General features: G+C 32.7%; 6 protein-coding genes across 6 annotated transcripts; 3 read left to right on the top strand and 3 right to left on the bottom strand.

The window, feature by feature from the left end:
* Positions 1 to 4,969: 4,969 nt before the first annotated feature.
* LOTGIDRAFT_118724 (hypothetical protein) lies at positions 4,970 to 8,214 on the bottom strand (the record flags this gene model as incomplete). Its single annotated transcript, XM_009056849.1, has 7 exons — positions 4,970 to 5,025; positions 5,225 to 5,306; positions 5,648 to 5,695; positions 5,744 to 5,836; positions 6,017 to 6,270; positions 6,644 to 6,879; positions 8,165 to 8,214. 7 exons carry the CDS (start codon positions 8,212 to 8,214, stop codon positions 4,970 to 4,972), a joined length of 819 nt encoding a protein of 272 aa, XP_009055097.1.
* A 1,207-nt stretch (positions 8,215 to 9,421) lies between these two features.
* LOTGIDRAFT_215742 (hypothetical protein) lies at positions 9,422 to 16,837 on the top strand (the record flags this gene model as incomplete). Its single annotated transcript, XM_009056848.1, has 15 exons — positions 9,422 to 9,563; positions 10,411 to 10,538; positions 10,850 to 10,989; positions 11,332 to 11,448; positions 11,891 to 12,016; positions 12,251 to 12,396; positions 12,824 to 12,945; positions 13,098 to 13,189; positions 13,442 to 13,528; positions 14,117 to 14,235; positions 14,419 to 14,621; positions 14,845 to 14,881; positions 15,313 to 15,406; positions 15,843 to 15,919; positions 16,323 to 16,837. The coding sequence occupies 15 exons, from the start codon at positions 9,422 to 9,424 to the stop codon at positions 16,517 to 16,519; spliced, it is 1,827 nt and encodes a 608-aa protein (XP_009055096.1). The 3' UTR covers positions 16,520 to 16,837.
* Positions 16,838 to 28,252: 11,415 nt separating this feature from the next.
* LOTGIDRAFT_232492 (hypothetical protein) lies at positions 28,253 to 49,489 on the top strand (the record flags this gene model as incomplete). The annotated part of the gene is made up of 28 exons (XM_009056847.1): positions 28,253 to 28,302; positions 33,056 to 33,138; positions 34,322 to 34,418; positions 38,413 to 38,490; positions 38,916 to 39,024; positions 39,277 to 39,351; positions 39,997 to 40,083; positions 40,395 to 40,498; positions 40,817 to 41,003; positions 41,263 to 41,427; positions 41,570 to 41,770; positions 42,255 to 42,311; positions 42,765 to 42,982; positions 43,442 to 43,591; positions 43,919 to 44,112; positions 44,402 to 44,539; positions 44,773 to 44,926; positions 45,125 to 45,230; positions 45,553 to 45,725; positions 46,062 to 46,133; positions 46,481 to 46,615; positions 46,871 to 46,982; positions 47,252 to 47,356; positions 47,551 to 47,634; positions 47,812 to 47,973; positions 48,304 to 48,454; positions 48,713 to 48,797; positions 49,234 to 49,489. The coding sequence occupies 28 exons, from the start codon at positions 28,253 to 28,255 to the stop codon at positions 49,487 to 49,489; spliced, it is 3,588 nt and encodes a 1,195-aa protein (XP_009055095.1).
* A 2,687-nt stretch (positions 49,490 to 52,176) lies between these two features.
* Positions 52,177 to 54,213, bottom strand: LOTGIDRAFT_232491 (hypothetical protein; the record flags this gene model as incomplete). The annotated part of the gene is made up of 2 exons (XM_009056846.1): positions 52,177 to 54,061; positions 54,198 to 54,213. 2 exons carry the CDS (start codon positions 54,211 to 54,213, stop codon positions 52,671 to 52,673), a joined length of 1,407 nt encoding a protein of 468 aa, XP_009055094.1. The 3' UTR covers positions 52,177 to 52,670.
* Positions 54,214 to 57,350: 3,137 nt separating this feature from the next.
* Positions 57,351 to 58,658, top strand: LOTGIDRAFT_161461 (hypothetical protein; the record flags this gene model as incomplete). Its single annotated transcript, XM_009056845.1, has 4 exons — positions 57,351 to 57,477; positions 57,796 to 57,927; positions 58,109 to 58,213; positions 58,426 to 58,658. 4 exons carry the CDS (start codon positions 57,351 to 57,353, stop codon positions 58,656 to 58,658), a joined length of 597 nt encoding a protein of 198 aa, XP_009055093.1.
* A 6,333-nt stretch (positions 58,659 to 64,991) lies between these two features.
* On the bottom strand, positions 64,992 to 71,277 carry LOTGIDRAFT_118899 (hypothetical protein; the record flags this gene model as incomplete). The annotated part of the gene is made up of 6 exons (XM_009056844.1): positions 64,992 to 65,112; positions 65,418 to 65,484; positions 65,803 to 65,905; positions 66,190 to 66,293; positions 70,775 to 70,910; positions 71,137 to 71,277. 6 exons carry the CDS (start codon positions 71,275 to 71,277, stop codon positions 64,992 to 64,994), a joined length of 672 nt encoding a protein of 223 aa, XP_009055092.1.
* Between the last annotated feature and the right edge of the window lie 812 nt (positions 71,278 to 72,089).

Here is a 72,089-nt window from a genome sequence, read left to right as displayed (position 1 = left end):
TGTTTACCAAAATAGTTATTCTAGTTATCCTCATAGATGTAGAAGCTGGGCATAAAATCATCTGATTTAGAGCCTGTGTTTTTTTGATAGATAGTCTTATACTCAAGTTTTTTTTTTCATTAGAAACCAAAATTTAACACAACGAGAAAAGTTCACCTATTTGTATCATAGTTTTTAAAACGATAAATTTCTACATTTAGAATAGAATTTATGCCAATGAATTAGGTTATGTTATTAAAGGCGAAATGTGGCATATAGGCCCACAGCAAAATTAAAGTGAATTCGAAATTTGAAATTTAAAAATATAAAAAGCGATTTCCCAACCTTTTTTCATTTCTTGAGCTTTATTATTGGAGTCAGGTTTTAAATTTCTCAAGAAATTGTGCAATTTTAGATAATTGAAATTTGAAGTTGGCACGTTTAGTTTTAGTTCTTCAGTTAGAATAGAAATCATCAGTATTAGCATAGTGTCTTTGATTCGCTTCAGTTCTCAATTTAAAGTTGTCTAGAACATGGTAGTCAAAAATAGATATCAAGGGCTTAGTAAAAGTCAGCAAATTTCGGACGTGACCGTCAGAATCGAAGAGAATATTAATATTTTAATGAAACAATAATTGTGAAGCGAATCAAAACCACTTATGTATAATAACCATGTAACCATGTATTAATAGGAATAATTTCATTTGGTCTTCCACGATTCACTTTTAATGATATGCAAATATATGTACATAATTAATGACTTGTATTATAATTAATGAATAATTAGTTATTATAATAGAAATTTCTATGCATTCATCTTATTAATCATATTTTCTTTCTCTTTGACATTTTTATTGTTATTTTTACCATCGTTAGTCTTTTTAACTTCAAAGGTTTTCGAACTGTTAACATTGTAAATACATCTCCTTTAAAATCATATTTATTTACCTTTCATATTGCAAATACAAAGTGGATGCTCATTAAAAAGAGGCGGAGTCGATGACGGTTTGGTAGTGTATTCTTACGAACACTAAATAAAATAAAAAGGAGTTTTATGCCCTACTCTGATCTATAAATCACAGTCTAGATTTGACCCTTGTTCTCAGTATAACCACGGGTAGCCTCAACCACCCAAACTGTAAACTGTATATAAACCTTGGCCCCTCGTGCAAAGAAGCGTTTTTTTTAAATGGACATCAACCCTGGTCAGTGGCGAACTTATGGAAATGTAAAATCAGCAAACTTTTGCACTCTGGGGCATGGACTAGACAATGATCTCTGTTGGGTCGTTGTTACAAAGGTATAGGTTTAAGCGATGGTCGCAAGTGAGAGTGATTAATATTACATGTAGCCTATTATTATCGTCATTATTTTGATTGGCAACGGGCATACCCGGGACGATTTCAGACATGATAAACATTTTTTTTTGTTTCGAGGAAAAAAAAATGGCAATTGAATATAATATAGGCCTACCAGTTGATTTTTGATGTGTCATTTTAAATGGAACTGCCTCAGAACAAAGGGAACTGTTTGTGCTTATGTTTGGAATCTGCCTGCACGTGCATAATTATATGTGACCTACTCCACATTTCTACAAGTTTCATCTTTTCTGGATTGTTTTATTATTAATAATATACTTGTAAATATCTTCTTGTTGTTTTGAATGGGAAATGGAGTAGGGTGAAGTTTTTTGTCTTCATCTTTTGTCCATTGGGTTAATAAATTAAGGGCGTGGTGTGGCTCTATATTGCTTTCTGTTCACTACCTTATTGAGCTTATTGAAAAATTCTACAACCAAACTGCTCTGGACACTGTTTAGATGGAATAGAGTTTTACATTTTAGGCCAACTGTCCATTTCCTAAAGAGGCAAACCCTTTGTAGCCTACTTTGATTGGCTCACAAATTAAATAGAGTTTTATATTGTTCTGCGGGGTAGGCTAGGTTCACGTTGACAAACTAATGAAATATAATATTATATTGGGGCCTATCATCTGTTCTGCTCAGTGAAATGAAATTGACACTTTTTTGTTTTTTTTTTCATTTTATTATTTGAAGATAAATTACTGGTGTCTAACATTCTCTTGTTTAAAAGGTATCGTATACAATTCGATTAACTATGTTGAAGAGGATATAGGTAACGTGATATAAGGGAGATAAGTCTGATTAATAATCTCTGAAAGAGAACACACAAAAATGTTCTGTTGCTGAAATGATGAAATTGGCAGTTGTTACAGAGCCGTATATATGCGGCTCTGATGTCACTCGTTGGTTAATTGTGGTCTCGATTATTACTACTGATTAGAGTTATGTGTTTTTATAGGCTCGAGACTCTATGATCAAGACTAGTTTATATCCAGGAGGCTGACATTTTGAATTTAATATCACGTGACAAAATAAACAAATCAAAATAAAGGTAAGAAATTACAGAGCCAATAAGAACAAAGTTTACATCAACAAGGTTAAGGTCATCCTGTTTACATGGCTTACACAACCAGCTGGCTGGAAGCGAACGTTAACTTGTCATCTACCAACCAACCAAGTTGGCCCTAGTGTCTCATAGGCCTAATCTATGTGGTTCCAAACCAAAAACTGCAATAATGTCTGCGAATGAGGACGATGTCGAACCCAGCAAGGTAATATAAGCACCATTATCTCTTAAAAAATGATTAGAGGACTCGCATTTTTCTTTTCAATTTTTTATGAAAAAGAAAAGGATGGTGTCAAAATTATGTTAAAATTTACTTTGCAAAGCAATACTGGGCTTCCAGAGCGGATAATAGACCCAGAGACATTTGAAGTTAGTTCAACCCACTGTCAAAATTATCAAATTATCAATTATAAGCTCACCATGGCTCTAAAGCTGCAACTACTATTGTATCTTGTCTACAGTGCAGTATAATTTTGCACACCCTTTGACGTTGGGAATTTTATTTCCCATTATTTACCAGAATTGTGTGCCATGTATGGATAATCAAACATGATTATTTATAAACAATTAAGTAACAAAACTATTCAATTTGTTTTCCAGTCCATATTTAGAAAATCTGTTTTATCAGCATTGAGTTCTGGGGCTTCAGGAAGCTTTATAGCTGGTGTAGTTTATTTTATGGGAACAAGTAAGTTTAAGATTTATTTTAAGTTAAGAAGTGGTTCTTTGTATGTAGCATTAGGGTGTTACGAGAATAGATTTCCCATAAAAAGCATGGGCCTAGGTCATGAAGTTAGAACTATATACTTCTATGTGCTGTTAAATTTCGTACAGTTACTAAGTTAGTTTTAGTTTTAAAAAAAAAAATTATGTAGCCTGAGTCTGGTTGCTTTGCTCAGCATTTAAGCTAATCATATCCATGATCTCCACGACGAAAGAAAGAAAGCTACAAATAAACATATTTTACAAGGATAACTGAATTTGAGGTACACATCATGAAAAGTCCTGAATTATGAGTGAAGATGATTTTCTGATTGAGATTAGAACCACGGCCACTGTACTATCGACTTAACCATGCAAATGAATGTGCTACAAAACCCCATATATAGAAACCTCATGACATTCAGGTTTGAATGTAATTTTTAAAGTTTCTTCTTTTGTAGGTAATGTGAAGAAAACACACCAAATTGTCATGGGATCTTTCCTTACTTTTGGTCTTGGTTCCTTGTAAGCATGTCTTTCATTTTTCAAAGTGGTTATCAATCATCTAAACTGATATCTGCATTTAGAATATTGCTTCATGTGAATTCCATAGTTGCACTGCTGCAGGTCAAGCTCCTAAGTGCTTATTGGCTTACCTGGAATCATCTCTAATGTTTAATATTTATGATACAATGATAAACAACACGTTTTATTTTTTGAGTTTGCAAGATGTTCCCATCTTCTCAAGTTGGAGGCCATGGTTCTCCATTTTAACTTTCAAACACGGTTAATTCTGAACACATGGATTTGAAGGCTCAAATTTTAATGGTGAGCTATGAACACTATTATCGATTAGCTTAGCTAACTTGAACTTAGTGAACTTGTACCCTAAAAAAGATTTTTATTATTTCATAAAATTAATAAGACATATTTTTTTTCAGGTGTTTTTCTCTAATTCAGAATATGAAATCAATTCAGATGATGGATGAACGGAATCAGTTAGAAGATATGGAGACCAAAACTTCTTAACTTAGACTCAATTCAGAAGAATTAAAGAAAATGGCCTAATTGTTCTGTACTTTGGGAGTAAGAGCTCAGTAAAAACTGAAAGCTTTTTTCATTTCCAAAGTTTCAAATTTGGAGGATAAAAACTGTGAAAACAAAGCTGTGAATTTGAATATGAGTTTTATAGTACCCTCTTTATGAAGATTGACTAGTCAATATCACTGTCTGGTTGTTTGAATGGAGATATCCAGTAAATACTTTAATGCACGTTGGGGTATGAGTCAAGACTACACAAGAGGTACAAATAGTCATTCTAACATATGAAAGTGGCCAGTGTGTTTATGATATGAATGTTTAAATATTTTTGCTTGACGATAGTGATTGTGAGCAGTATTATACCATGTGTGAATTTGATTTTTCATTTTGGGTAGAGTATTTCATGTTCAAATTTTATCAATGTAAACTTGAGTACAGTAAGAAAACAGAAGCAGTTTTAAAGAGTTGAAGATAAGTGTATGTATTTGTATCATATATTTAATTTTTGACATACTTTTTATGTGTTTTTTAAAGAAAAAATCAACAAAGAGTGTTTTTTGTTAATCTTTCATATGCTTATATTTGTCTAAGAAAAAAGGATCTGCATAATCACAGACTTGGTCAGTTCAGTCAAACATGACTCACATATTCCAAAAAATCATCCCCGATATAACAACGATCATCACATTCTCTGGAAATCGGAAATGACTGGTAAATAAAACCTGTAGTCATGATCATCAGTCGTGTTCTGATAGTTCGGTTTGACTGGTAAATGCAACTCCATCTACATCCCTTATTAATGTTAAAACCCTGTGTTTTCAATCATGATCATCTGCAGTGTTACCAGGACAGTTGGAACTCAGATCTTCAACATCTATATAAAACAAAAAAACATAGTCTAAATCTATGAAAAAAGTAAACATATTGGAAATTGTCTTTGAGATGCTGTTTGTGAAGCACAATAGAGTTTGTGAGCACATTTTGAGTTTCAAATGCAGTTTCAAGTGTATTAATACAAAATAAATTGGGCATATTTTAAACTGAAGTTCTGCCAAGTTGTAGCTATTACTTACCATTAAAACTTGTAGCACACCAAATACAGTATAGGTACTTATTACGAAGATACAGGGTTAAAATTTCTAACTTTTCATTCACCTGGGGGAAAAAAGCAAATCAATAGTTTAAACAGAAAAATAGTCTTTTTTACTCAGACCCAAGCAACACAAAAATTATGATGAACAGGAAGCAAGCAATGGCAGGATTTAATGGTGAGAATGAACTAAACATGAGCAGTTACTAAGGTAGTCTGTTTCGGTATATCGCTAAGGTCAAAATGAAATTTCTTTTCTTAATGGGCTGCTTACATGCAAAAAATATGTCGCCTGCTGCTATATGCAACCTATAAGAGTCAAGATTATACCTCAGGTCAGGTAAGAATCATCATAATCCCAAGTGCTAGCTAATATTTGCTTGCTTGAGATTCTAGCTAAACTTACAGTTAAATTGTCTTCTTCCTCTTCCTCCTCTTCTTCTTCTTCTTCTTCCTGATCCTCTTCATCTAATTCATAAGAATATTCTTCTTTTCCTTCCACTTCATGATTTTCATCTTCAATTTTCCTCTTGGTTTTCTTCCTCTGGAGAAATTCTCGAGGCCAGAAAAATACCTCTGATGGTTCTGTTATACCCTGTTGAAATGAAATGCAATAAAGTTTTCCATCCATTTTTTATGCTACACTATTAGGAAAGTTTTTCAAGGCCTGAAACATTGACCTGCTCTGTTTTCTTTGAAATGTTGTTCAAATCTAATCTTGATCTAGAGTTTCTAGTATTACAGTTTCACAATCATCTTAAAGTCAAATACCAACCTGTTCGGAATCCAGCTGTTCACAAACCTTCTGACTTTTTCTTAAATCTCTTTCCCCTTCCTGATTAGAATATTTCTGTCTAAGATTTTGCACGAAAGATTCCTGAGATTTTTTCTCTAATTTTTGACGTTTAATGTTTAACTCAGCCCAGCGAGCAACTTTTTCATTTTGTTTTCTTTTCTTGTCTTCCTCTTGCCCAAGTCCTCCACGACCAAGCTTTAAATTGATTGGTACAGGTTCAGCTCTACCAGTTCCTGATTAATGAAAAAAAAAGCTTTTAATTACCAGTAAAATATGGATAGTGAGGCAGATAAAACAACATTTTCATTATTGAAAAGCAACATAGTTTTCAGGTAAGGTAAAGGACACATTCCTCTAGATATTGGTCTATAGTTTTCATTAATTTCATCATCTAACTAATAACCTATTAAGTTTCTGATTTTTAAGTTTGTCTAGAAACTCTGACAAGACATTGTCACTTCTCTGCAAAAATGGTTTTTGTTATATTGCAGATTAACCCTACACTAGATTATAAGTCTATAAAGTGTTACTGTAAGCTTGTAGTTAAAATTCAGCTGACAAAGCAATAGCAGTTACTTTTTCCTCACAAAAGAGATGTAGGCTTACCATGTTTTCCTAACACCATTCCTTGTTTGAAGCCCATCTTCTGTAATAAATTGAAACCCTTATTGTCAGTGGTTAGAGATGATTTAGCTAGCATCTCTTCCCTCTTCTCCTTTTCCAAAACCTTTTTGGGTTTCATCACATTTTTCTGCTTTAATTCTTTTCGTTTCTTTTCTTGTTCATATTTCTTAGTGATATTATTTGGATTCAATTTAATTTTTTTATCAACTTTTTCATTGCTGAAATTAGAAGGAAGTAATTGAAAATGAGGATGCAAACTGTATAGTAATCTGTACCTAATGACAGACTTACAACTCAAAAATATAAAACATGATTGAAAAAGCAGAGGAAGAGAGCAGGAGACCCATAGACACATATTTCTTATTCTCCGCAGTAATTTTATTGACAGTAACTGTAATTCAATAGTGAGTAGAAGAAACAAATGATGAATTGAGAGAGAATGCAGGACTATAGATATCTTTACATAATTTTGCAATATGTAGTCTAACTGAGCAGTCGCTACCAAGTGACTTCACGTTAACGTCATACACCTGAAGTTCATGGTACCTATGGCGTTTCATTTTATTTACACATTCAGTGTTCAAAGAGTTTAGTTGTAAAAACACCAGGCTTGATTTTCACAAAAAATAAAAGATTTTATTATTTTATTCACGTCACCTAATTTCGAGCATCTGCAACCTCGCGTGACCTATGCATTTGCATGTTTTGATTCACATGGGTTATCTTTACAACCACAACCTGCAGAATTTTTCTTATCGTTTCAAAGCAATGTAAAATTTATTATCTATTTCTAACATACCGGTATACAAAATGGTGATTATCAAATGTCACAATTTTTTATCTGTCAAATTTTCTTATAATCCTCTTGTTGTATTTGGAATTCCAAGTATTATTTGCTAGAATATATTCCAGTGAAGAAAGTTTTGTGAAACTAGGGGATTCCATGCCAGCAGAAAATTTCTATGGAACACAATGCGGGTCATATATATGTTGTTTCAATGAATTTTAGCAATAAATTACTTAAATTTTACGTATCTTATTTGGACAGGCACTATTTCTTTTTTTCAAATCATTGTTTTTTGAAAGAATTGTCATTAGTTATAACGATTTGATATTAAATATAAATACTAAGAAATGATAATTGTACCACTTGGTATCCATACAAAGTGTTTTTCTTGCCTTATTTATAGATCTAACATTTTTCATGAAAATAGGTGACATATTTTGACGAACGTTGTCGTGTTGGTTACTCGAGAAATATGGCATGGGTCAAAGTGGGGCCGGGGGGGGATCCATAAAGAAAATCAGAACAAACCAATTTTAATTATTTTATAGAATATCTGAAGAAACATCTAAGATATAAAAAAAAATTTTGACGAAATTAATTGTTGAATCCTAATCAAGAATAAAGGTTACACCACTGCACTGTAAGTCTGTATTTTATATTATGATGAATGAAGCCCTAAAAAGGATAGCAATATTCGTAATATGTGCAAAACCTACCATTGTTGGAGAATGGCATCCGACATGTAGTCATCATCTTCATCGGACATATTTCCTGCTATATTTAAAAAATTCACACACTAATTCAGTCATTCCATAAAGATATTGATCTATTAAAATTAAACACAAAATAGACAAATTGTTTTCATTTTATTGTTTACTTCCGGAACAAGGATAACTCTCATTAACGTTTCGGTAGTCGACATTATCCAGACAATTTATAGGTTTATACAACTCAATTTCCTTTCCACCTCATTTTGCTTCGGCATGGCTGGAGAGCGTATCCGGCCCTCTGCCGCTTCCACCAAGTGAGTTATTTTCAAGATTTCCAAAAAGTCATGAATGGAAAATATGTTCGTCATGCACAATGATTCGATCTATAGCGATCGATCTTTTCTACTTTGATATTTGATTCTTTATTCCTCCAAAATTTGACCGATAAGAACCTTGCGGTTATCATGAGGAAGGTTGCAAAGGGAGAGAAATCCATTTCATGTAAACGATTTCTACAGACTACAATTACTATGCAAAGTTTGGCGTCAAAAAGAGGTATTAATTGAAGTAGCGCCTTGAAATACCAACTACAAAATACTAGTGAGAGTCTTAGATTGCCTTTGGGGTGATGAAAATGTTAACCACTGAAAAAAAAAATTTTACAGAGGGGAGTTTTCAGTTCCAAAAATGGGTCATTTTCACGTGAATTTTCTGGGAGGGAAGTGTATCTCTATTTTAAATGCAATATTACTGAACCTCGTATTTCTATGGACCCGAAGACATTCTAACACAAATATGAAATATCATATGATTGAAAATTTTATTTTGAATATTTATGAAATAAGAGAAAAAATTCAATTCAGAGCTCAATGTAGTCAGACAGTAAAGGCCGTATCATCCAATGTTTGGAGATTGATGTCATAAAAGTGAAATTGTTTTATAGAAATGTGAATTATTTGACATAACTATAAACTGAGTTCACATGTTAGTAGGCTAAATGTAATGAGCATTATTTGTGCATTATAAAATAAGTATTTAAAATATAGCTTCCATAGGCTGTATTATTATGTTTTTCCACGGCTTACATCAATAACTAAAGCTGTTTCATCAATAGCTAAAGCTGATTTTGGGCCCTTAGTAAGAGATGATCAAATACTTGTATGACTTAAAGCTTATAAGCATAGAATGCACTCGTAACTGAACTAAACAGGAGCGAGAAGTGAACAATGACTATACTGCTACTATAAATGATGGTGGCTGAAAATGGTTGACATTTTATATTTCAGATATGCATTTGATTTTACGTTTGTGAAGAGATTTTTGAAATTATTGACGTTTATATTCCCATCTTGGTGTAGTTCTGCCAGTCTTCTCTGTGTATTTCTATTACTTTTGTCATTATTAGGTGAGTAGACACACCCTCACTAATGTTTTTAATGGATGTTTCCAACTCATCTGTCATAAAAATCAAATTGGAGAAATTGTGTCAAATGCTATACAAGGCAAAGAATAATTGTAAGAATATTCTGATACAAGTAGTGCTTTCGCCATTCCAAACCTCTTTTACCTGATTTGGAAAATGAAGTCTTCTAAACATGTATCATATTCATTGAGAAATGTATAGCAGTGTATCATATTCATTGAGAAATGTATAGCAGTGTATCATTGAGAAATGTATAGCAGTGTATCATATTCATTGAGAAATGTATAGCAGTGTATCATATTCATTGAGAAATGTATAGCAGTGTATCATATTCATTGAGAAATGTATAGCAGTGTATCATATTCATTGAGAAATGTATAGCAGTGTATCATATTCATTGAGAAATGTATAGCAATGTATCATATTCATTGAGAAATGTATAGTAATGTATCATATTCATTGAGAAATGTATAGCAGTGTATCATATTCATTGAGAAATGTATAGCAATGTATCATATTCATTGAGAAATGTATAGCAGTGTATCATATTCATTGAGAAATGTATAGCAGTGTATCATTGAGAAATGTATAGCAGTGTATCATATTCATTGAGAAATGTATAGCAGTGTATCATATTCATTGAGAAATGTATAACAGTGTATTATTTTCATTGAGAAATGTATAGCAGTGTATCATATTCATTGAGAAATGTATAGCAGTGTATTATTGTCATTGAGAGAATGCATGTGTGGGAGAGTTCAATGAAATTTTGAGCGATGTCACAAACATGACAAGCATGATATATATATTTGTAATTGTTTTATTTCAGAACAAGTGATAATTAACTATATTGGTTATATTCCTAGTAAATATTATAAAGTTCTTGGCGATAAAGATCTATCAGGTTTTAAATATCAGACCACTATCGCTGTACTTATTATACTAGCAGAAGCTTTTGTAAGTTCACTTTCATGGTTTACATCCAAATTGATAAAATGGTAGAGTAGCTGGGAAATTTTCATAAGCACATTGTTGATTGACAAGGCCCCTCCAGACAAAAGTCCCTCTGCAATTTACACCTAGACAAAAACCCCTTCTTAAGATCTTGTGGCCTCTCTGAAAAGGAGTCAGCAACAAGTACCATAAAACATTATTAGCTATGTAAAAGTAACAAATGTAACAAATCTGGATAAAAAGGGACAATAATAGGTTAATCAAGTTGATACAATGTAATATCAAGTTATACTTGACCTACATTGATATTTCAGATTAAAAGTACAATATTGTATGTTGGAAGTATATTATACATCAACTGGAGAGGGAACTTATCTTCTGCACTACATAAATCATATTTTAATGATGTTTTATATTATCAAATCAATGTTGTTGATAAAACTATCGACAATCCGTAAGTATGCTTTTCATTAAAACATGTTGAGATAGTATAATATTCATTTGAAAGAGCACAAAATGTATTATACAGTGGTTGCTATTTAAAATGGCTATCATACTTTACATGTAACAAGATTGTTAATTAGATAAATTTTTGATGTCGCAGGTTGCATCAAGAGGGATGGTAATTTGTTTGAGATGTCTATTTGTTACAAGAAAATAAGAGGCTTGTCAGAAAGTTAGTAACTTAGTCCACTACATTTTTATCTTCAATCAGAACAATAGGCCAGTATTATTTTATTGTGGATATTTTCTAAGTCATTTTAAAGATGATTTTCAACCTTTCAATATTTTTCAGAGACCAAAGAATTACTCAGGATATAGATAAGTTATGTAATCAATTTAGTTTGGTTTTGATACCAATGGTTATCTCCCCTTTTACTATAGGCTACTATACCTATCAGGCAGCTATCAGGTCAGTAACAGTGAGTTATTTCCCTTTGCCTTATCGTTGTATCTTCATTACTTCTATGGATTCATGTTTTTGGGAAAGAAAAACACAAGCAAACCAACTATGATCAAATCACTTTATTGAATGATAGAACTTGTGCAAAATACACAGGAAAACACTGTAGATGGAAAGTGACCTATTCAAAATTTCAAAATCAATTCACCATTTTGCATTTGCTCACCAGCTTGCTTTGACACCTTTGGCAGAAATGTAATACGATGGCTAATTAGTCAGTATCTACCTTATCAATTTGAACAAGGTGGAACGGGACGGGAAAGTGGTGCATTATTTCAATTAGTTCATTTGATTTTAAGTCCTAAATGAATACCAAAAACCAAGTTTCTTTTATAGAGCTGTTGTCTATGACCTATTTCCCCTTTCTGATGTTTTATTTTCTCTTTTTCAGTACAGGGTATATAGGTCCTGTCAGTGTGTTATGTTTTTTTATTGTGGCTACAGTCATCAATAAATTTCTTATGACACCTGTAGTTCGATATTTCTACCTTCAAGAGAGGAGAGAGGGAGATTTTAGGTTAGTTTTTATATCCAGGGTATATTTCTCAGTAGATTATGGTGAGAGGACAACAATGTCACCAAAGTTGACTGCAAATGTAACTCCAAAAGACAGGATGTTTATTGGACAAAAGATTGCTTGACTGATACATTACTTGATTGCAAAAGTGTCGTTTCTGGGGTGTCTGCATCTCATTTAGCGAGCTCAAGTTGACAATATCCAGGACTTGTAGCTTGATGATTTTTTTTTTAGGTTTAAACACATGCAGTTACGAGTTAACTGTGAATCAGCAGCTTTCTATAGATGTGGTGCAATTGAAGAAAGAAAAACTAACGAAAAATTACAAAATTTGTTGTCAACTCAAAAAAGTTTGATAAACAGAGAATATTTTTTAAATTGTAAGTTTTATTTTTATTGATTTGGTTAGGGATTAAGGATGGGGAAAGAGGGGTGGGATTAACAATATAGTGACTGTTTATTCCTCTGAATAATGATATTTAAGGATAGCAACTAAGATTCAAAAGGATCCTGTTAAACCTTTTGGTAAGAATTTTTCTAGGATAATAGTTAAGATTCTTAAGGATCTGTTGATCAGCTGGTTCTTTGCCAATCCTCAGGAAATAAACATTCATACTTTTAAAGAATAACATGTAAGATCTTCGCAGGGTTTTTTATATCTTGGCTTTAAAATACATGTGCAGAAAAGTAGGACGTAAAACTCCATTTATTCATTTTCATTTAAAATACATGTATATCCAGACAGATGTTACATTATCTGACCTCTAAAATAGATTTTTATATAAAACTACATATATCTCATTTCAGTTTCTATCAATGTATCAGATTATTTAGGAAGTATAATCAGTTACGTTGCCTTGGCGATACCAATATTCGCTGGGGTTTACGATCACCTTTCTTCACCAGACCTTGCAGCTTTAATAGCTAAGGTAGGGACTAAAATTATAAGATCTGATAATGTCAAACTATCTTGATAATTCTATTCTCAAATCATTGTTTTGATGCATCAATCATAAAAAAAACTTTTGAAAACCCTTTGACATATTGTCAGAAAGAAATATAATTATTGTTATAATTCCAGAATGCGTTTGTGACAATTTATCTGATTAGTTGTTTTACAAAGCTAATTGATTTATCAACGAAAATAACAGACATTGCCGGGGCGGCTCATAGGTTAGTTCTAGATAACTTAGAAAAAAGAAACCATAATTTATTCGGGTTCTTGATAATCTTGTCTACCATCTAGTCATAGACATTAATTGGTGCTGTAAAGCCTGTTTTTGTGCTGATGCACCTTAATGCATTTCATTTCTATTTACACTCCTAGGCATCACTTCTGGCCTTAGTTTAATGCTCTATCCAAAAGATTAGATAGTTTGTCTATGTCACGAATCACCAATACATTAAGTTAGATTTTTTGTTCAGAATAGGTCAATTATTGGAGGTATTAGGAAGATTAAAAGATGAACAAAATGAAAATTATGGATTTGTACAAACTGTGGGTAGGGAACAGTAAGTTAAATTTTATTTTTTGAAAACATTACCATTGTCAATAACAAAATAATAGATCCAAAGTGCATGGCTAGTCCCTGTACGTTCGTCTGCCCTGTCCATTTGTTCTTTCGTTCACCAAAAAGGGCTACAATTTATATCCAATCTTAATGAAACTTGGTACAGTTATATATTAATGAGATCTCAGTCAAGTTCGAATTTGGCTCATTTTGGTTTAACAGTTTTTTAGTCATTGCCCTTGACGTAGGAAAAACCAAATCAAATTTGGCTTGTAAACACGATAAAGGCTACATGTTTTTTCTGATTTTAATGAAACTTGGTATGTAGGTATATATTAATGAGATCTCGGTCAAGTTGGAATTAAGCTCGTTTTGAGTAAACTGTTTTTGAGTCATTGCCTTTAACTTAGTAAAAATGCATCAAATTTCCTTGTTAACACGGTAGAGTTGAAATCCTATATTGATGAAATTTGTCTATGTAGATGAGACCTTGTTTGTGTGAATTTGATGAAAAAGATCTGTGGAAAAACTCAGCAGAACTGACCATAAATTGCCTGACAAGCTATCTTCGAATTATTGTTTATTTTAGAAATCCTGAAAGTGATGAAGAATTACTAAATTCCAGTGAGATTATTGATTCAAGATTGGCGTTCAGAGTGGATAATTTAACTTATGGACCCCCTAAATCAACTGATATTCTCGGTAGAAGTAAGTGGCATTTCTCTTTCTTTTTCAATGTTACCCATTCTATACTAATGTGTGACATGATCATTGATTGGTCATTTTGAATGACTCACAAAGCAGTTTAAGTTTTCTGTGGCTAGAAAATCATTAGTGAACGACTGATTGATATTGAAAATAGATCGTAAATTTGAATTTGTTCTGTTCCAGATTTAAGTTTTCAGTTAGAAAGCGGAATAAATATTTTATTAACCGGAAATAGTGGCTGTGGTAAAAGTTCCTTACTACGTGTAATCAATGGATTATGGCGAACTGTCACAGGCAATATAGATAGTTTTATCAACTACAACCCTAGCAGTATTTTATATCTTCCACAGAAACCCTATTTTACTAATGGTACCCTTCGTCAACAGGTTTGTACATTAATTTTTTGAATTTTTGTCACTTTTTTCTGTACATTTCTGTCTGACACCAACAACAGTATTTCCTTAAAGATAAAATCATGTGCAGCAGAACTGGAAGGCTGACTACAAAACGTAATGTTTGTATTCAAATTTTGAATCTGAAATTCAGCTCAGCAAATTTTGGGTAGCTCTGACTAGCTCAAATTGATACAGTTTATGTTCTTATATTTAGATTATCTTCCCATTGTCTGATAGTACATCACAACAAGGTGAGATTTTTATTAGCCATTTTAATGTTGGGTCTACTAGAATGAAAGGGAAAGAAAACTTCAGCCCACTTTTGGTGTACAAGGTTAAGGTCATGAACAAATTTCATTTCTACTGACAATCATTATTTTGATGACCCTGAAGGATCGATTCCCATCCTCTAAAGCAGTGGTTCCCAACCTATTTTAGCCTTCACACCCCTGGAGCAATCACATGGACCTTTCACACCCCAAAAATTTGTTTCATCCACATTTGCAGCATGTGATGATGTGAGGTGCTTACTAAACTCAAAAATGACCAAAAAGATTATTATCCTGGAATATTTTGGATTTTCAAACATGAGTTACTATTAGTCAAATCTGTATCTGTGATTCTAGGTCTCTCATCCACTAACATTTATTTGATACGATTTGCCTATAATCATTTATTTCAGAGGACAGTAAGCTCTATGAATATATCGACCGTGTGGGATTGAAAACTATTTTAGACAGGCTGGGTGATCTTGACTCCACCACAGATTGGGATTGGTAAGATTTTCCATTTACTCACACAAGATGTTTGATTATTTATAGATTAAAATTACTTGTAGACATGATTAATATATCAAGCTCTCATATGGATTATACGGCTTCAAGTCTGTATAGGGATGCATCACCTTCACTGGATTGGAAAAGCAATACAAAAACTTAGCCCACTTGGCTAAGGTTGCTCACTTAATTAAGAGTTTCACAATCACATGACATTTTGATTGACAGCTAGCTTTAGTTTCTGAGTAAGTTAGATGTTATTAAGTACAAAGTGGGCACATTTGCAAACTAAACTAAATGTAATATTAAAATCATTTTATGTAAATACCGATAGGAGACACTTTATTAAAACCTTTTTATAAAAACAGCAAAAGAATGTAGAGTCTGATGACCACAAGGACAGACTAGCAGATTGACTTTTGTCTCTATTTTTTAGGTATAATGAATTATCACCAGGTGAAAGTCAAAGATTATCTTTCATTAGATTATTTTACCATCAACCTCAGTTTGCCAGTAAGTCTTTTAATTATTCATGCCTGGTTTGTCTAGTCTTACTTAAATTTGGATTTATCATCTCAGCATCCATTTGGAGGGCTCTTTCAGAGATTTCACATGGCAATCTGGGTTTGATTGCTGATAATCCCTTCAGTGAGTCATCATAGCACATAAAGTTTATTTCAGCATCACTTGTTAACTGGTATTTGGTGTCTTGTTACGAAGAGTCTTGTCACTTGGAAACAGAAACCCTCCTTCATTTTAACATCCAGGAACACAACAACAGTTCTGTAGCTGTCAAACATTTCCATAGCTTACAGTCAGCTTCCAGAACCCTCGTCGGAGGCACCATCTTCCAGGGCAGTTAGTCCGAGTTTGGTTCCCTATTTTGAGTAATTATTAGTTCGTATTTTATTTCCAGTTTTAGATGAAGCTACAAGTCAAGTGAATATAGAAATGGAAGAAATATTATACAGTTATTGTAATGAACTAAATATAACTTTACTCAGTGTTGGCCATCGTCAATCTATTAGAAAATATCATAATGTAGAACTTCATTTAGACGGTTCAGGTGACTGGTCAATGACAAATATAATAGAGAATTCTATAAACTCTTAATGATTCTTACATTAAGCTTCCATATATACAGTTGATTTGGTCTGCAAAGGTCAAATTTGGGACATTTTGGTTCCTGTTTTTTTTTTCAACTGGGCATTATAGCATATTTGCAAAAAGAGTTTATACAAAAGTATATTATTTTTGCACCTGTTATATTAAGGTTTTTTATAGGGTAATTTTGTATACATGTTTCCGATGAATTTGAGATCATATTTATAATATTTGATTTTGATCTATTTGTAATGCATTTTAGAATTATACAGAAATGGAAGAAATATTATACAATTATTGTTATGAACTAAATATAACTTAACTCAGTGTTGGCCATCGTCAATCAATTAGAAAATATCATAATGTAGAACTTCTCCGTCGGTATGTCCGTCGGTCCTTCCACAATTGCTCATAAAAACTCTCTACAAGACACAATTCATGACGGATTTTAACGAAACTTGGCATGAGTGTTCATAATCTCCCAAGAATGAATCCTATTGAAATAGGGAAGAATCAAAAAATATTTAGTATGAGTTATTGTCCTTGTTCTTGAAAACGCTTTCAATTTTTTGCTCGTAAACACTCTAGAAGGGACAACGTTGAACCCTATTGAAAATCAGAAGAATTGAAAAATATGTAGTATGAGTTATTGTCCTTGTTCTTGAAAACGCTTTCAAATTTAGCTCTTAAACACCAAAAGGCATGATTCTTGCTGGATTTTTACAAAACTTGGTTTTATTATTCAGCCCCGTGCTGAAGATTGAATGTTTGCCTTCTAACGTTTTCAAGAACAAGGGCAATAACTCACACTCAATATTATTCAGTATCGCCCTAAAGAGTTCAAAAGAAGTGTATATATATATAAGAAGGTTGAATATTTCATACTGGTGATTGTTACTGTACTGCTAAATATTTTTATTCATAATCAAAGCTGCCAGTGGGCAAATATTACCTTGCCTGGCAAGCTATCTTGGAATTATACAGAAATGGAAGAAGTATTATACAATTATTATAATGAACTAAATATAACTTATCAATCAATTAGAAAATATCATAATGTAGAACTTCATTTAGACAGTTCAGGTGACTGGTCCATGAAATATGTAAGAGAAAATTCTATAAACTCTTAAAGATGGGTTTCCTTGTTTTCTAGTGTCAAATTAAGTAAACTATTTGATTAATTAGTGTTTCTAATGAATTATCATGTATTCTTAATCATATCATTATGTTCTTATTGCATATAATTAAGAGTTTTAACCAATCATAAATGTCCATGTATGTACAGTCTTGATAAGCAAAAAAGACTTTTTGATCTTTCTTGATCGGTCACTCATTAGAATTCTGCTGGTAATTCTCTTCTAATTGAGCTAATTATGAATTAATTATGGACATACTGGTATTTTTCCAAGTCATTAGAACACCCCTGCTTTCTATTCATATAAGTATTAGCATTTTCATTTAGATAAATGAAAATAAGGGAACCCATCTTTAATGATTCTATTTATACAGTTGATTTGGTTTGACTCGAGCTGTGGGCTGTATTGTCAGTCAATTTCTGACTAGAGCTCTAGATTGTATTTTCAGTCAATGTCTGACTAGAGCTCTGGGATGCATTGTCAGTCAGTGTCTGACCAGAGCTCAAGGTTGTACTGTCAAGTCATGTCTGACTAGAGCTCAAGGTTGTACTGTCAAGTCATGTCTGACTAGAGCTCTAGACTGCATTGTCAAGTCAATGTCTGACCAGAGAGCTCTAGGCTGTTTTCTGAAGTCAATGTCTGACTAGAGCTCAAGGTTGTACTGTTAAGTCATGTCTAACTAGACTTGTAAGCTGTTTTTTAAACTTTTTGACAGTCACGTCTGACTAAAGATTTTATTTTGAATGCATTTACCAGTCATATCTGACTATAGCACTAGACTATTGATTTGGCTGTATTTACTAGTCATTTTGATCATTGCCCTAGAATGAATTTATACCAGGGTTTCAAGCAATACATTGTAGGTTTTATCATGACTGGAACTTGCATTTTATTACTTTTAAACCTGTTTTATTAAGTTTTTTTGTGGAGATAATTTTGTATACATGCATCTTCAAAGTCTTCTGAATTTGAGATTATTTGTAATGTATTTAGAATTATACAACCATGTGTTTGTAGTCTTGTGTATGATCAAGAATATAATATGTGGTATGTTTTGTCACCTGAGGTCCCAGATGCAGTTTTTCTTATTTTTACACCTGCAACAAGAAAAGATTAGCTATTTTGATATCTGCGATTTAAAATAGTTGAAATTTGCTTCAAGTGTAGTGCTTCAAAAGTTATTTCCAATCTTTCATTCGAGCGTAGAGTGGTACTAAAGTATTAAAAGGCATTGTCCTGTGACGTATATTATCTCTTTGATTTCTGTCTTAAGTCTCCAGACAACAATAAATTTTCTATACTTACCAATTAATCATTCCTGTATTCTGAGTAAAATTTTAAAAGAATGATTTGTTTGATTTTGTGTTGTGTTAGAAATTTATATTTATATGGTTTCATTGTTAGAGATTTTATTAGTGCTTAAAAATTATTTTATCTACTTGTGTATTTCTATCTGCCCAAAGGTTAAAGGGGCCAAAATGTGTTTTTATATGAAATATAATAAATCCTATAAATGTTGTTTTTGTTAGATTTTTTGTGCATCTTTAACCAAAGGAAATCATTGTCAACATGTACGGGAGACCGGTGGTAATGGTTCAGGAAACATGAGTCCCCCACTGTAATGACGTCTTAAAAGGGATCCCCTCCCCTCATCTTCGCATCTTATCGGTTGTCAGTAACTATCTGTACATCTTTTATCTCCGATTTTCTTAACCAGGATTCTCTTCATCGTAACGGAAACCGTGTTATGCCGGACAAATAGCAGTCGTGGGTTCTTATATCCTTGAAGAGGTCATATTTTGTCATTACTCCAGTCGAACAAACTATAAATGAATAGAAATAATTCTGGAAAGATCAATACCAAGATGTATTCCATGGACCATGGCAGGACCTAAAGGTATTAAAACATTGAACCGTAATCATGATTGCCCTTGGCTCTCCAAACCGTTTCTCTTAGAATAATGGTCGTATGGCTTAACGAAAGGAGTAAAAAAACGACAACGACCCAAAATAATAAATTTTCACATTCGACGGAAAAGTTTTCACTGCCGATTTCTTATCATACAACACATACCTAAACAAATTTAAAAACTAGGAGGTACCCCTACATTGGGCCCCATTGAATTTGTGTAGGTGTATTGTAAACTATTTTAAATGGATGTTGAGGTAGTGGCGGAGCCAGGTTTACGTCCGAGAGGGGGGCGAGAAATCTAAGATTGCCCGAATCCTTAACCTAGTTATGAGATTTTGGCTCGAAAAACTTCTCCCCCTTGTACAATGAGCTCACCACAGTGGCGGCGCCAGCCTCCCGAAAACGGGGATACAAATAGAGGGCAGAATGACTCAATGGGGCGGGGGGGGGGGGACAAACTATCAAGGCTGTAGATTGTCTTGTTGCAAAGCTTTGGAGCAAAATCTCATTTTAAATTTGTTAAATAGAAAGTGCTCTGATGAGCATTTTACATCAAAAACAGCAAGAGGCAGCTTGAGGGCATGTAGGTTAGTTTTGTAGGCGACAATAATAATAATAATAATCTTCAGATATGACTAAATAATGATCAGTAACTTTTATAAATTCTCCGAAACTGAATATCAATAAACTTTGTGATTTTTCTTCCGTATTCTGGTTTAAAGAGAGCTACACATGATTTAAAAATATACGGTTATCTATCCGGTTTAAAGTGGAGTCGCCTGAAATGTTATTTATTTGAGAAGACTTAAATTAAGTTTTACACCCTAATGAGAAAGTCAAGCGGAATTAAAATCTAAACAGGGATGTCATAATTAATCAGAACCTTATCTTTAAAAACTGTCACATCTTTAACACTTTAATTTCAATTTCCTGAAAATTGATTATGTAATATGGGTGTAAAGGGTCAACATCCGTATAATATATACAGCAATTTAAAGCGGCGATACTTTTGATGTGAAAGTTACCAAAGACCCGTTATGTGAGCGAATGTTTGATACAATATTTGCCTCAGTTCAATATTATTGATGTTATAAAAGGCTACGAGAAGCCCCTTTGTACGCGTAAGAGGGCCAATAACAAAAGGGTAGGATAACCTGCATTCACTGGGCTTATAACATTATAATATTGTCGTTTATTACGTTTGTGGACTTCATGGCTTTGGTATTGGAGGCTGAATTTAAGACTTTGAAAGTAAACATTCATTGAAGCGTGAAGATGGTTTTAGGCCTATTGTTGGTGAAATGAGAATATATAATTTTAGACTCGGGGTTATTTTTATCATTTCTTACTTGTTGTTGGCTGATGAATGACAGCGGAAACATTGTTTATTTTAATTTTTAAACTTAGTTTTGATTACGGATTTTAAAGTTGTTGGACGTGTTTTTAGTTTAGATTGACCCGCGACCACTCGGTGCCTGAGAGTTAAATGCTGAAATCCATGCTAGCAAAGGAGGGTGAAGGATGGAGCGAATCCCCGAAAAGTCTGACTGTGATGGAATTGACTGGATGTGGATGAATGAAGCTGGAGATGAGGAGGAGGAAGTCGAGGACTGCGATTGGGATCGGTGAGTTTGTTAATTTTTTCCCTTATAGATCTAGGTCTAGGCTTCGGATTCTTATTTCCAGTCAACTTTCTTTGTTTATGTCAGAGGGGATAATCGAGAGTCACTTTGTCACAATGGGTGCTGATTGTCTTTGTTTTGGTGAATGAGAAGGCTTGATATGGAATCTTAATATAATCTGGAATGGCTTTATTGGATTGTCGCTTTCCTTTAGTCAGATGGATTAAAATCGATGGAATGATCTAATCAGACGGTTAGTAGGGCCTATAGCAGACGACAGTTTGAAAGAAGAGAATGTATATATTGTGTGTTTTTACATGCCATGGCTATGGTTTAAGCCTAGCATTAGATTGTCACATCCCTCAAAACTTTAGAATTAATTTCAAAACTAGGCTATTATTTCAAAAAGCAACTCCAGAAAGAGAGCTTAAGTGCTTATTTGTATGATTGATATACAGGATAAAAATAGGATCAAAATATTTGTAAATGCATATCAGATTTGATAAAATACTGAAATTCTATTGATGAATGGTAGCTTCACATGAATTAAAACAGGTTATGTTTTCAGTTTTGCAGTTTAATATTTCTTAATATAATCTATATTTAAAAGTCATTGCATAAAATAGTTAAATATTTTACAAGCTCAAATTGGCTTTATGTAGATCCTAATGAATTAATTGAAATCGTCAGTCGTATTTTATTCACCAGTCATAGTCGAGTTTTTTTCAACTAGTTTAAAACCCTTATGCAAGTAATTTTATAATAAAACATGGTGCTCACTAATTAAAACTTTTTTTTAGCATAGCTTTAACTCTAAGTGCCATTTTGCATCATAAATTAAATATCTTCTTTAAAAGTTAGGCCTACAGTTAGCTTTCAATTGTGACTGACTTTAGAGTCTAGCTTTATGTCAAAGAATTGTGCTGCAAAGCCAAATTAATATCCCACCACAATTTCAAAACTTCCATTTTAGGTCTTATAAAACTTATAACTTTTTATAACGTTTTTTTTTTATTTATCATTATCATGTTCTCAACTAAATAGAGTTGTTATCATGTTCTCAACTAAATAGAGTTTTTATCATGTTCTCAACTAAATAGAGTTTTTATCATGTTCTCAACTACATGGAGATAACTTGTGTATTTCTATTCTTCGCTGCTTTGTTTAGTGGTTTAAAGGGCCAGCCATAGGACTGTTGATTTAGCTGTTATGCTAATAATGTCTGGTTGGACCTTTAAATGTGGATAATGCGTTAAGAGTGTTTTTTAAACATCTGTGACAAGTTGTGTAATGAAAAAAAGTCAAGAATGTAAACGTATGGAGTGTTGAACAATTTGGACAATGTAATATATTTATTTTATAAATATTATAAAGTGTTGAATATTGAACTATAAATATTATGGTTAAAATTAGTTAAATATTATGTAAATACTCTTTATTTTAACAAACTTTATAGCCTTTGGTCTGGGAAAACAAATTGCCAGAGGTGAAAAATTGCCAGAGGTTAAAAAAAAATTCCCACAGCAAATTGGACCTGTCATTTAAATAAAAAGCTAGATTTGAAGGGGATGTATTTCCCATATTCCCATATTGTCTGCATTGCTCTTTTCAGAGGTGTAGAAGCTCAGATATTCTGGACAACAGAGCATACATTTCCACTGCTAGCCAAAAACATTGTTAATGGAGGCTACCACCCACCTAGGCCCCTCTTTTCTACTGAATTGATTATTTAATGCAAGTGTTCTGTGGTTCGATATGAAAAAAATATTCTGCAATTTGGATTCAAAATGAATGTCAATAACAATGGGAAGGGCGCAGGATTTTTCCAATTTAACAAGTATTAGCTCATGTAATGAGCTTATTGTCGAAAATTATATCAATTTTCTTAAAACCTTGATAGCCTATTGTCAAAAAAATTATACCAATGCTCTTAAAACCTTGATAGCTCATTGTCAAAACTTTACCAATGCTCCTAAAACCTTGATAGCTCATTGTCAAAACTTTACCAATGCTCTTAAAACCTTGATAGCTTATTGTCAAAACTTTACCACTGCTCTTAAAACCTTGATAGCTCATTGTCAAAACTTTACCAATGCTCTTAAAACCTTGATAGCCTATTGTCAAAAAAATTATACCAATGCTCTAAAAACCTTGATAGCTCATTGTCAAAAATTACAACCAAGTGATCATGCCCCAAAAACCTTAATGACTCATTGTAAAACGATTATTTCCTACCCCTGTCGGTATTAACCCTTTAATTGTGCTGGATGGTATCAGCAGAGTTAGTCCCTTATTGATGGCTAATTAATGGATAGTTGATACTTATTGATAGTGCCCTATTGACCTATTCAGATCCCCTGAGGGTGTGAACCCTGACCCCTGAGTTGATGAAAAGGATCAGTTTGATGTTATGTCAGTGAAAATTAAAACCAGGTTTGGTGTTACATTGCTAATTATATTATAACAGTATGGTGTAACATTGATTAGGTCATGCACAGGGTGTTGACCTTACTCTACTTTATTTACCAAACCCATACAAACCTCTTTCTGGGATCTCATTAGTTAATTAGTCATAATCAAACAAGTACATGACCCTTTCAGAGATTTTCATATACAAACTTCAAATTTTAGTTCTTGAATTTTCATTTCTTTATCAAAACTATTTTGTAGCTGATTATGTATGATCTTCTGAATTCTTTTTCAAATAAATTATTATTAATATTAAAAATTATAAAATATTATTTTCTTGTCACGGAGAATCTTCACAGATATTTGTAGATTAATTTTCAGGGGAACATACAAAATGTTATATCTATTTTTTGGGGAAAACTTGAATTTTATATCTTCCTTCTAGATTTCACAAAGTTAATAGTATCTTATATTTGAGAGACTACTCAACAATTTTTATTTCATTTTAGAGAGTTCACAAAGTTGATAATTTAATCTCATGTCGAACCTGGTAATTATTTTTTTTTTCAGAAAACATAGCTGATATTATTAGATTCAGAGTGTCTACAAAAAAAGATATTATTTTGGAGGATACACTTGTGCTTGATATAACACAGTTAAATGTTAAATTTATTTTAGAGAGTCCACACAGCTTAGAGCATTTACATGGTCTTTATATCTTTATCTAATAGAGTGTGTCCATGAATATTGAAATTTATCAGTTCAACTTATTTCTCAATTCTTTATACCAATTATCTATTTTTAAACATGATTAATGATGATGCATAATTTAGCCTAATTAGGTAAAAGACAATTGAAGAAGGAAATCTATAAACTATAAAAAATGAATTCATTTCCCTAACCTGCCAGTATGTCAACGATAAGAAAATATGATTTATGCCAAGGGACAGTATGACATCAGACCTGCCGTGTTTTTGTATTGACTGACATGTCAGTGACGTGCGACACATGTCATTTTAGATTTTATAAATAAACAATGAATAAATGAATTAAATATTTATTGGTAAGTTAGAATTAGATGTGAATGAATAAACAACGAACGAACAAATGAACGAACAAATGAATGAACAAATGAACGAACAAACAAACAAACGAATGATTTAATGAAACATTAATTCAAGCCAGTTTTTGGACATGGATACTAAATGTTTAAGCTAATAGAAGGATGAAAAACAATATGTTAAAATAAACAAAGGAGAAGTAAACAACAACATAAATACATGACAGTGACTAAGTTCAGGGCCAGATAATACATGAATTTTAGATAAATAAAAACATAGAGAGAGAAAATATACCTGTTCATAAGAACTTACAGTTGGATTTACAGGCCAGCATCAAAATAACAAGATCTTTGAGATGGCTCTCATTCCCATTGAATATAAACCTATATAGTTGTGTTGAAACTGTTGAGTCATTAAAATTGATAGAAACAAAAATGTCTCCCTTCAACTACAAGGGCTAGTCAAAGTTTTGACCCTCTTTTGACCATTCTCATGTGACCAGCCATAACCATAAGCCTCACTTTCCACAATTAACATGAGTTATGAATTAACAATAGTTAGTTGTCTATTATCACCACAATATTTGTAAACAATTGACTTTAACCCTGTACCTGCGCCTTATGTTGAACATTAAAGGCTTAACATTGAGACCTAGATCAGAGCTTTCATTGAGACTCCTCTTAATACTGATCATTAATTAACCCTCTAAATGCTAATAATAAGTTTGATCTGTCCACAATTTTAATTTGATTGATAATCACCTTATTTTATTCTTTTAACTTCTTTTCTCTTATATCTTAACCCTCCTTCTAGCTCAACCTTGTCCACTAATTAACCCACTTAGGGCTAGTAACAGATATGACTTGTCACTTGACTGAATAAAATTTCAATTATCAATGCACATTTTGATATTAGTGAGCAGACATATTCCTGAGTATCCTAAGAGTTTATTGGAGTTAAAAATATGCAAATATACTACTAAATAGAAATGGGAAGTAATTTCACTTAGTAAAGTATTAAATCCTCACCTCTGCCCAGATCAAACCCCAGTTAGCGAGTTGGATTGTCGTCAGCTAGGCGATAAGGCGCCATGGGTTTGAATCCTCCTCACGGTAAGAAAAATTCTAATGCCTGTGTCTGTGCCTGTGCTTCCAAGAGTCTGATGTCGGCTCTCACCCCCTTATACCTAGAAATGCAGCAAAATTTCCTGTTCAACTCTCCATAGCTCTTCACTGTAGTTCTTTGTAAACCACTATTTGACTATTTGTAGCCTATTTATTAGCCTAATTGTTTATGAATAAACTAAGCATTGAGAAAGGAAATAATTTAACATGACCCAGGCCACTGACCTAATTCACTTCCTGATATTTTATATTGTTCTAACTTTATATTAGGTCAAATAGGTCACTAGTCATGTGGTACATTTGTTTCCAATCTGGAACTTAAAGTTGCAACACCACTAAATATTAGATTGGTATGTTCAAGGCTGTACCACTTAGCCAGTTTTACACAAAACAAACCACAATTACACTTGCACATTTTCAAGTGATTTCTTCAAATGTAGTGTAAATGAAAACTGTTCCTTGTTACGGTTGGCATTATACCATTTCATACAGTCAATTTTGAACTGTTTGAGGTGTGCCAAAACTGGAATGGTTCTCAGAAAGCTTACCTGTTTAAATGACACAAAATTCATCTGTGTTATTCTTAAATTGATTCTGAGGACAGCTATTTTTGGTAATGTAAGTATTGGATAAGTCTGAATTCAGTTCAAAAGGGTCACTGATCATGTGGTACATTTGTTTCTAATTTGAGTGTTAAAGAGACAATGCCATTGGAATAATGTTGACTGTAGTTCATTAAGTCATTGGTTTTGTGTTAAATTTGTTACAATTTTGTTGTTAAAGAGATGTACAACTTAGATAATTATTGAAGAGGCGTAGTCAAATGGAAGCTGATGTTGAAGATCCAATAAAGGTCAAAAGGTAAATTTGTTTCAAATTCAGTATAATAGCAGTTAAAGTTTTTGTCCCATTGATCCATGGGTCTGGTCAAATTATATGCAGTTTTATCTTTCATAATCTTGGTTCCTCAAAGACAACTGGCTGTAATTTTAGGTTTATTCTACTAAAAGAATTCGTTTTTTCAGTAATAATATTTTTCAAAACTATTGTAATCAAACTAATTTAAATTCAACTCACAAGAAAAATAAAAACTAGACAACTGTATCCCTTTAAGTCTTGAATAAATGTTCAGGACAAATGTTTTTATCAAGGACAAACTCATTCAGAAAAAGAAACGCTTCCTGCTGGTACCAATTATATTTAAACTGAGCTGAAAGTTTCTGCATAAAAAATAGGCAGTAAGATATTGTTTTTAAGTAAAACACCTTGTTGAGTCTTGCTGCACCAGAGAAATTAGGTTCACTGTAATCTGTTGAAATGTTTGATGGGATTAGATATCGTTTTTTGGAACATTCCAAACTATACAGGAAGCCTAGAAGGTACCGGTACATCTATTTCTCTTGCTGTTTATACCATATTTTTGTAACTTTTTAAGAATGTAAAGTATAGGCTCTGGGCACCAATTGAAAAGGGTTAATTATTTCGTGCATGTTTCATTTAAAACAAATTTTAATCATAGATTTTTTTTCTTCTTAAAAAATACAAAGAATTTCTTCTGAAATTCGGTAAAATCATGACAAATTAGGATTTCACATAATTTCATTTCATTATCTCTGGAAAAATGTTTCAATTTATATTGTCTAAATACTTGTAAAAGCTGATAGAGCTTAAAAAATATGATATATAGTTTCAGACATTCCAGCTTTCCTTTTTTTTTTCACGTCTGCAGTGGGCCAGTCAGTTTGTCTAAATTCCTTTCTGCAACAGGATTAAGCTAATCTCATTAGGCTAAGCCTAATCCCAAACCCTTCAGACAGATAATGAACCAGCATGAGTTGTTAAGACCATTTCTGTTTAGGACGGATCCATAGTATATGGACAAATTTCTAATGTTGTTATGTGTCATACAAGTCACCTTATGAGTAGCCAGGACCTATAGATTTCAGTGTCGGGCAGTCATTCAGAATTTTTTGTGTAAAATAGTATGGTTGGAATTTCAAAACTGGAATTAAATGTTGTGTAATTGTGAGCATATAATTATCCATTAGGAAGGACTTGTACTTGTTTACATGGACCTTGTTCATCAGTTTGACCTTTAAGAATTATCTGAATATTGGATATATTGGATTTTGAAGAAAAAAAAAAACAAAAAATCATTAATCTGAATACAAAAAAACCCTTAAAATTACGCAACATAACAAATTTTTGAACAACAACTAATTTAATATATATTCTCTTGGATCTTTGTTTAATTGGTTGAACCCTCAGGCTTAGGTCACACTTTAGGTACATTGCCTCGAGGATATATTCGCCCTGGATTGTTCTCTTTGATATATTTTTGAATCAACCATCAACCCTGAAGCAGTTTAGGAATATTTGTTATACAATCTGTTAAAAAACGCCCTTGAAAGTCTTAAAAAAAATCACATTATAACAACAGATTTTTTTACCAATTGTACTAAGAAAGGAATTTTTAAAATGGTGGAAGATTTACAAGGATGGCTTGGACAGAAAGAAGAACAGAACCTGTAAGTGTGGTTTCATCAACAACAATTTCAGAGTTTCAAAAGCGAAAGTTTGCTGGTGTTTTTTAAACTTTTAGATTTACCTGAGTAGTATTTAAACTTCTGAGGCTCATAAGTCAGTTTATGTTTTGGGTGCTTTAAAAATCTTACTGTCAATTTTGTTTCAAGTATTGTATATTTCAATGTAAAAATGTTGAAAGATCTGTGCAGATCATCCCATGCTTTGACTGGACATTGAGTATTTTATCCTGCTTAAGAAATAATAGGGGAAAGACCAGCCAGAACTACCAAGTAGATTTTGATGGTGTAAATTCCATTGCTGGTATTTGCAGGATTTGTTATCCTATCAGTTCAGTGACAAATACAGGATAGGTTAACTGAAAGATTTACAGCTGGGTCAAGTGGACTTATTCAAAGTCACCAGACTCAACAAGCTGATCAAGATTAGAATTCACGTCCACCATGAGGTCGAAGATAACTTAAGCTCTATCCAATTGTGCTAGAATAACAATATTCTTTTGTAAATCCCTCGAGATATTTGTACCTATCAAATCATGTATGTCCTTATTTTTCATTTTCTGTTGTATTCACATGATGTCAAGTTGTATTATGTAAAATACACACCTCATGATTTGAAAGATGAAATGTACTTTTGCATACAAATGTTCGTTACCTTAGGCTGTGTGCAAGATGAATTGAAATTCGGTTCACTGCCTGAAATGAGGTTTTATGTCTCTTTATCTTCTGTAACAAAAATTCAGTTTTATGTCATAATATCAATACCTTATTAGGGTAATGAAATGATATGAAGTTTTATGTCCTATTGTCAATACCTAATTAGGGTAATGAAATGATATGAAGTTTTATGTCCTATTGTCAATTCCAAATGCTGAGAAAATTCTCCCTTTTAATTTGATGTCACACAACCTCAGGGTCCTTACATCATCTAGAGTGTTTAACAAAAAACTTAGAGTGGTGGTTGAAGAGTTAAATACATATGTTTTCACTATTTCAAGTGTTTGTGACTTTTCACAATTTCAAGTGTTTGTGATGTCACCCCAAAAATGTCAGAAATTTCTGAAACTATTTTATTTAAAGTGTTTATGCCCCTTTAATTTGAAATAATCTAATATAAATTGGTCATCCCATTACAAATGATTATGTGATGTCACCCCAAAAATGTCAGAAATTTCTGAAACTATTTTATTTAAAGTGTTTATGCCCCTTTAATTTGAAATAATCTAATATAAATTGGTCATCCCATTACAAATGATTATGTGATGTCACCCCAAAAATGTCAGAAATTTTTGCAACTATTTTATTTAAAGTGTTTATGCCCCTTTAATTTGAAATAATCTAATATAAATTGGTCATCCCATTACAAATGATTATGTGATGTCACCCCAAAAATGTCAGAAATTTCTGAAACTATTTTATTTAAAGTGTTTATGCCCCTTTAATTTGAATTAACCTAATATAAATTGGTCATCCCATTACAAATGATCACCCCAAAAATGTCAGAAATTTGTTAAACAAGTTTATTTAACGAGTTAGCGTCACTTTTAAATCTGAAATGAAAATAGTTTTTTTAGAATTTATAATCGGTTGATGAAGAATGTATTTCACCATAAAAAAAATTTGTTCAATTTGATAATAACTCAATATTAATTTGCTACAGGGATTTGAGATTTTAAGAGAATTGTCACCCATTTCTTATATGGGATGTTTCCTTTAAGATATCAGTATAATGAATGAATGAATAATATGTTGATTGTGGTCAGTTGGTACATAATGTGACACAATGTTACAATTTTAGTACTATGTTAAATAGTTAATTGGTCAAGGTGAATATTTGTATGGAGAGTTTGAATACTATACCATGAAAGCATTGGTTGAGGTCAAACTTACTGCAAGACTGGTAAATGACATAAATTGACAAAGAAAATGAGTAAAGGTTTTTTCTTTAATTTTTAACTTGACATGAGTATCCTAGTGATGGATTTAATTCTATTTTCTATTTAAAGGCAAAGCTCATTGTTCAAAAAATTGTTTCACAAAAATAAACTCATCTGTTATTGCATTTGAATAATGTCAAAATGAAAAATATTATAAAACTGTGGTATATACATGTACTGTAGAGTTGTTGATGCAACAGTCAGTGCACCTAAGTCTATCTATCATTTAACCTTAACCTTTATTGATAATTAAAATAAATCAAGGTCAATTCAAAAGTTCACCTAAACCAACAGGTATAGCATCAAATTAAAAGTTTGCCATCTTAAAGGGATAGGTAGGCCTTTTTTTCACCAATCATACTTTATTCTCAGAAACAAGAATTTTTTAGCTAAGCCAATCAGTTGAAGTGTTCAAAGCTTAAGGAATTATGTGATTTTTGTACATTTCTAGTATTTCTGAAGATTATTTACATATTTTCAACACTCAAATCAACCCAAAAATGGCGCATCTGTCCCTTTAAGATGTAATATAGATATGGATGAAGAAATTTCCAGTTGAATAGTGCTCAATGTAAACATAATCGTATTACAACATAGTAATATTTTTACATGGTGACATAATTCAGAAATTTTCCATTGAGTTAATTTCCATGAGCTGAATTGACACTTAACAAGAGCTCATCACATGCAGCCATCATTTTTACAGATATATATTATTCATCGATTTGTACCGTTCCACTTTTCAGTCAGATATCTGTGGTTCCTACAATTCCAATAAAACTAAGTGTTACTATCGCAAAAGCTGTAATTGATATATGTCCTACTTTTCTGTACCATGCTGCGTATGAGCAAAGTAAAAATGCAGAAAGGTTGAACTGAAGGGCATAACTGATGTGTATGTATCTTAAAACATGAAAGAAAAACTGAAAAAAAGAAAAGTCTTTAAAACTAAAATAACAAACAGAGATATTGGAGCATCAATCTAATTGTTGTGTATACTGATGTGAAATAGTTGGGCTATATGATATATTGTATTATATTGGGCAATATAAATTTAAATTCATGTGCGCCTTTAAATCCTGTTCTAGTTTATCCTACTGCTTTTTAACTGTATAAAACCCTGTCAACATGAGTGTTTTCCTTTCAAACTAGTTCACTGATGGAGGTTAGATGTGTCGTACTGGCTTTCTTGAACACAATTTTAGTTGCCGATATGTGATGCTATCTAGTATAAGTACATATTCACAATGTAAAGATCTTACAAACTTCGTTCTATATCTTGACCGCAATAACCATTTTTCTTGTATCATGCAAGACATCTATTAGATTGGATTGTATGCCAGCAAATACAGCCAATCAGAGCCCTCGACATAAAGACTCAAACATTATGGCTTATTGTTTACAGACTTTGTGTCTGTTCAATCTCTGATTGGCTATATTTGCATTTATAACATGTTAGTAATGATAATCAAAACAGAATAGGATCATGTCATCAATTCAAGCAAAACCTGGTTCAAAAGCTATGAAGCTCAGCTTTCATCAAAGTTAAATCAGGTTTACAAAATTTGGGTTGAGTGAACAAGGCTTTTATTTGAGTATTTTATTGTATCCTTTATATGGTATTTTATTTCCCTTTTTTATTATATTGCTACCCTAGTTAAAGGATTTTATTGTGACTTGAGTACTGTAAACTGCAGTTTGACCTTGACTACATCCTTTTTACAATCAACAAAATAAACATTTCAAGTATGATGTGAATACAAATAAAAAAATTTATTTAATCATAAGAAATATAGTCCTAATTTGACAACCAATTGAGTGTTAGGCTCTGTTAACACGGTCATTTTCTCTTAGACACCAAACGAAAAACCAAGGGATTGCAATTAAAGGGAGTTTCTGGATAGACCAATTACAAACAGTTGTACCTAAATATACAGCATGACAATCAAGTTATACATTTTGTTGCCACCTACAATTCTACTGCTAAAAATGCCTTTGTGATTGTCAAATGCTGTCAATTTGTTTCGATTTTGGCAATATTTCTTTTTGAATTAAGAGACATGATTTTTAGAATTAAATAACACAGCATAAATAAGTTAACAGTTGGCATATAAACAGGGAAGTCTTCTCTTTTAAGATGTATTGAATGAGTTTCTAGATATATTTGAAATTAATTATTTTATTTGGGTGACAGTTTGTATCATAACTGTCATGTCCTCACAAATATATTTGTTTGTTGTGTGACAGTCCGTCATTTAGTTTTGTTTAATTTCAGTTTAAAAAGTTGAAACATACCAGGTGCATGATGGATATTAAAACTTGTATTTCTGGACTTGATATTAATTTTGAGACGATAAATGAAATTGCATGAGAAAAAAAATGATAGGCTTACATAACATCAAGCTTGTTTGATGCATTAACTGTCAACTTATTTAAATGGAAATGAATTCTGATAAAGAATTCTTTAAATACCCCAATTGCACTATTGCTCTAATTTCATGACTTATTATAACTAGCAAATATTTAGAGAAAAAATACACCAAATTTATTGCAGAACAAAGCCATTCACATGCCCAAACTTTAAAGAATGACCTGAAAACTAGTACATTCCCCATCTGAACCTGTACCACATTTCCAGTCTATTCTTGCCCAACAGACCGTTACACGGTTCCCCCCTCCACACTCTTCACTTCTCACTGTCTACTTTGTCACTTGTAAATTAATGGAAAGTGATTTGGACTAGAACATGAAAGTTTTCTCCGTGTGATATTTTTAAGTATGTTTTATTTTTCTGATTTCAGCTCAGCACCAGTGAAACATTTCACTCATGAATTATCAATTCGAGGTCGACTGAGACGACTGCTGATTAAAAACCCCACCACCAGTAAGTATAGCTATTTTAGCCATAGGGCGTAGTGGGTTCAAAACCTCTTAAAGACATGACCAATGTTGGTCTATTGATTCTATAACATATTAAGATTTCATCACCCAGGAATTTTCAAAAATATGCCCAATTTTGTGTTGTGCTAATTTTATGTAAAACATTCATAAAAATGAAATGAAAGTTTCCTTATGTTCAGATTTATGTAAAGATAGCAGATTTGTTTGATAAATTTTAAGCTGAGTTGTCAACATTGAAAAAGAATATTGTGGTTTACATAATTCCCAAGTGAAAATGACAGTTAAATTTGAAATAGACAGTTGTCATGAGAAAAAGCTATTAAATTACAATATTTTATTGTCTTTATTAACCTTTGTTTTACAAAGTGCAGGCATATTTGGTGCAGATTTTACAATGTAGACAAAATTTTATAACAAATTTAAAAATACTTTTGTGTCTGACTTTATGTAAATTTTGGGGCCATGAAAATAAAAAATGGCATGTAGTGTGTAATGAGAGAAATTTTCTTACAATTTCGTGTCTATTTTTGATTCTCATTTCTTAAAGGATTTTGTATATAGCTATCCTCAGGCAGACTGAGCCTCAGTGTTGTCCCGGCCAATCAAAATTTTATGTGATTACAGAGTGTCCTTGAAAGTCAAAGAGTCCTTGTATAGGGTTGGGTTTGGTTTACACCATATTATAAGTACCTGTTATATCATACCAATATACCAATGTACTACTTATTAGTACTTCATATCCAATAAACCAATTCTAGAACTTTCCGAAGAGTACCAAAAACCTTCTCAATCCAATTTTAATTGTACTTCTTGTGAAAATATCACACCTTTAGATTGGGTATTGTAAAATGTAACAACTCTCAAGTATTTTTGACCTTGAATTTGATTAAATTACTTGTTTTAATCTGAGTAAACAAACTTTTAAAGATCTGGGGCTAGTTTTACTTAATAATAAGGAGAAAAAAATCCAGATTTAACAGAATGCATATACAGTAATTCAATTGGTTACCAAAGCTAAATTTGAAATTAATTTGAGTGAGTGACCAACCAAATGAATGGAAGACTGTTCAGGAAACAAAATTTCCATATCACACACTGCATTTATAGACCTATTAGGTAGAGATGAGTAGGATGTAAAACTCCATTTCACTTTCTTTCTATTACAGGGTTATGTAGCACAGTATTTGATGTATGTGTTAAATGTTTGGTGTGTATTTTATATGTTACTAGAGTGTGTCTGGATGATCATAAACAATTTTCATGGTAAGTGTAGCCTTGTACATCCAGAACTGTCGGATTGCTTCAGTATTGTTTAGATCCAAATTCTTAAAGGGGCAGCCTTATTTTTTGAGTGGTTTGGAAAATATAAACCAACATTTTTAGAAATGTATCCCAAACTAATTTAAAAGTTTGCTTAATCCTAGATACTTTATTTTTTAGTTTATGTGCTTACACAATATCCTTCTTAGGATAAGATTTCACGTTTTCTTTTGATATCCATAGGGGCAATTCCGGGATGGTTAGATCCTTATCACATGTTATCTAATCTTTTTATATTCTTTGTGAATATTTTATTATGCATACAAGCAAGACATAATTAGTGTTATCTTTATCTTTCATTAAAGTTATCTTGACACACCTTTCAGGCAGTTCAAGGATAGTGAGGCCTTCCATCTTTAATCTCTTTCGTATTATCAATGCAAAATAGAATTATCAAATTTGTTTTCAATATTAGTCAGGGTATTTGTCATTAAATCATATTTGATTTCATAGAAGTAGGGCTGTGAATAAGTAAACTTGTGAGTGCAAATTGATGATATCAGTGTCCTTGATACACATAAAAAGTTTAGAAAACCTCTTTATAATCCCTTTAAATTTCAATGTCAAAAAGTTTGACAGGAAACAACATCCACATTTTACAAAGAAAAAAACTTAAAAAAAAAAAAAAAAAGGTTAGATTAGATAGAAAACCCAAGTCAAAACCTTCAAGGCTCTGGGTTATTTACAGTTGATCAAGATTGTTAATGGATGTCAGTTGTCAGTGATGGATGTTAACTTGTCAACAAAACTTTTGTCATTTCACCTTTTACATTGTCATTATTGTTTTACTAATTAATGGATTAAATTTAATACCCCCAGATTAGTTTACATTGTTGTAAGAAACAAACAATCATATTTTACAAGTATAACAACTTGGGATGACTCAGCTGGTTATGATACATGGAAAATAATACCTAAGGTTAGCAGCTGGTTCTTGGTAAACAGGATACTTACTTAGGTTACCAGCTGATCCTACCAGCTGCTTCTTGGTAAACAGGAAACTTACTTAGGTTAACAGCTGATCCTAGTTTAACTTCTTGGTAAACAGGATAATTACATGAGTTAGCAGCTGATCCTATCTACCAGCTTGTTCTTGGTAAACAGAATATTTACTTAGGTTAGCAGCTGATCCTATCTACCAACTGGTTCTTGGTAAACAGAATACTTACTTAAGTTAGCAGCTGATCCTATCTACCAGCTTGTCCTTGGTAAACAGAATACTTACTTAGGTTAGCAGCTGATCCTATCTACCAACTTGTTCTTGGTAAACAGAATACTTACTTAGGTTAGCAGCTGATCCTAACTACCAACTGCTTCTTGGTAAACAGAATACTTACTTAGGTTAGCAGCTGATCCTATCTACCAACTGGTTCTTGGTAAACAGAATAATTACTTAGGTTAACAGCTGATCCTATCTACCAACCCGTTCTTGGTAAACAGAATACTTACTTAGGTAAGCAGCTGATCCTATCTACCAACTGGTTCTTGGTAAACAGAATACTTACTTAGGTAAGCATCTGATCCTATCTACCAACTGGTTCTTGGTAAACATGATAATTACTTAGGTTAGCAGCTGATCCTATCTACCAACTGGTTCTTGGTAAAAAAAGATAATTAATTAGGTTAGCAACTGATCCTAACTACACACTGGATCTTGGTAAGCAGGACAATTGCTTAGATGGTCTTATCTACTTGCTTGTTCTTGGTAAAAAAGATATTTACCTAGGTTTGCCAGCTTAACCAAACCACTTGGTATTGGTATTACTAGAAATACAACTCTCTTGAGGATCCTTTCTATCAAACCTTTTCACATTGACTTTTCTTAAATTATCTGCTGATTTGTGTGGAAGAGTTAGGAAAGATCTATTCAATTTATTTTCTTTACTTCCAAAATTTACTAATAAATACCAAGCGGATGGGAAATTGGTCATATCTAGATGTAGTACACTATCTTTCATGACTTAATTTACAAATTGAATATTTCTTGATTAATCTTCACTGCTGTTTTATCTATTTTCACTCTTGATGTATTCATATCTATTACATGTATCTAAATCTATATGTATTTTAAAAAGGTGATAAAAAGTTGTTTATCTTTCAAACAATAAAGTAGCTCACCCAGATATATTTTTTCTCACATTTTTTTGGCTGAAGGTATACTTGTAGTAGAGGGCTAGTAATTAGGTTATATTTTCCAGTCATGTCTGTATAAAGCACTAATTGTTGGGTTGTGAATTGAGTCTATAAAACATTTATGATTTTTTTAACTTAAGAAAGACACATTTTAACTGTTCTAAAGGGCTGGTAACTGGGATATATTTACCAGTCATGTCTGAATAAAGCACCAAAATTATGAGTTGTGAATATAATCAAGATTTTATAGAAACTTAAGTGATTATTCATGCTAAAGGTGATCAGACGTGAGTATTTCAATATAAAAGGGGCCTGCTTGGTCATTAATTGATTTTAATATAAATTATAAAAACAAACCTAATGTAATGTTTATACAGATTAAAAAGTGACACGGATAGCATAGCTTAAACCTTTAACATCCCTTAAAGTTGAATAACCTAAGAAATAATATGCGTTCATTGGAAATTATAATTTGAAAATTTGGTATTTTGAATTTATTATCATACTAAATTATTGTTTGAAATTTGAAGCAATAGAAATTAGAATAACATATTTACTGATTTATATAATTTCTTAGTTAAATTACAGTATTAAATTCTAATCATTCATTTTAACAATAGCTCTGAGCTCTGAAATTTTGATAAATTATGTAAATATACTTGTATTAAATATCCTGTGTTTTTTGTTTTTAATTGACAAAAGAATAATGATAAATGAAAATTCCAAAATCAGTCACAACTTATTACAAACAATAAATTATGAATTTTGACTAAATAAAAACTGTATAAATATAAATTGTATACATAAATTGTATAATTTTGTATATAAGATTTTAAGTATGATTAACTAATGGTATTTTTCGTTTCTTTTCTCGGTGGAAAACTGAAATCAAGCCCTTGGTATTTGTTTTAACTTGTAAACATGTGTATTTTTGTGTTCATAATTTAATCATATTTTGTCTACTTAATAGTCATATCATAGATTGCTAAACCAAAATGACATCTGATTTCAATCTTAAAACTGGATTCAGACATGGAAGTTCACTCTGTTGCTTACTAGAGCAAATATTTAGCTTACTGTAATTTGTATAAAGCAGAAGCAAAATTTTTGTTTGTCAGCTTTGGAATTATTTTCTGATACGTACATTTGGAATATGTTGGGTCTGATAATAATTTCATAATTTTACTGCTGTAAAATATCTCCTTAAGTCTGAAAATCTGAAAAGGAATGGCTAATGCTGCATACTGAAAATATTTCCTCATTGTTCACTGCATGGTGTTGCCCTTCCTGATTTCAGACTTCCTTTCACTTTTTATTATTTTTAATTTGTAATAGTAAGTTATTGTGCAGAATATTAAATGATCTATATACATGACATGGGGCAATATACAGGTGACTTTATAACGACCTTGGGCAAATATTTTAATGTGAAATTTTACCCCAAAATATGAAATGAATATGGTGAAAAATACCTTGGTATTGTGAGCCTATTTGTACCTGAATAGTGTAGTTATTTTTGTACTGCAAACTTATTTTAGATCAACATCACAACAAGGGTATTCAATGTCTAGGGTAATTTCTAATTTAAAGGGACTGTCTATTTTATTTTGTAGGTTTTATTTGACTATTTTCTTAAAAAGCCATAACATATTATTTGTATTAATGTTGCATTCCAGCTCTATTGTTGGATAAAGTGGTATTTCTTTCTCCTACAAAATATGATAGTTTCCCTTTCATCATTTTCATTTCATCATTTTTATTTTTCACTTTTTAAAATAAATCCAATGTTTTCTGTCTGTTTCAGTTATGGAGAAATTTGTCCCAGCAACATCAACAAATCCACCCCTGTATCTGAAGGCTTTTCATCCACAAATATCCATTGGTAAGTCTAAAGGTTTTATCTGCAATACCTCTAAATCTTCATCTAGGATGATATCTGCTTTGGTGAAAAAATCCATATGACAGACGTTGAGTAGCTTATGAGGCAGATGTAAACCAGTGACATAATGTGTCATATCTTGTCAATGACTTAAACTTTTGCAGTTGGAGCTCCGGGTGTAAGACAATTAGTTGTGCTGATTTTAGACATACAACATAAGACGGTACCTTTTGCTTGCATCCCTTCCTAATGAGTTTGATTTCAGGAATTTTTTGGGTCCCATTTACATGCACTGCGGCAGTTTATTTCTCAGCCCCAGTAAAACATTTCTTATTATTATTCTATTGATATGTGTTGATAATTTCCCTGTCCACAAAAGCACAGACAGAGGAACTATTAATTAATGTATATTTCTTATTATATTATAGGCATGTATTATTATGGGTTCACAGACCCCTAGCATTATGGCTTGTACAAGTTATATTAGCTGTTATTACTCTTGTGAAGGCTTCTCTACAAGTCTACTGTCATACAAAGGTAATGTTGCTATGATTTTTTTAAATATAAATGATAGCAAAAAATTTTGGGTGATTTCAAGAAAGATGAGGTTATTTTTTGTAGACTTTTAAGACTAAAAATGGCTAAATATGCTTTTGGCTGAAAACATCCAGATATGTCAACATTCAAAAATGTTCATTGTTCATACACAAATTTAGTGGAAACTATTTCTCATCTTCATGTCTCTCTGCCCCAAGACTAAAATGGGGTTGATTTTTGCTTATTTTTCAGGGTACACGTCTAGAGAATTTGTTGTTTGATGGATTTTTAATGGAGGTAGCTTGTTCTTTTCCCGTTATTTTAACTGTAAGTTGTTCACTTTTCATTTTCAATAATAGACCAGTCATAGAATTATTTCACAGAAGATTGTGTCAGAATGAATAATGAAAAATACAAATAATCTGAAAATGTTTTGTTATATTGATTGAAAAAGGCTGACAACATATATAAAATGATTTCAGAATTGAATCTTTCGCTTATTATTATTATTATTTTAATGCTTACTAAAGGATACCTGATAACTATTAGTAAGTAACGATTTGCCTTTTCTGGAGTGATATTTGAAATTTTAACATTTTAACAAATTTAACATTAAGCAATGTTACGAAAGCACAGGCACAGGGTATTTGGGTTATCTGTGTTTGACAGAAAAATAGATCTGGTGCTGCAAAAAAATTTTTTGCTAATGATAAAATTTAGTCATGAAATATTTTAGAACCACTTGAACTAATGAAGATTTGTCTGAAATTGGCAAGGAGAGTTGAAAGCCAACACTCACCCTCGAAAACATCTGTGACATTAGAATTTTTCTTCTCTTGGGAATCAGTTCATGTCAGAATATATTATATTAGCTGTTATAAATATGGTTTAAATCTATGAATTTTAAGCTCTGGTATGAATAGTGAAGTTTTTGTGCAGTTTAAACTGATGTAAATTTGATTATATTTTCAGTGTTGTTATCCAGTTTTGTTACAGAATATGTATTTACCTGTTTTTATGAATTGCTGGTTGGGACGAGGTGCTCTAGCTAGATTATTTGTAAGTATGTCTGTTAAAATAATTATCAAAGTTCATTAACATAATCTGAAGGAAATTCAAATTTTTATAACAATTGTAACTTTTGAGATTATATACATGTATTATAATCAGTAGAAATGAGACTTTAAACTCGCAATTCTGTAATCCAGATCAAATTCAATAGGTATATTTTTTATAGTTTTGATTGTACATGAACCTGATATCTGATTTTCCTTCTGAAAAATATACATGTTTGAATCTGCTTGAATACATGGATGTAGTTTTTTCGTCTGTTTCTTCAGAATTTGATTTTAATTGATTTCTATTTTAAGAATGATCTACATCTACGCAAACAACGCTTTCAAACTATCTCTGTGACGTTATCACAGCAAATGATGTTACTAAATATAACTCTGTTATGTCTTGTTTTTACCACGTAAGTCTTTCTTTTGTTTTTAGATAATTGGTCAATTTTTATAGCTATCCTAATATCTTCTGAGGGAGCTGGTGTCTGCAATACCAAGCTACTCAAAAGGAATCAAACAAAATTTCAAAATTTCAAAGAGAGAGAAAGTACTGGACGTACAGTCTACTTCTTAAGATAAGAAAGATGTAACAACCTAGTCTGAAAACAGTCTAGTCCAGAAACAGCCTAGTCTTAAAATGACAGGTCCTATGAAGGTAGCAAAACTGAAGCAGTCTTAAGAGAGCTTTAACCCTGTCTTAAATATACTTAAAGGATATTTTATTTCAGAATTTGTGGTATACAACATATTCAGAGAGGCAGTGATGAGACATCGTTGACAATGTTTGAATCGTTGTATTTTGTGATAGTTACATTCAGTACAGTGGGATATGGAGATATATCTCCAGATATCTGGCTAGGACAGTTGTTTATGTTTGTTATGATCATAGTAGCTTTTGCCTTTATTCCACGTCAGGTAGGCAAATGGTTTTATTTTTACCAGAATTATTGTTCTGATAAATCCATATCTAGAAATTTTAGATTGTTTATAGATTTATAATCCTTTCTAAAATGAACACTGACAGTCATGGAGCATAACCTCCAGAACCCTTCATAGCTTATTCTTCTAAACAGCCTTCTCTTAAAGCCTTCATTTGAAATTCCAATCACACGTGCTCTTAATATCTGTTAGTTTTGAAGATTATAAGATAATACCAAACTACAATTTATTACAGTTAGAAGAAATTGGGTCAACATGGATTCAGCAAAAAAAATCAGGAGGCGAGTATAAAAAGGGGGAATCTCCAAGACATAGACATGTTGTAGTTTGTATGAGATTTCCGAATACAGAAATGGTGATGAATTTTTTAAATGAATTCTACGCACATCCTAAACTAGAGGTAAGTAAATGCTACTTTGTTTAGTTTTTTTCAATGTAGCCAATGAGCTCAGTAGCAAATATGATTAAAAGATGGAGGATAAATGCGAAAAGAAACCTTATGTTTGAATTTCAGATTGTTTTATTTTTTATATTTTTTCCAGCAACACACAGTTGTCCTTATCTCACCTAACGAACTAGAAAATGATATGCAAATGATTTTGAAAGATCCGAAATGGGCCAATCGTGTTGTATATATTCGAGGTTCGGCACTTAAAGATGTTGATTTAAAAAGATGTCGTATCAACCAAGCGGACGCCTGTTTTTTCTTGGCACCAAAAAACACTGGGGACAGAAACAAAGCAGTAAGTAATGATAAAAACAGATAAGAGGAATCTTGAGGCTAGGATTTAAAAAATGTGGAGCCAGAAGTCAAGATAAAAAATGTGGAAAAGGAGGCTAAGATTTGAAATATCTTGTTGAATTGTAGGAATGAAGTCTTTTCAAGCTTAGTGTTATAAATAGTTTGTATAAGATTGTTAGCTGGGATAATTTGCTTGAAAAGAAATGCTGAGTTTAAGTCTGGAGACGTTTGAAAAGCTGTCTTTTCTTCAGTTATTGTTGCGATCTATTTTTCTATGACCTGTTTGAAGATATCTTTGTGAAAGATACTTTGTCTACAGTTGTCTCTGCAGCACAATTTGTTAACTTATAGATAGGGTCCAAGTTGAAATTCTTTGCAGGATTCATTAAACTATATTTCAGAAATATTTTCATCACAATAAGGTCAGGATGCATGATAAAGATATAAAGTATATTATTGACTGAATTTGATATATTATTTTACAGATGAAAGGGGGTGGGGCAGGCAAAAAGGGCGCTCACAATGTTCTGGGTTCAGAACGGGTTCAAGATTTGCAGAATATTTGTATAGAGGCCAGCCTAGATGTGGGCTTTAATTCCAATATCTGTGCGTTTACTTTGAACAAAGGAAAGTGTTAAAGAGAGCTCTTTGAACATGAAAAGATAGATGATGATTTTTAGTTTAGTAAAGATACTTTGTGCACATCAGGGGACAATTTTAAACAAACCACAACAATCAATATTATATTTGGGTGGAATGAATAGTACTTGAAACATAGTAAGACTTGACTTATGATTCCGAATTAAACTATCCCAAAACAGTGAACTGATCTTTGTTTATGTGTTGAATTGTCCCTGAATATGCATAAATATTTTTGCTCAACTATTCATTTGTAAAAATCCAGTCAATCTCTGTTTTTTAAATAGCTTTGTTCCCTATATTATGCATTATCTCCCTTTTTCCTATTTCTAAACCATTTGCTTTTATTCTTGTAGGATCAGCATACTATACTTCGATCCTGGGCCGTCAAAGATTTCGCTCCACAATGTCGCCAATATTTACAATTATTTAAAGCTGAAAACAAAATGCATGTTAAATTTGCAGAGCATGTCGTCTGCGAAGATGAATTTAAATATGCATTGTTAGCCAATAATTGTTTATATCCTGGATTATCTACCCTTGTAACGTTACTGCTGCATACATCCAGGGGCAGGTAACTATAGTTAGTCAATGATATTTATGCACATATCTCCACTGAAACAGGTTTCTTTTAACATCCATATTTTTAAGAAGGGCTCAGGTTGACCATGCTACTGACAGAATCTGAAAGCATCTGGATCAATTTGCTGGATTTAGGAAACTATCCAGTTGTCATCTGCTGCTTGAGATCTAGTAACAATTGAATCTTCTAATTGACATTAGCGGTCAGATTTATATTTACTTTGACATTCATAGTTGTGCATAAATGTTTTTGATTCTCTAATTTATACAAGCCAGTTATTGTTTTCTGAAATAAAATAAATAAATCAATTAGACATGATTTGTAATTCCAATTTGGAAATTGAACCTATATTTATAATTGCAGCATCTTCTTCAAATCTTACAAAAAAATAACTTATGTTAAATTTTTTATTAATGTGTCAAATATATACAAATACTTTCCATTTTTCAGAGAAGGAGAGGTAGCCAATGAACCATGGCAACAGATTTATGGTCGACATTCTGGAATGGAAGTTTATCATATACAACTTAATAAAAGTTCTTTCTTTAGAAAATTTGAAGGCAAGAAATTTACAGAGGCCTCTGTAGTTGCACATCAAAGGTAATAATGATGAACATTCATTGTCCTGTTTCAGTTGGTAAATTGGCTCCCTAATTGAAGGTCTAGGGTTTGAAGGTTAGAAGGGGCTGACATAGAAAAAATATCTGTTCATTCAAGGTGCTACAGGCTGTTCATTTTGAATGGCAGATGATATTGAAAAAGAGAAGGTTGTTGCTCTTACAAAGATACTTCTATTATTTCACACTCCTGTCTTTATTAGCTCATTCAGCAGTAGAAAAATAAATGGTCCTTATTATTGTCTATTGGTTTTATTTAGTCACTGATATACTAATACAGTTCAGTCATTCTGTTGACTCTGTTTTCTAGATATGGTGTATGCCTAGTAGCTGTACTAGATGTTAATCGCTCGGAACCAAGACTCCAACTCAATCCTGGTTCTGATCATATTCTGAAAGGTTCTGATTTTTGTTTTTATCTGGGAATGACACGAGAAGAATACTCCAAAATTAACGCTTGTGCTGAAACAGAAGCTGTGGATTCTGCTAGAACAAAAAATATTGGTAAGAGTTTTTCAAATTTACTTTTCTTTATTCTACTGGCAGTCATGGTGGCTCAGCATATCAGACACTTGTTCTCTAACTTTGGGGATTGGTGGATTATTTTAATACATTGTATAACTATCATGGCTAAATTTACCTTTTGTGCACTGCAGAGTCATTTACCTTTTATACAACTAAATGCATGTGAGCCATCTTGGAGGGTGTAACTGTCTTATTTATTTATAATGAATACAACTAATAGGCTAGTGTGCCATTGTAGAGGGAGTAAATGTATTATTATATATTTTAGAACTAATTGCTAGTGAGATACAGAAATGGCTACAGAGTGAAGAAGAAGGAGATGTTGATGATGATGAAAGTTTATTCAGTACTATTACCAGTCAACTTGGTAAAACTATAACACATCGTTTACAACATAATAATGATGGTACGTTACTCTAGTTGAACCAGACATGACTAGGAAAGGGCTCAACCACTTTTAAGACTACAACTGATAATCTTGATAATATATCCAAGGAATTAACATTTTTGTCTGAGAAAAAATATTTTCTTTCTCTATTTCTTGTTTGTGCTTTTTTTCATTGAAATTTCTGTCTTAAAATTTTATTTGAGTCCAGCAAACAGGTTTAAGATTTCAAATAAATATTTTGATTTTTTCAGTATCAACTCCCCTTCTATCATCTCCAGTTGAGAAAGACACCATCAAAAAACCTGTAAGTTCCTCAACAGCAGCAAAAGGTACTGAAACACTGGAAAGGTTCTCACAACAAGAATCTGGAAAAATTCTACAGTTTTACGATATGGGACAGGAAAGGTAAGAGGATAACATATAATGCATGGAATATTTCTCATTTTTTTGTCGAAATTTTGTTGTGAGCCAGCTGAAGCTTGCTGGGTAATTTAGGCTAGTTTTTAGGATCAGTAATACAATCCTCTTGTGGTTCTCATGTTCATTAACTCCATCAGGAGAAAAAAGTCTATGTCATTTCAATTTTTATTTCTTTGTTTGCAGTTTTATTACTGGGCCACCACCTAGTACTCTGTATGTAGGAACAAAACGTACATCATGTCACTTACACAGGGACAGACGGCCATCGTGTTGTACCAAGTGGGGAGAGGTCTGTTGTCCATTTTATTGATTTTGCTGAAAAGAAAGGAAAGAAATAGCCATGATGATCATGGATAACAATGTGGACTTGTTCAGTTTTTTCTGCAGCTCTTGTTTTTGTAACCACAAATGTGCACTATCTTATAAACTTTTAATGTTTTTATCTGTAAAAGATGACTTTCTGGCTAGTCCTGACACTAATTTCTAAAAATGCCTTTACATTAAAATTGATTTTGATAAATTGAATGTTGAATGATACAATTTTTTATAAGCTATTTCATTAATTCTTACCTGTATCCCTAGAAAATTTATAAAGATTTTTTATCTTCTAGGTTTGTGAACATTGTTCATTTAAAACAGCTAAAGATGAACGTTGGGATCAACAGTTGATTATTCTAGTGGCAGGATATGGTAGCACTGGAATTTATAATTTTATCGTACCCCTACGTTCTGATTATCTTAATGTCAACAATCTGAGTCCGATAATTTTACTTTTAGAACAGGAGTGAGTAACTCTTTGATACTTCTTATTTTTAGTCTTTATTGGAAAGAGGACTCAAAGCTGACCCCTTTTGACTTTTGAGTTATTTGGCAAAAAAAGGGTTCATGGTGAAAGCATAAAAATTACTGTGAATGGCATCAGAAATTTTGCCTTGGGGGGTGGGGGGGGGGGGGAGATTCAAACCCTTAACATAACCTGTCTCATTTTATCTTAATATCAGTTTTGATATTTGACTGGCACCAAATCACCTTAGCATGATCATCCACATTGAAATGCAAAGTGCTATCTCAATATGGGAATTGATTTATGTATCAATTTTATTATCAAATCTTTCTTCAGGCCAGATAAGATGTTTATAGAAACTATTGCACATTTTCCACTGGTTTATTGGATGCAGGGAAAAATGACCAGGTATGTATGTCTGTATGATATTTAGTGATGTTTTTCTGTCAAAATAAGAACACATCAGACATGAACGATTATTTTAGCCAATCAAATGTTTGACTAAAACTTGAAAGTAGCTAGGCTACCTCATCATCATTCATTAGTCCAATCATTTTCCAATAAGTAGGACAGAAAACTATATATCACATCATTCAGATTAGAAATCACATTATATTGGTACCAACAAGCAACTATCATTGTTGTAGTGTATTCTTCCTTATTCTGAAATGTGAAACAAATAAATCTAGGAAACAATTCTTGATCATCTTAATGTCTCTATAGTTTTTTCTAATTCTCAAATTTTTCCCTTTCAGTATAGACGATTTATTAGTTGCTGGTATAAACAAGGCTACTCATCTAGTGGTAGCTAATAAAGAAAATGACTCTGATATCCAGGAGGATGTGTTATCAGACGCTGAAACAGTTGTGACAGTTCAAAAAATAACAAAGTTAGTATATATGATAAATTTGCTTTGGACTTTATGGCACAATGAGTTTGCCTCTCCTAGTAAGGTAGAAATGTGTAGGACTTGACATTTCATTTCCTCAAGATTTCAATGATACGAAGATAACTAATTTTTTTGTTTACCAGCTGACTACTCTAACAACAGTTTGGCCAACTCTAATATGTCATCAGGGGGCTTGGAGAAAACGTGTCATAAGAAATAAAACCCTTCATTCAATTTACATTTCTTTACATACAGTTTATTCCCAGCAACAAATGTGATAACAGAATTAAACGATGCTTCCAACATGAGATTTATGCAGTTTCAAGCACATGATGCTTATTCTCAATCCATCTCCAAGCTAGAAAAGGTGATTTTTTATTTTCTAAGAAAGTCTATCGGAGAAATCAACTAGTATTTTGGTCTAGATTATAATGTTTCATCAATCAAGCTGGGGTTGTCAGCGATGACAACTCAGGTTTGAGTGCAACAAGTTCAGAAGCACATTGAAAATAAAGCATTTTTAGTCTAGGCTCCTTTGCCTACTAGTGCAAAAGAACATTCTCCCAAAGGACAATAACTATTTCTATGGGCAAGAATATGGTCTGATATCTTGTAAATGTTTATTAATTTTTTTAGAGATTAAAAGAAGAAACCAACTCTAACTTGCCCCACCTATTCCGTCTTCCATTCACGTCTGGACAAGTTTTCTCAGCTGGAATGTTGGATAGACTTCTTTATCAGGTCTGTTTTTTTTTAGGACTGGGTTACCCCATCTAAATAAACATTTATGTTTCCTCGTACCCAACCATATTAACAGCAAGAGCTTGGCAAATTTTAGGTCCATTTAAATATCGTTTACAATGAAACATTTTAGAATAAGTCAATGACGATGAAACATTTTAGGCAATGAGAAATAATTTGTATATTTTTTGCAGACGTTTGTGAAAGGTTATCTAATCAGTTTTGTCAGGTTATTACTGGGTATTGATGCTGAACCTAACTCAGGACATTTATCTAGTGTAAGTTTATCTCTGACTATTCATGTTTATTAGATCTAAATATAACATATGTTATTTAAGCATTAATGTTCATTGGTCACAAATTGATTTGAGATATAATGTTTGACTTTTTCCTTTTTTTAAACTGTTTGAAATACAGCAAAAAGAAATATGGTATTTTTTCTCTAAATATTACAGGTAAGAGTTAGAAGAGCCACCCTTGCCCAATTCCCAACATACAACGATCTATATCAGGGTTTATGTTCTACCACAGGGGAAATCCCAATAGCTATTTATAGAACAGAGAAACGCCCTGCTCTTTCTGTTGCTGCTCTTGAGAAAATGGATAATGAGGAGGTGGTAAGTACTCCTAAAATATTTTGAGGTGTCTTCTTTTAGTTTTTGACATGCTTGTAATATGTCTTCTTTTGAGAGATTTCCTTCACAGTCAGTTTCTTGAAATCTAAACACTCTTGCGGCCAGTGACATAAATGCAACAAAGCGAATACCCGAACAGCAGTAAAGCGGAAGAGACATCACATAAGGTTAACATCATACTTGGAGACAGGGTATATGACGTTTTATTTCATTTACACTCAGTGTTCAAGAGGTTAAAGATATCTGTCAATGAGCTTTTTTTCATACCTTTTAACTCTCATTTCACACAGGAAAAAAATCCTTTCATTTCAGTTAGTGAATAACAATTCCAAACATTTTGGTCTTCCATCTCGGCCTTCTATACCTGCAAAATTATTTGCCCAGAGTGACACAGATTTTAACAGGCCCAGTGAACTTGTTTATAGTAGAATGAAGAGTCTTGATCTAAGTGATGATATACATTGTAAGTATTTATCTTATTGTGGTCTGTAGGCTTAAAGGATGATAAAAGTTATCTCCCATATCATAGGTTGGCTAGGCCTAGAACAATTATATAGTTTGTGATCTAAGACAAGAACGTTAACATCAACTGTTATTTACCTACATAGACTAAGGGATACCAAATTGATAAATGAAATATGCAAAGTTCTAGACTTCATGTTCAGTTATAATTCCTTATCTCTTAAACATTGCCAGTTGAATTGATTATTTTGATTTCTAGGTGATACTCCATTAGATAGTAATATATTATCTTATGTTATTGTTAATCCTTCTCCAAAACGTAAACTCAAATCAGGAGATATGATGTAAGTTTACTTCTATTGTTATTATACCTTCCTAAACCTGTCATTGATGTTGGTAGAGGATTGGGCAGCAGACATTAATAAAGGCATAGAACTGAAGCCCTGAGGTCTACAAGATGATCACATTAAATTTAAATGTCCCTATTGGAAATCGATAAAAAGCATGCCACAGTCTTGACAAAATTTTCTTCATTGCACACTTCATGCCTGTCATCTATTGCTTTTGCAGGGGCAGAACAATTTTAAGTAAAGCTTTCATTTCATTTTCTATCTCTTTGAAGCATAGGAGTTTGTTAGATTTGGATTTGTCTGTGTTGATTAAAATAAAATAATTCTCCGAATGTTCACATATCAGAATAAAAGTCACTTTGTAATTTAATGGATTATGTATTTATATCTTTTGATATGTTCTTGACATATTTTCTCTTTATGTTTTCAGTTATGTGATCCAACCAAGTAGTATGTTTGCTGTTCCAAATAAACTGAAATGGAGATCACCAAAAATGCACCGGAAAAATTTTGTTGTAAGTCCAGCCTCGACTCCTGTACTGGCAAGAACCACAAGGATATCTTGGAACCTTAGTCCAGATCAGAGAAAAAATTCTGCGAATTCCAGCAGCACATCAGCTGTCAAAGGTGAAGGTGAAGGACGCTCTCGATCCAAATCTGAATCTCAAGTTAACCAATCAAAATAGTTCATATTAACGTCAATTAAACTCATCTGTGAGTTAAATCTCAATTTCATTCTTGTTTATGACTTATATCACAAAAAAGAAATCAGAACCTTTTCCATTAACTCAAATTGACCAATGAGATTGTGAACTTTTAGATTTGTTAATGTGATTGGATAAAATGTTAACCATTAACATTTCACAATATTCATTCAAAGATTACAGATACTAAGTCTTGATTGGATAAATCAAAGAAACAAATAAATATATCTGTTTGTGATTGGTTGATGTAATCTCTGTTTTCTGGACAGCCATAGATACAACAACAACACCTTGGTTGAAGATGACTGGTGATAACTAAAGTAGACATAGCTGAGATTTTCATTTAGCAATCACAATGTTAAAACTTTGTTTTTTATCAGAATATGTTTCTATCCAAATCTCAAATCTTCTAAGACATCTTATTTTTCAGTGTATAATATTTTCTCTGTGCTATTTTATTGTTTAATAATCCATTCCAATAATTCCTGTACATATCATTCATTAATGTCATTCCAATTTTTATGAGCCTAAAGATGGCGACACTATCCTATGCACTGTATTATGTTGATTGTGTTCAGAAATGAAAAGTATGATGTAAAACTTATTATGTTGACCTAGAAAGGTGTAGAAAGTATGAAACTTCATTAGTTACAAATGGGAAAGAATTGTAGGATGTGAAACTCCAACTGATATTTCATTTTTTTAAATGGTAAAATTAATGATTTTGATGATCGCTTAATAATTTCTGGAATTCTGATTGGTTGAAATCCCTTAAATCAGCTAACCAATCAGAGTTCTTGGTGTATATTTTTACACTAAAATTTGTGATGTTTTTAAGCTTTATGATGAAAGTGCCTTGATTTTTAATAAATATTGATTATTATCATATATACATATATCTAGTCTGTTACAGACTTGTCAACTCTCCAGGCTACTATGTCCTGCAAGTCCCACGTGAAACCAGTTCCATGCATCTTGAAGATTTTGTTTTTGAAAAAACTAGTTCTAAAGCTTGTGTACATTCAGTAATCCTCAGCAGTTTCTATAAAACTGAACCTGTTGCAGAGCGTTTGCAGAAATTTCACAGTAGACCATTGGAAAAGAGTATTGACATATCTGTTCTGTTGTGTTCAACATGGTCAGGTTTTAATATTTTTGTTTCAGGTTGAAATTTTCAACAAATTTTATCTGTAGTATTTTTTTTGGTAGTATTTTTAGTTTAATTGTTTTCATATTTTTTCAAAGTGTAATATTTTAAAATGGTGCCTTATTTTTTTAATCCAGGAAATATCCATTGCAACCTTAAGGAAAATTTCTATGATGAAAAAAAGTTTCTGTCTTGATCTAAATGGTCTAAACCTTCCTCTTTTCACCTAACTATTCCAAAAACAAAAAGACCATTCAACTTGAATTCATTCCTTTCCCTGTAAATATTAAAATAAAATTATAAAATTTGAGAAATTTAGAAATAAAAAAAATTACAAATTCTATGAGTTAAGTTTAAGGGGGCTCATTTCCAGACTCCAAATTTAGATTCATATAGAATATTTTCTAATTGTGTTCATGATAAATTGTTAAAATGATTTTGTATTCCAATATTTTTATATTTTTATTATTTTTGTTTATAATTGTACATTGTTAATGATAATTGCATCTAGAATAGAAATTTTAATAAAATTATAGAGATCTTTTATTTTGGAGGACTAAGGATTTTAATCCATTACATCCTGCCTTCCCACTTTAAATGTTTTGTCAGGTACATTGTAACGAAAGTGTGTCTTCTAAATGTTAAATTTTACTGTGATCTGCAGTGTAGAAACTATCTTAACCGTCTTCATAAACATCATTACAGGCTTTGGGATTTTATAACTCATGAAATCCCTTTTATATGAAACCCTAGGTATAATGGAATTAATTCGCCGGGGATTTAGTACATAAGAGATAAACACATTTAATTATACATGTATATCAAAAAGGCCTGTTCCAATAGAAAGTCTAGATCACTGGTCGATGGCTGAATTAAGCAAGTTTGTAGATAAGAGTTTCACCCCTTTGCTGGAAAACACATCTTCTATAGAATGTTTTAGTCTTGAATACACTTTGGAGAGAATATTGGTTCACTTTAGAGGACTCGACCATGTGTAAATTTGTGTTCTGTAGGTGTGTTTTGTATTGGCTTCTGTTCTGAGCTGTCCCACACGTCGACTCTCAGAACCTCTTAAATGCGAAAGATATACCCGACATGTAGATCTTTAAATGCCAAAGTTTCAACATTTTAACAAATATTAACTTTAGCTCAATGGTCGCCGCTTGAACCCTTTTATATGTCAAACGCTTTCCCTTAGAGAATCTCTCGGAATGCTGGTTTCTATCCTAAAACCTTCAGTATTATTTTATCCTATATACGCGTCGACTCCAAAAGCTTGAAGAGCAAGCGTCTTAATCATCACAATTCCACGAACCTTGGATCATAAAAAATACAGCCCCTTAAAGAACACCAAGATATAAGGAAAGTAGCCCCATATCATTGATGTCTACGCATCTAAATACAACCACCGATCTATAAATAATAATAGTAATTGAACGGGGCTATTAAAGTTCACGAAAGAAACTTAACCAAACTGAAGATGTAACCTGAATTACTCTTGCCTCGAGAAATACAATAAATTGATAATATTTTAACCGATTTATTACGAAAGATAACATATAAAAATATAAAACATTTACACCTCAAAATTAATCAGATATCGATGATTAGACATAAACAAAATTATAAATTAGGCTAAGGCGTTTAAAATCATTATAAATAATATTGAGTCATTACATAACGTATTTATAATATGACATTACGACAGTCCGATAATAACGACTGGTTTAACAACACCAGATTCTGGGACTGTTATGGGAATAATAAGCAAAACGATGATCCATAAAAGATCGTTATTATGCTCTTAGGGCTCAAGTTTACAATATCACAGAATTATTCGCTATCAGCTCTCCACACAAACAACTCACTGGATGCTAGGACATAAAATCCATTCAAACAGTTCACGGTGTACATCTTCAGTGTATTCTCCATGAAAAGTTTCTACACGCGCTGAGTTACCAAGCTTTCGGAATCCAATACATGGGATGTCCATGGATTCTTCAGAACTTACGATCTTTACCTTAGAAAAGGATTGGTACCAGTATACTGCTTTCCAGATGGCCGGTTGGCGAATCCTTGTGCACCAACATTTTCTCTTGCAGCTGCATTACTATTTAAAGTGTTCCGGGTCATCTGATCGTTTGGACCCATGTTGTCATTGACAGTATTCATCATTGCAAAAGGATTGCCGTTGCTGTATAAAGAGTCAATGAATTCTCTCACTTCAGGACTTGGTGTAGATGTAGTAGGTTTCGAATCTTGTTGCAAATTGTTAAGCAAGGATCCAAAGACATCTGCCAGGATCTGCTGATCTAATTCAGGATCTTGTCCAAGTACTGGGGGAGTATCGGGATTGTTTGATGCGATTTCATTGGTTGTTCCTGTTGATGGGTTAGGGCTTGATCCAACCAAGGACTGTGGTTCATTTACTATGAATCCGGTTTCAAGGTCGTCCAAACTTGTACCGAGGCCGTCGTCGGTACCACCGTTTCCGCCCCTGTTACGAGAGTATGGAGAATCACCACGGTTTGGTATATCATTTATATCAATGGTGGTGGTAGGCTCTGGCGTGGTTGTGGGATAGTACCCATTGTCAATCAATATTGGGTTTACTTCTGTTTCTGGAATAGGTGGGTCGGTAACGATTGGAATAGGGTTCGGAGCTGGATCTGGTTTGCTTTCAGGGTAGCTGTCGATGATATTAATCGGTCGAAAAGTTTCTGGAATAATCGGACTTGGACTCTCAATTATGTCCGGTGTACCAAGAGTTGGAGGGTTCACGATGACTACTGGTGGATCCTCTTCCTTGGGCTTGATAATTTCAATAACTGGATCCGGTTCAACACCATAGTCGGGAATGGGGACGTATGGATTCTGAATCGGTGGTGGTTGAAACGGTACAACAGGAACCGGTGGTGGTTGAACTACAGTTGGTAATGGTTGTGGTGGTCGAACATAGACTGTGGGTGGTTGATTTTGGTTGTAAAATGCATCAGGGTCGGGTTGGACGTACGTTGGTGGCTGTGGTTGGGGAATTTGATAGAATGGGTTTGGCTGCGGCTTCGGTTGCGGTAGTGGTTGTGGTAACTGTTGATAAAACGGATTGGGTTGTGGTCGTCTGAAGACGTAACCCCCTGAATTTGAATTTGAGTTCGAGTTTGAGTTATCATTATTCCAGCGTGTTTGTTGCTGTGGGTATGGGGCGTTCCTCCACTGCGATGGTTGTTGGTAATGTTGTCTTTGTCGTTGCCAGGGTTGAAATGATTGACGTATCTGTTGATTCTGATTCCATCCTCCACGAACCAACATTCCACCTGAACCACTGAATGATGCCTGTGTCTGAATTATGATTGTTACTATTGTTATAGCTGCTAGTGTTATTTTGTTGAGTAGAAGCATTTTCTTATCTGAAAAAAAAAAAATACAAAATGTAAATTCCTCACAAATGCAAATTCATCTACTTCAGAGTAGCCTCTTATCTAACTTCAGTAGGTTAAGCTCTGTATGAAGGGGAAACTGAGCTTCTCGACGATCTTAACCTACTTGTTCCTCTTGGCATTTAGGCCGGAGCTACCCATAAGCTACCTATGGTAAGGTATGGCTGCCCATTTTTATATATAGGCATAGGTCTTATTATAGTTCCTATCAAATACTATTAAAAGAATCTTCTTACCTTTAATCGAGAATATGTAGTCCAAAAATATTAAGTTGAGTTCTGCGAGAAGTTTCTATGATGATAAATCTATGTCTGATTGAAGACATTCACGAGATTCCCGCCTTTTATATTCGTCTGCTGATAGAATGATTACGCCTGTAACGTCATCCATCACGTTCTGTTCGCATTTTTTACTGATTAATGATCGTGATTGAATATGTATTTTTCTGACCTAAAATGAAAGTGATTTTATCGGAATGCTCTGGGCTATTGTCGTCAGTTAATGTATGTCTATGATGAAAACAACACGTCGACCTTTCTAGATTTCGACCCAGATATGATTTGATATCTCTCTATAGTTCCTTTGGTCATTGCAAGTTCATCTTTGCCACTGTTGCAGCCATTATAAAGTCTAAAATATCCAGACCTTTGTCGTCAGGTGTCAACCAAATGGGCCAAAATCGATCCAGATGTGACCTTGTTAATCATGGCTATGGAGCTTTTTAGTTTTCACAGGAGTGCTTTTCTAAGGGCTATTTCACAGTAATGCCATTGCAAATGATGAAAGAATTTCGAATAACTGAATCATTTCATGACAAAAACACCACACCATCCTGTTTCTTTAACTTCGTAATTTAAAAAAAAATGATATTCGCTGCTTAAGGCAGCAAACACTCATTTTCGATGAAATAAGTAACGTCACGGTATAGAACGCTAACGTCATTACTGGTCAATTTGGGAATGTCGCTCAAATAATATATTGCTCGTGGTGGTCAGAACCATTGGACGGTATCAATACCTGCGGTTATCAGATATTCAATCAACGTACTGACCAGTGGCCTGCTGACCGAATGTCCAACAACTCCTGGGAAAATAAAATGTTAATAACATCCTTATGACTGAATTGATTAACCAATTTACAAATGTCATTGACGACCTTGTCCTGGATAATTGTGTCAGTAGAGCGTCAAACTCTAACCTTGTCATTTCACCAGTTTACAGTAACATTTCTGAAACTGGACAACTCCAATATATTTGAGGATGATGATGTTCCGGTATTGAAGGAAGGGTCGTTGCTGTCTTAACAAGGTGATCCACAGTTACTTTTCTATGCTACTGTTATCTTATAAAACCACCAAACGTTATCTCCGAACACTGGGTTTTATTCTAGAAGGTGATCTAATGTTTAGACTCAGAAAAGCTTACCCAGCAACTTTCATACGCTATTGACCCCAACCTTGATATATTATTTTCTGATACCCTCTTACCTTTATACAATATCTCAAGCAACCCCCTTAACCTCAAGAAATGGTCGATGAGATCAACGAATCCTTTGAATAAATAGGTTACAGTGACTCGTCCAGAAACTGTTATTTCAGTATATGCGACAGAGAGATTTCAATTAACAACTGCTTATCAAACAATAATGAAATTTCCAAATTGTCCAATTGTCCAAGTTTCTCAGATTGGCCCCGGGTTCCTTTGCTTTAATCCTCTGGGGCATTAGGATGGGAACCAAAGATCAAGAAGGCGCTTAACTCTGGGTTTCAATATTGTCGCTTTGTATAGCAACATCAGATATCACCTACCTGTTGATTATATAATCCATAGGGTGGGTGGTCCACTGATGTGCTATTAGTAGGCTAGCTAATAGAATGATGAGACACTCTTTACTTCTTGATCATATTCCGGAGGTTTATCGATTGTGGTAGGCCTTCCAATTCAAACACACAGAATGATCTCGCTGGCACTATTAAAGTTACTTGTAGTAACTAGCCTATACATCAATATAAATTAAATAACAGATTGCGAGTTTAGTAGAAAAAAGCCATTCGGTGTTAGAAACTAGGACAAGGATACAACAGAGTGGCTTGTGAGGAATATTGCAATAGTAGGTCAATAGTAAGTTATTTACTCTGTGTTTTTTTTTATTGGATTTTATATTTTAGTTTGCACTTGGTCTGATTACAAAACCAAGTTCTATAAATAGCTCTCTCATGTTTTCTAGACTTGGTTGAATGAACATAAGTGCTATGGTATTTATGCTTTTATAGCCATATACATACAGTACATACGTACATATAGTAGGCCAGGTTAAAACAGGTTTATCTAAACGAACCGCCGATTGAACCGGTCTTATACCGTCGAGGTACTCGTTGTATTTTATAGTAAACGGTCAATCAATGTACATACAGGTAACAGCATTGCACACAAGTGTTTCATGAATATACAAGTATATTGGATCAAGGTAGGGGCTATAGAAGTGTAATAATTGCATACTGGTAGCATAGGTATATAGGACATTTTTCCAGTTAATTCGTTATTCAAAATATTAACGTGTGACGGAGACCTTATACTCAAATCTCAAATAACTAAGTCGGCGTACAGGCCATATTCCCACCAATACAGGCATACCGAACGTTTATTTCTTATGTAAATAAATAGAAAGGAATCGACTGGATATACTTGGTAGAGTATTCTGCTATTTCACATTCTTGGCAGACTTCCTTCCTAAGCCATTGGAAAGAATTGTTGAGTCATTATTTCTATGACGTATTTTTGGTCCATATAACTAATGTCAAATCATTGACTAAATAAGAAGGACGCCCAAACAGTAAACAGAATGACCAGAATATTGGAAATCTGATCTGAATGACACAGCGAATTGAAGCGAAGACTATATAAACGTTGGACTGATTGTGCTCAGACTTAGTTCTTGAAAGTTCCGTATATAGACTATAGATCTATTCATTTAGGCTTTTCTTGTTGGCTCTGTAAACTGTAAGTTGGTTTAAATTTGTATTGTAAATTTTAAAAGAAGATCTAGCCTATAGTTATTTTTACTCTCTATGAACACCTGATGCCACTCTTTACACATAGGTCTACCTTTCATCTGTGCCTACTATGATATCTTTAGAGAGTAGTCTCTACTCTGGGATATATTAGTTGTGCTCTGATCTGGCACTTGATATCAAGTGATCTTCCTTACAGATTAATAAAATTGTTTCTGTTCTCCGTTGGCGTTAGTTGATCGATTAATAATGGCAGCAAATAAATTAAAAGTGGTATTATTCCTGGGATCTGTTCGAGAAGGTAGACTCGGATTACGAGTAGCAAATTTCATGAAGAAGAAATTAGAAGAAACAAACCATAATGTTACATTATTTGGTAAGTCCGTTCCGTGTCTCCCCTCACTGGATAACTCGACGCAAAATAAAGTCCAACAATCCGAAGGAAGGGTGTGAAACATCTTGTCACAAACGGCCAATTGTAGGCTATGAATGAATTGGATTTTCATTAATTCCCCCCTGTATATCGCCGCTTTTGGTCACAAACATGGAGACATCACATTTCATTGATTCTGATCTCATAAAACTGCCAAGCACAAGCTACATAGCCTACTTTTCAGACAAAACCCTATTATAATTACATTTCATTTAAATGTTCGTTTCAAAAGAGTAACATTTTGGCAAAATTACATTTCAGATCCGAAAGAAATGAAGTTTCCGCTTTTGGAGAAGCCGGTATTTTTCTACCAGGACAAGTCTCAGCTTCCTGAATGGATGAAAATAGCAGAACAACAGGTGAAAGACGCAGATGCTTTTGTCGTGGTTTCCGGTATGTTCATTTGGGCTACTTCTAGCACATAAAATGGAAGTTGCTGTGACTTTAAAATCTGGCTGGCTGGTGTTATACCGGTATAAACAGGATCTTTACGTGTAGTTGTGCGTAGGCATAGGCGGCAATTTTAACTACTCAACAAATAAACATTGTTAATGTTGATTCCTCTTTATTTCAGCTGAATATAACCACAGTATTCCACCTGCTCTATCGAATATGATGGATTATTTTGGCGCGAGTTGCTATGGTTACAAACCCAGCGGTATCGTCTGCTATTCAGCAGGTAAGTTCTGGTTTTCAGAATATTTAGAAATGATATTCCGGTTCCAACTTCTGACTTATAAAATTTTCAAGGGACGTAATTTCAAAAACTAAGGGAGATAACTGGTCTCTTAGTCAGAAGGATTTGTTTTCCAGTTTTATATTGAATTGAATTATGTAAAGGTGTGTCAAGCAATGTAGATAGAGAACTGACTGACTGTATTGGTATTTTAGGTATATTTGGTGGAATGAGAGCTGCCATGCATCTTCGATGTATGCTCGGAGAATTAGGATGTTTAAGTGTGTCTAATATTTTTGGAATTCCACAAGTTCAGAAAGCCTTAGATGAGGCTGGAAAACCTTTAGACCCACATATGGACTCTGGTGCCTTGAAACTTATTACTCAGTTGGACTGGCATGCTCATGCTATGAGAAACCACAGGAACAGTGTAGGACTTCCAAAATAATTCTCCCAGTTTCATTTCATTACTGTCATTAGAACTAAATAGTTTTAACAACAGGACATAAAACTCAATTTCATTTTTTGAGCTCAAGTTTCTATTTTTGATATGACCAAGCTGGACATCGTGGCAACAAAGTAGAATCTCTTGTTGGAAGTTAAGAAAGGGACATCCTAACGCTAAGATCGTTTCGAGAATATGTGGCTAGAGGTGACAAAATATGTAGAAAAGTTGACCTTTGTAACTATTGTGGGAAGTTTGTTTGTGAAAACTTAGTGATATACAGTTTTAAGTTGAGAATAAATAAGAATTAATTATGAAATCTAAAGATTTTTTATTTAAAGGAGAAATTTGACTAGCACCAGTCTCTACACAAATAATAATAAATACCAAAAAATAAATAAAAACAAAAAATTATATATATTAATACAGAAACATGAAAATAAACAAAATTTAACAAAAATTTTGATATTAATTGTGACTATTATAATTTTGACACAAAGCTTTCTCTTGGTACAACTGTAAAACAATTTCTTAGAAAATACTTCTGGGGATATCAACTGCAGCAAGTGTTAGTGTTTTCAAACACAAATGAAGCACATGATGAGATGTGGTGTGGGGCATGCAGGAACTTGATTGCCTTTTCAACCACAGACAAAGGACAGTGAAATGGAAGGGAACTTTTAAACATATGAATTTTTTTTGTAGGTGAAATTACAACATTCTTTGATTCAATTGATCCAAATTGATTTTCAAATCATTCATTTTTTAAAGTTATCACCTTTGCAAGTTTTTTTTCCCTTTCAAACAACACAGCAGAGGAATTGTGGATACAAATGAGTGCTTGTAAATTAGATTCATGGGATTTACAACTTGCAATTACCCGTTAATATTGCATATATTTTGATTTAAATGAGAAAAATTAACAAAAAAAGCAAAAACTTTTTGCGGAGAATAGAATGGACCAAAAAATTTTATGGTTACAATTTACCACAAGCATTAATATTTATATAATAATGATTAGTCTTGTAATGAAGGATCATCCTTCTTCCAAAATATTCAAGTATTTTTTTAACTGTGGGAGAGCAAAGCTTCGAACAAATCACCCAAGGAATTGTCTGCAAGAAAGAGTAACTCTTATTTCAGTAAAAAGACTTGTCAATTACTGACTAAGCATGTTATTGCTTATCTTAACATAATATTAAGCTTCTAATTCTATAAAGGAAAATTTAAGATACACAAAAATATATATTCATAAAAATGAGAATGAATGAGCAAAAAAACCATACCAATTAAATTAAGAACATCTTGCATGTCATATTCATAACTAATTAAAATTAATTAATTAAACAAAAAATCTTAACCTTTCAATAACATAAACCTGTTATTAATTCATATAGGCAGTTTTGTCAATTAAACATGCTGCTCTGTTGTAAAGTTGCAATCTCAATTCTCGCATGTCGAGAGGTTTTATGAAAACTGTTCAGAAAAAGAAGACAACTGGACACTGTTTTTTTTAAACATTCTTACGACTAAACTTGCCTGTTAAATGAAGAAAAACATTATTTTTGACATTATATGAAAAAACAGGGTCCTGAACACTAGGCACAAGGGCCACTTGAAACATACAATTAAGCATTTATGAACGAGAATGTAAGAAACTTTGAACATCAACTTTTAATATCTAATCTTCATATACAACAACTAAAGGCATTTATTAGCTTAACTTTTAACTAAATATCTTTTCAAAAATTCTAAATGTACAATGTTTTGAAAATTGACTACCTCAAAAGAAATTCACCAAAGCAACGCCAGAAAAATTCACAGGAAGCACAAAAAAGCAAGAAAAATGGCTGAAAGGGACAAACACATGATTAGCAAATTTAACATATTCATTACTCACTGGTTTGTTAAAAAGTCAGAAAAATTTATTTTGACACAAAATGAAACTATGAATGAAAAACTTTAATATAACGTGTTGCCAATTTACGACTTGCAAAATAATGCTTATGATTTTATTTGGTTTGTTTTTGCACAAGTCACAATGTTTTAGATCATATGAACACAGTGGTTTTTTTTTTACTTGTGAGACACTGCACTCAATGCAATGAGTCTTCTATAATAACAAAAGGCTCAATAATATATAAAAAAAAAAGTTTTAAAGGGATTATAAAGGTTTTCCAAAATTTGTAGCATAAAATTGCACCATTCCCATTCGGACATCTGTGGTTCTTGTAATTCTACTAAAATTAAGTGTTTCATGACAACACTAGTTGTGAGGGGCTTTATGTGACAAGTTTTTATGGAATTACAGAAAATTGCATAAAAAATTTAGGAAACCTCTTTACAATTCCTTTAACATAAAATTTTGATCGAAGCAATATGATACAGCTCATTGAAAATATCTTAAAACCATGGTCAAATCATTGAGAAAACTCTTCTAACATAGCTACCAAATCAAAATGGCATGATTTGACATGGTTAAGGTTCAAGACTTTTCTAGAATTCAAAAAGGAAAAATCAAAAAAAGTTATAACAAATTATGCTTGATATCTTTTTCACTAACATTATAACTTCAATATACTTGAAGCTTGTCAAAATATTTCAAAAAACTTAACTTGTATACATACATGCAAAATTTCACAGCTTTGGACATGAGATCCTTTACATCAACAGGGAAATGTTTATAATAATTGGGTCCAGCCCTGTTTTATATCACCAATCTCCAAAAACAGGAGTCCATTTTGACAATAAACAACTTTAACGATCTTTATCCACCACTACAATAACTTTCAAAAACAAACACAATAGATAACAATAAACACAGTGTTTCTGTGGTAATACATTTCTCCAACATTTTCCTTTGAAATTTATTGTTTAAAAATGCTTTTTAACCATTATGCAAAAGCATCTTTGGTTGCATTTACATATGAAGAATACTAATATTCAGAGTTCAAATATAATTTCATTAACTGGTAAACTACCAAACTATATCACCCCCTTTTTTTTGTTCATGTGATGTTTGGTGCTTTAGAAAAAATAAGGAGATTCTGTTTTGCATAGCACATGCCAAAAGAAGTTTTTAGTTTGCAGATATAAGTGATACCACAAAAGCCATAGTATTTTACAATTTAATCCACATTCCAACGCTCTTATTGCAGTATTACTCTCAAGCTTCCTTAGTCTGCAATTTCTTTCACTTCTTTTCTCTAAGCGCTCTTAACAATACACTCTTTGCCCTGCATTACTCAGAAAATAATAGGGCCAGAATCCTTAGTAGTCAATTTCATTCATTATCAAGTTTTCAATGGACCCCCTTTTCCAGTAATACTGGTACATTGAAGTCTTACATTCATGCATCTTATTCACAACCAACTTCAATAGCCATTTTTACCAACATCACACTAAAGCCTCAATAGTTTGGCTATCGTCAATCTCCATTTGAATAAATTCACGGTTTTCTTCAATGGAAGGCATGGGTGATCCCCCTTGAGCACCTTGGGCACGATTTTTTCTGAACGGACTAAGTCTGGGCGTAGCAGGAGAAGCAGACACAGAAGCTGATGATCCCGATGGAGTCAATATTACGTCAGCTGTCTTCCGATTTAACATCACAAAAACAAAGATGGCCAAAGCCACAAAGACGATGGACCCGATTATAGTTCCTATCACCATATCACTACGTAGGCCATGACCCTTATTATACATTTTCTTCTCATGTAACCATATACTAAGAGAAAAAATAATCAAATTTCAAAATAAAATTTTTATTATGTTTTTGCTCCAAATCAAGTGTAAGAATGCACCAAAACAATTCCATTTTCAAAAAGAGCTAAAAGCTATGGTTCCACCACAGAGCTTCCATATTTGGAATCTTACAGTTTCCACCCCCAAGTGAGTCAGTCTGCCACCTATTTGTACCTCCAGTTCCAGGAAGCTAGCACTGCCACTGGCTCAAGTTCCCAACCACTGAGATCTTATTTCTGGAGATTTCTTTAAAATTATTTAATTTTTACTGGCCTACCTGATTTCAGACCTGTTTGAAATACCATTAGCATAAAACGTGTTGTTTTTACCATTGACGACTACATGAACCCAGAATTGACCATTGAGTACCGTGAGCTCTAGTTGGTATTCCACATCTTCGCTACTGATATCTGAAATACAGATTTTATTTTTTAATGTGTTTTATATCAGATGATATAATTTTGTGTTACTATGGTAACAAAGACCAAAATTATTTGGAGAATTAGTTGAAAGAATATTTGCCTAATAAAACTTACGCTTTTATGTGTCCTGACAAAATACCAAAAAACCAAGATCCTGCCACTATTTCTTTATTTATATTCTGACTTTTGGATGCTCAGAATTCTGAATTATGCATACTTACTGTTATAAAGTGTTGGTGGTTTTAACCAAAAAGTAACAGTATTATTTTCTGGGTCAGCTGTAAAATTCTCGATTCTGTCACGCGAAACAGGAATTACTGAGATGACTTTACGAATGAATGCTGTCTCAAAATATGAGAGGAATGTCCGATCTATGAGCTGGGTTAAATTATCCTGGGAAAAAAATATCTTGATGGGTATTGCTTCAAAATCTGAAGAAAAAAAAGGAGTGCACAAAAATAAATTTCATCAAACAAGAGAACAAAACCAATACCTAAAACAACAATTCAATATAATCAATATATCAAATGAAACCATTAATCAGAACATGAAGTCACATAGATGTCACTAGAGCAGGGAATCATTTAAATTTGCCTGTGGTTTAATTGAGTCCACAAGTTCAACCAGTCAAAGATACTTATCCACATCAATGATCAATTCAAAATATTGGAATCATTGCTACATGATTTTACCCTGGCCCAATAGAAATGCAGGGTCTTCACAAGCATTACTTATGATTCCTGTAAAATATAGATATTTTTGCAAAATAATGATAAGTTGCAACAAAAGTTTTTAAAAATTTTAATATCTCCTACCTGGGTCTCTAATTCTGTAGGTTGTGGACTGAGTTAAAGCAGCTGTTGATGTTACTAGCTGTTCCTCAGAACATAAAATATCAGGATTGGAAGGACATTCCACAGATCCAGAAAACTTGGAGATCTTCAATAAAATTACAAGATTAATGAAAATTAAGGTTATCTTAATCCAAAGGAAGGATTAGATTTTCCCAAAATGAAATATTAAATAAACATAGACATTGTAACTCTACGTAAATGAATTGAGAAAGGACCAGTTTGTTGACTAGATCCAACAGTAACAAGACAAACTAAAGATCAGCTTGAAGACATAATCCTCTAGAACCTAAGCTGTTACCCTTGTGAAATCATTACCACAAAACATGGATGAGAATCCTTGTGAACCTAAGTCGTTACCCTTATGGTGAACCCAAGCAGTTATCTTTGTAAACCTAAGCAGTTATCTTTGTGAACTAAGCTGTTACCCTTATGAACCTAAGAAGTTGTCTTTGTGAACCTAAGATGTTACCCTTATGAACCTAAGATGTTACCATTGTGAAATATTGATGTCATGCATTTTCAGAAAAAATATCTCTATCAAGTTTTGTCTTACCTCTATACTAGCACCAGGAAAGCAGTCTATCCACTCTGAATGGTTTATTTTAATTTGAACATGACCAGGCTCCTGACAGCGATGTTCGTAACATCTTCCCATGGGCTCCAGGTCTGATGTGTTTAATGTCTATAGAAATAAAAATTGAAATTTCAGCTTAATTTATAGAATGTTTTCTGGAGATAAAAATATGAATTTGTGCAGCTCAATATAACATATTTCGAAAAGAAATCGTAAGCTGCAGAAAATCAGATAGCTGAAGCAATTGGTTTAAAATCAAAATAGACTTATTTTCGTTGTGGTCTAACACCTAAGAAAAATTGAAAATATGAAACAGTAGAAATTTACCCTTGGATAAAGGCTAGATGTAAAACAACGACTGGTTTCAGAAAACGTTTCACCATAAACATTAGAATATCTGACTCCATATGGTTTGATACATTGGTCCTTAAATATATAATAGAGATGCACATCAAGACAAAACATAACGTGCTTTATCTGTACAAACACTTCTATCTCTCGACCAGTTAGATTATAGAAACCACACATTGCAGAAAAATTCAAAAACAAACAGACATTTGGAATACTTTTGAATACAATAAACAGCTTTCTAGTTAACCAAATAAACAATGAAGTAGATGGCATCAAAAGATTTAAATAATCTTTAATGCCAGAAATATAGCCCTGCTTCCTAAAGGATTCAGCTCACTTCAATGGCTAGCTTCCGTTTAGAGTGGTAGATAAATGCTTGAAAGCATCTGTTTTATAAAATCAGAATAAATATTACCTGTGCAGTTGTTGGAGTGAATTTTTTACATGGTTTTATATTTGAATCTGTTTTACATACACCTTTATCTTTTCCTAAATAATGACAGCCTCGCCCTCTGAAAAATAATAGAAGTTCCAGCTAATTTCATTCAGTCAAAAATCTCCATTATGTAGAATATTCTCTTTGGTGACTTTTTGCCCCTGTTCAGTGACAAATAAAGTAAGTTGCAAATCATGATTGCTTGTTTCCCAATGAGTGAGATTTTTGTATTTTCAGAAAACAGGTCAAATGTCTCTCCCAAAATAACTCCATCTTGTAAAAAAAACAGAGTATAGCCTAAAAAATTCCTATTGATGCCCTGAAATCCTATGCATTTTCTAAAAAACTTAGAGCAGAGTATTAATTTGTAAAGTTACTCACTTTCCATAACAGAAATAAGGAGTCTGAATATCACAGTATTGTTTTAACCCAAACTTACAACCACCATCTATGAAATACAAATATAATGAAATAAATAGGAATGACCATCATGACTATATTATTGTCAATATAAGAAAGATGCCCTAAGCTTGAATATGTTGCTAAGCTGGTAATAATATAAGAATCATTTGATAAGGTATGGTAAATAACTGGTGGTTGTGGTCAGCTATTGAAAGTCTTGTTCTTCACCGGTTGACCCAACAGTATATGAATAGAGATAATCTGAAGAAAGATCAATGCCAAGAGGTTTGGTTAGGATCAGTTGGTAGACAGGATCATTGTGACCCTATGTTCCTACCCTTGCAAAAATATTTGAGTGAAATACCTTTTCCCCAGTAATATCTGTCTGCTTGACTGTAATCTACCTTGTACCAGCCTGAATCTTCAAACACTGCCAGGGTGATAGGGTCTAGAACAGTTAACCCAGGCTGGAACAAAAATAACTGACTTCCATTAGATACCCAGAATAAATCCACAAGAACATTTTGATTTCTGCTTCTCTGAATGTTGGTAAATTGACATAATTTGTTGGATTTAACCTCAATGTACAAGCCAGTTCCAAATATGACAACATCCTAACACCATTGATTGGTTCATATTGTTGCAGATATCATCACAAAAATCCAAAATTCCATACACTATTATTTGCTGTATGCATTTTCTCTTTTCCCACTGTAAATATTTATCAATTTAAATAAAAACAATGACTTACCATGGTGTTGTCTGATGTCATTAATGATCCTTGCATCATGGCTGAATCCCAGTGGGATGTAACAACATCATTCTGAAAATATATAAATATATTCAATAAATTATCTTCAAAAAAGAAAACCTAATGAAACAAAAGGACAGATTATTATATGAAGATAGCTTGATAGTAAAATTAAAAGAATAACAATCATTTTGTCAAAGAGTAATGTGTTAACTTAAGGATTGTATCTTCTTGTATCTGCAAAGTTTGGCTGACAAAACAAGCGACAAAAGGTGTTCACATTAGGTTCAAAGACCGAAAAAATTTCTTTAACTAGAGCTGATCTCTTGCTCTCAACACACATTTTTGACATACAATCCTTTGAAACTTTTTTAAGTAATAGGTGTTCATATTAGTATGGAGGAAGAGAAGAAGCAGGTCTGTTACCTACCTGTGTTACCAAGGGTCCACCAAAATCTAACTCTGTGTAACATGAGAAATGTTGTTGTGTTTTTTCTGTAACTTTTGGTGTAGCAAGACGCGTAATTCCATCTACTGTTTTGTAAACTGACTGGGATCTCACTGGACAATCCAGCCCATTAACTATAATACAAAGACAAATTTAAAGTAAGAATCCATCAACATTGACATAATCAACCCTAAGAATTGTTTTCTTTGTGCCACTCATGTATTATTGAAGCTCAAAAATGTGATTTTGATCATTTTTCATGGAAAGAAATCCATTTAGTTCATATTTACATTATCTAAATTCACACATGTCCACTGTTCAACTGAAAACTTTAAGTCAGTCATCCTAGAGGGTATAAGGGCTAAAAACAAATCAATGCTCTACATCAAAAGACATCAGCCATCCAAGAGGGTGTAAAGATTTAAAACAAATCGGTACCTTATATCAATAGACATCAGCCATCCAAAAGGGTGTAAAGATCTAAAACTAATCAATTCCCTATATCAATAGACATCAGCCATCCAAGAGGATATAAAGATTTAAAACAAATCGGTACCCTATATCAATAGACATCAGCCATCCAAGAGGATATAAAGAATTAAAACAAATTGGTACCCTATATCAATAGACATCAGCCATCCAAGAGGATATAAAGATTTAAAACAAATCGGTACCCTATATCAATAGACATCAGCCATCCAAGAGGATATAAAGATTTAAAACAAATCGGTACCCTATATCAATAGACATCAGCCATCCAAGAGGATATAAAGATTTGGAAACAAATCAATACCCTATATCAATAGACATCAGCCATCCAAGAAGATATAAAGATTTAAAACAAATCGGTACCCTATATCAATAGACATCAGCCATCCAAGAGGATATAAAGATTTAAAACAAATCGGTACCCTATATCAATAGACATCAGCCATCCAAGAAGATATAAAGATTTAAAACAAATCGGTACCCTATATCAATAGACATCAGCCATCCAAGAGGATATAAAGATTTGGAAACAAATCGATACTCTTTATCAATAGACATCAGCCATCCAAGAGGATATAAAGATTTGGAAACAAATCGATACTCTTTATCAATAGACATCAGCCATCCAAGAGGATATAAAGATTTGGAAACAAATCGATACTCTTTATCAATAGACATCAGCCATCCAAGAGGATATAAAGATTTGGAAACAAATCGATACTCTTTATCAATAGAAGTCAGTCATCCAAGAGGGTATAAAGATTTGGAAACAAATCGATACCCTTTATCAATAGACATCAGCCATCCAAGAGGATATAAAGATTTGGAAACAAATCGATACTCTTTATCAATAGAAGTCAGTCAGGTGGAAATATCGCCTGCCACTTCATCAATCAAACGCCTGCGTTTTCTATCAATCAAATCACATTTTTTTCTCTCTCCGATTTTCCAATATTTGTGGAGAAGATCAATAAATGATGAAAAAGGTTATACTAATACTTGTAGATGTGTTTTTGTTCAAGAAAAGAATGAGTGTTTAAAAAGACGAGAAGAGGCCATTGATTTTGGGGGGAAAATCTTACAACAAGATCTTTATTATTGGGGTGGAAATGTCAAGTTGACCCCCCAATCACAGTGGTCTCAGGTATTCTGGAAGAGAGAGCATGCCCAGATATACGTCTAAAGTAATTATTATATGGAGGCTCAAATTCATACATTTTTTTGAAATTTCTGGTTGACAAATTCAACTGCAGTATGGCATCAGGTATTATGGAAGTCTGTAACTCAAATTGACAAACACAATTGCAGAGAGGCCTTGCTAGTGTTAATTATCATAGTTGAGCTCAAAGTCAAAGTGTTTTTAAAAATACTTAATTGACAAACTCAATAATCAAGAAGATTGCAGTGTAGTGAAAGGAAAAGCATGTCCTTGCTTGAAGAAAGGAAATAAACGTGAATTCAAAAGTTCTGTTTCATGCCAAATCCATATTCTGAGTGTGAACCACTCTTGCGTTTATAATTCTATCACCATACAGATTTTGATAGACATAAACTTGTTTTTCCCTCATCATTCCCAGTGGAATTGTTTGTATTTTTTCTCTGCCCTACTGAACAGTTTGGACAGTTTTCCATTAAATAATGTTCTGGTAGAAATTAATGTCATATCTTATTTCAACTCAGTGATACAAAACCATAATAAAGTAATAGATATTTAGATGAATTGATGTCAGTGCTCTGGAAAATTTTTATTATTGTGCATTGTACCCTACACAGTATTGCATGCCTTCATAAACTAAATATGGTTTGTAAGGCAACATAAAAAATAAATATCCACTTCATTAAGAGCAGAGATCATCATGGTATAAAACTATCACTTCATTTCATACAAAATTTGTGAAAAACGGTAAAAAATGTAATAAAACTCCAATTGATTCCTTTGACTGAGTGAGAATTGTTACTTAGCTTATTAAGGTGCAAAAAGGTGGGATATATACAATCTATCTAATTAACCATAATAAGGTGCAAAAAGTAGGATGTAAAACTGTTTCATCTCAATGTAAGATTACATTGCAAGAAAGTCAGAGTATAAAACTCTATCTCATTTCATTTCCTCTTTGTGGCATGAAAAATGGTTTTGATGGATATAGTTTTCCCCTGATAATTATTTTAGTTATAAATATTGCTTTCACCTGACATGAGAGAAAAAAATCCTGTCATTTATATTTTATGAGTTAGAGAAATAGAATAGGATTTCTAGTAATATGTCAACTTCCCAATGAATAAAAAAAAAACCTGAGTAAAAATAGATACATTTATTGTGACAGTGGAATAAATTGAGAGTTTCTTATGAGATTCAGGCACACCATAATTTTTTAGTTTTGATATATATTTTACAAAATTTCTTTTTTAAAAATGAAAAATTATGCCATTTTCTCATTTTCAGCAGTGATAAACCCAGCTGACGATACTTCAGTTGTTACTATAGGGTGAGCAAGCATAAACTACCCTACTGGTAAAAACTGAAACAGTAATATTGTGTCTTAATATCCTCTAAGTTGGCTAACTTCTATCTTTACTTCGATCTTCATATCCTTAGGGTTGGCTTACTACTATCTTTACTTCAATCTTCAAATTCTCTAGGTTGGCTTACTGCGATCTTTACATTTTATCCACTTGACTAGGTCAGGTTGGCTTACTGCTATCTATACTGTTATCTATTTTGTATTAAGGCTAGCAAAAATGCCAACAGTAAAATGTTATTTCAAGATTGACAAAAAATCTATACTTACCAGAATTGGAGCAATCTTTGAATTTTGGAAATAAATTTTTAGAAAATCCAAGAGCATGAAAAATTTCATGTAGTGCTGTCTGGAACAGAAAATACATGAGAATATCTTAAGTGACAAGATTTTCTACTTTCATTTACATCTCTTACATAGGACATGAAAGAAGAGTATTAATAGCGTACATACCAACATGTACTATCAAGGATTATCCTGGATAGGAGTTATATAAATCACTGCGTCTGCCCTGTCCTGTTTGATTTTTCATCATTGTACACTACACTGACAAAAACTCTACTGGTAACCAAACCAATCATCATAAGTCATGTGAGAAGTTAAAATTTAAAATAGGAATGTAAAATCAAATTTTTTTTAATAATAGTACTGATGATATGAACAATTTTGATAAAACATAAATAATTTTGAGTTTCTGAATATTTTTTTTTAGTGTATCTTAATAATTTTGTTAAAGTTATGAATAATTCGAAAGAATTTTGAATAAATGTGTCTGATATCAAGATGTTATACTGATAGAATCAAGAGCCGAGGGGGAAATTTCTGTCTGGTTAATCAAAACTGATCTATAGAATGATAGTATGATTATTTAGTCTTATCATGGAGCTAATCAAATTATATTTTCCTTAAATATTCCAATGTCTATATAAAATCATGTTTCAAACAGATTTCAGTTTTAAAACTTATTAAGGGGAAGTACTTTCAATGAGAAAATCTCTTCAAACTACTAAAATGAAGCCTCCCACAAAAAAGAGACGCCTCTAAAATGAAATATGTCTATCCTATAACAAAACAAATTTGTTACTGGATTGCACTTCTTTCCATCTGGTAATTGTCAAAATATGGCTACTTACTGTATATAAATGCTGATCAGTAAAATGTTGATGTTTAAAAAACATTTCGGGACAAAAATTCACCACGCCTGCTATCGGACGGCCATTTTGATCTTCTTGACAACTACTTGCGTAACCATACACTTCATTATCCTGCAAAAACATTCTTTATTTTGTGGCATTTTCTATTATGTTTGGAGATATTTTGCTATGATAAAGTGAAAAAACTATGCAGATATTTGATTCAATGACCTTGAACCTTCTAGACCTTGCTGAGAAATTATCTCACTTCATATCCCTCCTTTTATAACAATATTTCCATTCCTTTCCCATGCGCATCCCTACTGACTCCAAAGACTAACAACAAGAGTTATCTAACCTGATGTTGACAGGTGGCAGTAGTTTGTGATGTAATATATAAAATAAAATCAGTATCCACCACCCCAGGACCTGGCTGATAAACTTCACGTAAAGGTTGATCATATGTTTTATTATAAAGATAAAGCCCTTCTAGATGCATCTTAGGTATCTGAAATAGATAGTTATTGTTATAATCAATTTACTTTTTCTTATCAAATGGGAATTTCTTATCATCATTTGAACCTTGCACTCTTATCAATAAATAGACTGGACCCTAGTTTACTTCATCCACATGGTTTCACATGCAGCTGAGAATTTTAACATCTCAAAACATAAGTTGGGTATGACAAATGTCTTGACTAATCAAAAGTATCCTGCTCTGCAGGTGTTCAAAATTACAAACACAAACTGTTCACATGACTAAGTGGAGTAGACCAATATCAGAGTTTCTCTCATGTACCTACCCTATAATGATCCAAACACAGCTCCCCTCCATACCCCTTCTTAGGCTTAAAACATCTACAAAATACAACAAAAACTTTATCATAGAAGGCAAATTAAATGAAATGTTCAAAATCATGTTTAATTGTTGTTAAAATTTTGTTGAAATATCTGTCCAGTTTTCATCTCTTGAGGGATGTTCTGCCATGCATCCTTTTTCATGTCAATACCTCTGACCTACATTATAACACCTTAAAGTTCTTAATGGCATAGGAGAATACAATCTTATTTGGTAAAGAGCAAAGGAGGATAGTTGGCTTTTTTTAAAACAAATATTGGCCAAACAAATGGTCCTTCAAATGCAAAGATGTAGATAGACAATGGATTTGAATAAAATGTAAGAACAAAAATTTGAAATAAAACACAAGTTTGATTATGAACTATAATAAAAAATGTCTCCCTCGGGTCTACTAACAACTGTCTATTACCTCTATCTTTTACACCATGAATCAATATCAATGATGGATAGAA

The sequence above is a fragment of the Lottia gigantea genome (genome assembly GCF_000327385.1).
Source record: "Lottia gigantea unplaced genomic scaffold LOTGIsca_29, whole genome shotgun sequence".
Lineage (NCBI taxonomy): Eukaryota > Metazoa > Mollusca > Gastropoda > Lottiidae > Lottia > Lottia gigantea.
This window is presented reverse-complemented; position numbering and strand designations above follow the sequence as displayed.